The sequence below is a fragment of the Nelumbo lutea genome, chromosome 8 (genome assembly GCF_056320005.1).
Source record: "Nelumbo lutea isolate HS-2025 chromosome 8, American lotus-T2T, whole genome shotgun sequence".
In the NCBI taxonomy this organism is placed as follows: domain Eukaryota; kingdom Viridiplantae; phylum Streptophyta; class Magnoliopsida; order Proteales; family Nelumbonaceae; genus Nelumbo; species Nelumbo lutea.
Window position 1 is genome coordinate 24,502,541 of NC_142691.1, and position 60,948 is coordinate 24,563,488.

The following is a 60,948-nucleotide window of genomic DNA, read 5'->3' on the forward strand; positions in this document are numbered from 1 at the left end:
TGCATGGTTACCAATGATCTTTGATAGTACACCAAATGGAAGAGATGATTTACACATGAATAAAAAACGATAAACATCATCCAATCAATAACTTGTTTGAAGGAGTGAAGTCATATATTCCGTCTATTCCACCTAGCCGAGGTGGAGACAAAGACCAACTAATTTGGAAGACTACTAGAAATGGGATCTAGACAGTTAAGTCAGCTTATAGTAGACTGATTCAATCAACTAGAGAAAGAGTGAAAAATACAATGTGGAAAGCCATTTGGAATACAGACAAACTATAGAATCTAAGGCCATGTTTGGGAGTGCTTATTGAATAAGTGCTTAAAACAGTGCTTATTCAAATAAGTACTTAATTACATTTGGCACCCAACTTTTTCAAATGCCTATTTTTTAAAATAATCACTTATTTTATATTGGGTGTTTGGTGGTCTTTTTCTCCAATAAGCATTTAAATAACCATTTTCTTTCAAGTTAGAACGGGTCATCCATCCAAACTAGATGATTGGACTATTTGACCCCAGAACAGTTCCCTTACTGGTCCAGTTATAAAATCCTTGAGTTTAATACAAAACCTTGTATATATGTAAACCTTGTATTTTTGTCCCAATACTTCAATTTTGCGTAATGCTTGTGTTTGTGTGGATTATGAATCTTAATGCTAATATATAGGCATTAATGTGGTCCTTGAGACCCATTGGATGAATGTGCGTTTGAAGAACCTTTTGTTGTAGGGATGCAACCGGATTGAATCGATTAGGATATGAGTAGATCCAAATTTGATTCATTTAGGCTCAGTTTGGAAGGAGTACAAATACAAACATATACTATGCAAATACATACAAAATACAATGCTTTGCACTCTATAAATTTGTATTTGTATTCCTTCCAAACTAAGCCTTATATTCAAATTTAATTAAACTAAAGTTTACCCATTTCATTTATTGTCACCTTTTCAACATTTTCTCATGGCATATTGATAGAATTATTAAATTTTGTTTCTAATATTAATTTATTTTAATTATTATATATGTTCCACATGGATAGAAGCATAAGCTCATCATGAAGTCCTATAAAATTTATAGTTATTTTTTAATAATATTGTAGAAAATATATTTATAAAATAGTTATCTTAATTATTTTATTGTTTTATTAAATTAATATATGATACTAATTTTTTCATGATTAGTTAATAAAATCTTATATCAGTACCCATTATGAATAAAGAAGGTGTAGAAAGAATATATATCCATTACATCATACACGTATATAATTATTAATCAGAAATTTAAAATGTATTAATAAAAATTAAATTTCTTATATTAGATTTTAAAATTTTTAAATTTCTGATTAATAATTATATACGTGTATGATGTAATGGATATATATTCTTTCTACACCTTCAAACTAGAAAGATATAGTCATAAATCAATGGGCCTTAGTAAAAGAAAGATATAGTCACTAACCTCTTGCATGTTATGAAACCTTCATGGCTTTCAAACAACAAGAACCCATATCTGCTGCCAGCAAACAGCTTTTAACATGGCAATCCTATTGCACATGATCAGAAACATCTCTTTAATCATTCATAGGGAGATATTTGTAATGTATAGTTTTATTATCACCCAAATTTTATTCCAGCTGAGGGTGGCCACCATTAAATTTTATTAATCATTATCAAACTATAAAATGATATAGAGGAGGACATAAACCTGCCTTTCCCCAAACCCAAAACTAAATAAATTCTCCCCAACTAAACCCAATTCATAGATATAGGAAAAATGAAAAAATAAACTAATTTCCAAATATTTGTTGCACTTTGAATATTTATTACATGTTAAATCAAAATTTTAACCAATCACATTAAAGATGCTACAAGGCTTATTTACAAGGTGTCCTTATCACCGAAAATTTTAATGACTTTTTGTCACGAGGGCATGTCACTTTATCTCTAGCCTATTCATGTTTGAGTTATGTTGCAGCAATATTGTATTGGTAAGGAATTCCTGAGTCTTAACACACATGCATGACATAGTTTTTTACTTTAATCATAGTTTTCAAAACCAAAAATCCAGAAATATATATTTAGTTTCAATTTTGAAAACAAGAAATACAATACAAAATCAACACATTTCAGTTTCTAGAAGAAATATTTTTCAACTAGAGTGTGGGGTCTTTGCTTTTCTAACTGAAAACAAGAAAAACAATTCACATGGGAAAACACCCACCAATTAGAAAACCATATGAAAGAATTGAATTGTTTGATGTCCTCTAGGTTCCATTTGAGAAAGGATTACTCCATGACAGCCATATGTGGCCCACAATCACTTAGACTCAATTTGGAAGGAGTACAAATGCAAATATGTAGAGTGCAAACTGAGTCTAACATGGTTGGTCTTATTTTTGAAAACAAAAACAACTATTACATCAGCAAAAAAGACAATCACATTGTTGAATACCCCCCTTAATTTCTCACTTGCATTTATGGCTCGGTGTGCAGCAAAATGATTAGTCCCACATCCAGTAAAACTGTTAGCTATCAAATTCAGATAATCTACTTTTATTCAATGATTTGCAACTTTGATTGAATCAACCCAACCAACCTGGAAAATTGGGATCTAGTATTCTAGTTGTGGCTGGATTAAAAACTTGATTAATGTTGAAAAATGTGAGCCGTATACAGAGACAGGTTTGGTTAGAGTGCTTTATGTGACTTGGAACATTCAATCCCCAAGTCTCCGCTACAACCCTAGTCAGGGGTTTGAGCTTGATTGAAGATCAGATTTTGGTGTTTACCAGGTTGGGATAATGGAGCTCAACCCAAGCCAACCTGACTCTATCTCTAGCTAGTTCCATTGTCTTGCATTGTCTTGTATAGGTTGTGCTCTTTTTCTTTTCTTTTTTAATTTAATTTTAAATGAATGAAAAACATGCAACTTTTTAATATTCTCGAGTAAGAAAAGGAATCAAGCTACACGGCATGGGGATAGCCCTTCCCCAAGGAGTCAAAAAAGTAAAAACCAAAAGAACCCCAATATGACCAACATTAATTCTCCAAAAAGAAACCAGTAACAATTTAAATCAACAACATGATCTACATTAGCTAACCAATTTGCCACAAAGTGTGCTTCTTGATGAACATGGGAATATTGAACGTTGAGGCTTCTCCGTATGCAGACAATACTAAAGCCATCGAGGGAAGGATCTTCCCCATGCATCATCACTACAGCAAATATATATACAAAAAAATTATTCGAGTGTCACAACCTTTAGGCTGTGTTTGGTTTGAAGGACAAAGTAGGGAAAAGAAGGAAAAGGTAGGGAAATCTATATAAGATTTGTAAAAGTTTCCCTACATTTTCCTTCCTTTCCCTACTTTTTCCTTCAAACCAAACATAGCATTACCGAGGAACGAAAATGCGGTTCTGAACCGCACCCTTTACCAATGGTCGAAGAAGTGGAGTGACATCAGATGCAACAACCAAGCCTCATCTCTCTACTCCCTTTGCCTGAAACCGAGGTCTATACGCCTAACTTGATATCAACCTCAACCTCAACCTAGGGAATAAGGGGCAACTGATATGGGTGACGTTGGTAGGGGTGCTTACGGTTAGCTTAACTGAACCATGGGCTAATTTTTGAAACTGAACCGGGGTTTTCGGTTTTTGCAAAACCGGTAACCAAAAATAAACCAAATTCAATCAATTGACCGGTTCGGTTTGTCGGTTTTTTTATTTTTATTATAGGAAAATATATAAATATATAATAAAATATTAGAAATATATATAATAATATTATATTTTAAATAATAAATAATATATTATATATAAATATATGCATAGCAGTTGGTTCGATTAACTGTTGGTTTTCTATTTTGGTTAACCAAAACCGAGCCGGTACCTTCATTTTTTTTAAATATTGATCCGAAACCGAACCAATCGGTTTGGTTAACCAAATTTTCAGTTCGGTTTTTCAGTATTTTTTTTTTTTGCTCACTCCTAGTCATTGGTCGCTCCATCAATGGACGACACGTGGCACCTCACAAGGGTATTCTCATCATCTCGACATCATACAAGGGCATCTCTATGTTCTCCCAATGTGATCAATGCAGGAGCACTCAATGTGGATGATATAAACACGATCAATCCCTCCCTAGTGCATTTTTGGCAGGGTAACACTCAACTGCATAGATCACACTCCCATTAATTCCCACAATTATGGCCCCCAACAACTAGAGCCATTACACCGTGCCCTCCACGAAGGCTCCCTAGCAACTCCGGCTACCAAGGTTCAAAATATCGATACAGGGCAATATGTCGATAGGGCATTTCAGCCTATATCGTCACTTTTCTTTTGTTTTATTATTATTATTTTTAATTTGGTTCAGAGGGACCGGTCCAAGGGCAATCTACCCCCTGAACCACTCGCCAACCCGAAACACCCTCTGTAGGGACGTATCGGGAAGGCTCTAATACGATACATATCAACCGATACGTGGCGATGTTTTGAACCTTGTCGGCTATATAAGGGATTGCGTGGCTTCAGGTACCTCTCTAATTATGTGCACTCGTACTCTCTTGCTTATTTTGCTTATTAACTCTGTGGCCCCAATTACCCTCGATCGGCTAATTTGATCGTTAGAGTCTTTTCCCCTATGACCACATCCCACGGATTTTGACATCTTTTAACTGTTCGCAAGTAGAACCCTCGACCTCTTCACCTCGGAAATGGCAAAGCTGCCCTCATCCCAGAATTTCTAGAAACACTACACAAAATTCTTTCCCCAATGGGGGGGGGGGGGAAGGGCGTTCTACTTTCTCTTTTAATGATTTGTCTCCTGCCAAAATCCCTTACCAGAATTTTATTGTTCTACCATCCCCCATTTTCCACCTTATCCATGTTTTTAGTAACTCTCTTAGGTTGAGGATTCCCCTCCAAGCTCATGTGTTTTTTTTTATTATTTTAATTTTAACCTTCCAAAACGATTCCTTTCTTAGGCATTTAGCTCTTGCGACTTAAACCCATATGTTACTTGGTTGGATCATTATCTCCATCCAAATTTAGTTATACTTGTACGTTTACCCATTGGAGCTTTTTGATTCCCCAGCCTCCGTCCATCTCAGGTTAGCGTACCTTCTTCCATCCTAGTCCTACTAGGTGGAAAGATTTTTTTCACCTTTATCCCACTGGAAATTCCTTTGTTTCCTATCCATGTCCTCAAGGAGTTTTCTTCTTTTTTTTTTTTTTTGGCAATTTTGAAAATCCTCATTTGAAACTAAGGCACTATAGAGTGATTTGAATTGATACGGGTCACTCTCCCTACCGTAGAAAAAGAGTTTTTTTTCCATCCACTAGTGTGTTTGGACATTCTTTCCCTTATTGTCTCAAAGGTTTGAGCTGTCACCCTTATATCTATTAGTGGCACTTCGAGATACAACTGTTTTTTTTTCTAAATGGGAATTCTTAAAATTCTTCATATCATTCTTAGAGCTCTTTATGGATATTTTTTGAAAACACAACTGTTGATTTATTAAAATTTGGTTTTTATCTAGATGTTAGGGCATGATTTTCTATTACCTCCTTGATTTTCGTAGCATTATCCAAGTTTGCAATTGCAAAAATCAAACAACCATCTGTAAACTGGAGAATTAGAATGAAAGTGCCATCCAATACACCCACAAGAGAATGAAAGTTTGAGATAAGAGTATGTATAGGGTTCAAGTATGATGACGGACAGACACGATACAGGAAAAGCTTAAAACCAATCAACCAGCATAATAACAGTGTCAACCAATCAGGTGGGTTTACATCAAAATTCACGGGGGCTTTGATTGGTCAAAGGCTTTTCGGTATCATATCTTCCCAGAAAGATAGATTTTTTCATGTATGTATTAATATGTACCTACCACTTTGTCCATAATACATATCAAACATGTATTAGAGTAGGTAGAACCTGGAAACTGAAGCCCGTAGTGGGCATAGTTAGTGTAGTGGCCCGATGTTAGAACAAAGGAAGAAATCAATGACGTAATGGCTCATTTCATCGATGGATCATCAAAGTCCAGCGAACATATGATATAGCAGATGGACTAATGGACCAACACTTAACACAGACGTCTGAGGATGCCAGGAATTAGGTTTGAACATTTTGGATTCTATGATAAGCAAGCCATGGCCGTTTCTCAATCTTCAGATTAGCAGAATAAAGTAAAAACGAGTACGAGGATCACCATAAATGAGACATGGTACAGAAACTAGTCTGCCTCACTTGGAAACTGTAAAAAGGAGGTTTCATGCTTGTAACTGAATACTATGGTACAGTAAAACTGTAGAAACGGGTGGGAAATCATCAAATACTCACAAAAAATATAATCCCCGCCCCCCTCCTATGCCATTGCTGTTTCAGGCAAAGTTCAGGCTTACCAATTCAGACCACCATCTGCATCCCGGGATTGGTAAAAATCATCTGGTCGTATAATGTTGACATCCTCAAACTCATTATCATCTGGAGGCAGAATTAGTTGGGATAATAATAAATTAGGAAGATGGAACAGTCTATATTTAAATATACAAACAATTTATGAGGTGGCAATTTGTGTCAAAGAAAGACACAAGAAAAAGATAACTGATACAAGAATGCAAATGTCACATTCATTGAGGTAATGTTTGGTAACATTGCCATTTTTTGCATTGCATTTCCTTCTAAAAATGGCAGTGCAACGGCATGGTGTTTTTTTGTGTTTTTAACACAAACTTGTTTGGTTGTGTTTATTGCTGAATAGGCATTTTTTCAGCATTTTTTGCATAAATCTGTTTCGTAGCCCTTTTTAAATCACTACTAGCAACTTTCCATTTTCACCCACTACTATTTGTTAGAAACCTTTACCAAAAAATATATATTTTTGAGAAACCAACATGGTACAGTATGATCCAATTCATCTATTTACAGTTTGATTATGCAAATCTAATGGTGAATAACTTGTACACATGCAAATCTAATTATCCAATGTTAGATTTATAGAGATAGTCCTTTTTTTTTTTTTTGAGAAAATTTAACCAGGATTCATTAAGGGAAGAAGAGGTACATGAGAAGATGTACAAAGCAGGGGAAGAACCCCTACAAGTTATAAAGGAGGAAGTTTGTCACTATACAAATTTTACATTTAGACAGTCCAAAGAGTTCCTAGCCTCTGCCAAATAGTGACTCAATCTCCAAGGTCCCCCCTCTTTGTCTCTTAACCATTTTATAGTATTTGCTGAATCACCTGCGATGATTAAATTTTGGATTCCCAAACTTCTATTTATTCTGATTCCTGTGAGAGCAGCCATTACTTCAGCCTTTGTGGAATCTGCCAAACCAATTGGACAGCTAAAAGTCCAGCAAATGTTGCCCCTTTCATCCCTTAGTGTTCCTCCAATACCAGCTAATCTGGGGTTACCTAAGGCACTTCCATCGAAGCTTAGGACTTTAGGGTCATCACTCCCACTGATGGATCAGGATATCTCAAGGATGATTGATGGAGGTAAGGGAGAAATAGAAAGGGGTAAGCATCTCTATTGAGATCATTGACTGAGAGTCCTTTGAACAGATCTGAGTTCACCGTCCAGAGGTTGCAAAGTAATGTATGAAATTAACTCCTCCAGGGGCCTGAATTTGTTGTCAAAGAGCCATTTGTTTCTTTCATCCCAAACTCCCCACAACACTGCATATAGCACTGATTGCCAATAAACTTTGCCCCTTTTACTTAAACCTGTTCCTTGCCATTGACGTAGAAAGTCCATAATATGCTTTGGTATAGCCCAGCTGTAACCTGCCATTTTCAGGAAATGGAACCAAATCCTTTGGGTGAATTTGCATTGAAGAAAAATGTGATCTGCTGATTCACCTTCACTGAAGCATAAAAAATAAACATGAGGGGAGATGGACAGTCTTCCCAAAAACTTTATTTGCAAGATATCACAAGTGTTTAATTTCTGGAGACAAGCTTCCCAGACAAAGAAACAAACTCTTGAGGGGATATAGCTACACCAGATCTTCTTAAAAGGAAAGGAGGGATGTTGTTCATCAGCAATCAAAACCTTGAGCATAGACTTAGAAGAGAATTCGCCAGTGGGGTGCAGGGTCCAGACTCGGGTGTCATAATTGGTGGGGGAGATGTAGGCTTCTTTAAGGGTCTGAATTAAGTCTATTAATTCAGAAATTTCCAAATCCCTTAGGGGTCTTCTGAGTTGAAGGTTGAGAGTGTTCTCAACAGTTTGGTCTGGAAGGCAAGAAGAAATAGTGGCTTCTTGGTCAAGGGTAAGATTAAAAAGTCTAGGGAAGGAGGCTGCTAGATTCCCCCCACCAAAGGTCTCTCCAGAATTTTATTTTAGAGCCATTTCCCACTTTATATCTTATAAAAGGAAAGAAAAAGTATGGGTGGAGATGATACATTTCCATGGATTTGTGGACTTTATCCTGTTCAAATGGAGATTGCCATCCCACCCATTTACATTTGATCCATATTTGCTTGAGATAACAGCTGTCCAAAGAGCATTGGGTTCTTTAGGAAACCTCCACAGCCATTTACCTAAGAGAGAAGAATTTTCTCTTTTAAGTGCCCAATTCCCAAACCACCTTCCTCTTTAGGCTTGCATACTTGTTTCCAACTGACGAAGTGACTTCTCTTTTCTCCACCTCCTTCCCAAAGAAAGCTCCTTTGAAGCTTCTCAATCTGATTTCTGACTTTGGTTGGAATCTGGATGATTGAAAGGAAGTAAACTAGAAAATTTGCCATGGAGGCCTTCAAGAGAGTAAGCCTTTCCCCTTTTGAGAGATAACACTTCTTCCAAGATGATAGTTTCTTCTCACACTTCTCCACCACTGGTCTCTAGAAATTGAGAGATTTTGGATTCCCTCCAAGAGGCATCCCTGGATATGAGATAGGAAGAGTCTCCTCTTTACACCCCAACAAAGATTTGAAGCTCTCCAGAAGTTCCCCTTCCACTGAGTTAAGAGCTACTATAGAACTTTTGCAAAAGTTAACCCTCAAACCAATGATAAGCTCAAAAATTCAATTATCTTTTTAGTGTTTGTGATGTTGGTTATGGAGGCATCCAAGAACAAAATTATGTCATCAGCAAACTGTAAGTGTGAAATGTGAATCTTGTCCCTTCCCACTTCAAATCCTTTCACCAAGTTAAGGAGAATAGCCTTATTGAAGAGATAGTTAAAGATGTCCATTACCAAAGTGAATAAAAAGGAGGAAAGCGGGCAACCTTGTCTAAGACCCCTACTAGCCTTAAAGTAGCCTTTCCCTTCACCATTTATCAACATAGAAAACCATGAAGAACCAATGCAACCCTTAATCCACCTGATCCATTTCCAATCCACTTTATCATATGCCTTTTCCAGATCTAATTTCACTAGGACCCCCAGGTTCCCAGAGGATTTTCTGTCTTCCACACACTCATTTGCAATTAGAATGCTGTCCACAATTTGTCTCCCTTTTACAAAAGCAAATTGGTTTGGGGAAAGTAGATCTTCTAGGACTTCTTTAAGTCTTTTAACCAAGACCTTAGCCAAAAATTTATAGATGCTCCCTATCAAACTTATTGGTCTAAAGTCTTTAACTTCCAAAACTCCCCTTTTCTTTGGGATGAGGCAGAGAAAGGTTGAATTTAGGCCTTTGTTAACAATGGCAGAAGAGTGAAAAGTCCCTGAAAAAATCCATGAGATCTGACTTTACTATTTCCCAACACTGCTGGGAGAAAAAGATGGGAAATCCATCTGGTCCTGGAGCCCTATCTCCATCCATGGAAGACATCCTTTTTAACTTCTTCCTCTTCAAAGCTCTTTCCAACCAAACCCTCTTTTCACCTGATAGAGTTGTGCCTTCCCATCTGTTCAATGTAAACTGGTTATTACTATCCTTAGAGTAAAGGTTTTTGAAGAAGGAAAAGAAGGCTTCCTTAATTTCCTCAGGACTCTACACTTCCCTCTGGTTCAATTTCAGCTTAGAGATGAAGTTTTTCCTACTCCTTCCAGAGGCATAAGTGTGAAAGAATCTGGAATTATTATCTCCTTCTTTCAGCCATCTCACTCTTGATCTTTGTCTCCAGTAAATTTCTTCTCTTCTGATCAGTTGTTCCCATTCCTTTCTCAAATCTTCTCTTCTACTTCCGTTTAAAGCATCAAGGGTCCCATTTTGTTCTCTACTATCCAACTCCTCTAACTCCGTAAGAATTCTTTTCTTCTCTTCTTCAACAGCTTTAAATTCCTCTCTCCCCCCAAGCTTTCAGGTTTCTCTTTAGAGATTAGTCATCTTTTTCCTCTTACATACTTCCAGTTGTCCTTTTTTGGTAAATCATATGGTCCATATTTTTCCTCTCTTGTATGCTTCCAATGGTTAGATACTTGGATCAATCGGTCCATTTTTATCTCTCTGATGAGAAAGAAGAGACAAACAAAAGCAAAACCAATTCAAAGGGACACTTGGATCAAATGTGATCCGACCCAAATATACATAACCTTGATACCAAAAAAAACAAGGAAAAAAAAGCCGCCATGTGTATGAGAAATACACATACACCTATGTTTCTCTACCTAGCCTGTACTGTCAGAGCGCCACCATGGCAGCAAACACCAGTTGCCACAGCTGGAAGTGTTCAGGAGTCTGGAATACCAGAAGCCTGCTTTCTATAGCAACAAAAGCTACCATGGCAGCAAATATGAAGAACACAGACGACAGTGGCACTCATATATGATGTGGCAACACATTTCTCACAAATCGTATTGATCAACCTAAAATGCAACAGAAACACAACGCCACTGTAGCAAACACCCCCAAAAAGGTTAGGATTTGACCATATAGAAGAAAATAGGTATTCAGTGGGATATGTGCAGTGTACGTGTAACATCTCTGTGATGCACCTGATCATAAGTTAACTTCAACATGCTATGTCGGATGCCACATCATCATAGCCATTGTGATCTGTGGCCCACATCTATTTGATGTTTCCAACAATGGTCCCCCTTACCAATTTTCAAGTGTAGCCATTTTTCAAGTGTTTCAAGCAATAATGACACTAACCAAACAGATTTTTAGCAGTTAGAATTGAAATGCTGAGATGGCATTTATGTGGCACTGTTTCTGCTGCAAGTAAAGTTTCAAATTTCGGCATGATATGCCTGATAAGGGGCATATCTTATCGTATCTTTTAAAGTTCAATATGAGATACAGTGGAAAAGACCATATCACAGGTGTATCGGAGGCATATCAGTCGATACACTACGAAAAAGATACAGACAAAAAATGAAAAAAGAAAAAAGAAATAAAGGGTCTTTCCCCTGAAATAAGCCTTCTTTCACCTCCAAACCTCATTCCTAGAGTGCTAAATATGCAAAAAACGCAAGAAACACATGTGAATCATCAATTGTTTTTGAAGATTTTTCAAGTTTTAAAAAATATTGCAAAAGTACGTAAGCTTTTTCAATTTTCACAATTTTTTCTTTTTTTGCTTGAGTGCTTGAAAAGGGTCATAACCCAATGACTGGATAGGGACCTAACCCATTTGTTTTCGAAAAAGTTGGCACCCTCAGACTCAGATGTATGTTTACACACTTTTCAGCCACAAATTTTACCACTGCATCAAGTAATGTTACCATCTCACTCAAATAAACAAAACCCCACAAATGGAAGTTACCATATAAAATCAATATGGATCAGATAAATTCTTATGTCAGTTATCCAAACTAGTAGTCACTAAATGGAAAAGAACAATAATCTAGCTAAAACAACAAAATGCACTACTCAAGTAGCTGGGCTCCTCTGAGTAAGTGGTTAGAACTAAACACTAAAACAGGAAATTGCAAAAGACAGAAACTAGAATAGAATGAACATTCACTTCTAATGGAAAACAACTATATCCTTAGGGACAAGAAATAGGTAAAAGATCTAGAATGTATATGAAACATACCTTTTCTCAGGGTCAGAGCCACAATACAATCATTTTCAACCTGTGAAAAGATGATGGAATCACCAAATCCATTTAGAGACTTGTTACAGTTGCAAGATCATAGCATTTTTTTTGCAACTATATTGTTTTTTTTGTTAGTGGGGAGTGGAGAAGTTATTGCCTTTAACTCCATTAGATAGAAGGATCTGGAAATTAAAATGATTAACATCAGACAAAGAAGAACACAGAAAGCAACTAACTATTTCTTGGATACCTTCTGATCTGCCAATGTTTTTGAATCATCCAAAACCTCACCAGTTGCCACAAGGATTAAACGTTGATCATTTACAGGCTGATCAATGAGATTCTGCAACTTCTGTTTAATGTCTAATGGTGTCTCCGTAGGATCACACTGAATGAAGTAGGTTGTCTTATTACGCTTAACACGTATGTACATAGCCTACATCAAATATGCAAAATAGTTGTTATAAAGCAGAGTGGTCAAATCAGTAGGGAATAGTCCAAAATAAGGACCCAAAACAAACACTGCATCTCTCTTAGTTGTTTATATCTAGTTATCTACAAGGAAAAATGTTAGCATTCTAGAAAATAGAGGCATTTTGAATTGGTATAAACTCCCTAGAAAGTCTTAATATACTGTTTTTTAAACAAAATACATGAGTTTAGGAAAGTAATGAGAAATTTCTGCAATTAAAAACCAAAATAAGAGAAAATTGGCTATAAAGAAGTAGATAGACCAATTGGGAAATCAGTAAAAAAATTCTAGATGGTAATTCTCTGGATAGCAACTGAGAAACCAAATTTCTTGATTGAAGAAAATCATGATTCTTAATGAGGATGTGCAAATCAAAGTTCAAGAATGACTACACACAAATTAAAGAAAGATCCAAAGTTCCAATCGAAGGCTGCAACCCAATTCTTCAATCACAGAAAACACCAATGATGACTAAAAAAGACAGATTCATGAATATCTAATAGCAAGCTAAACCAAGTGAAAAGAGGCTAAACAACAAGCTACACACGTTATCACAAAGATAAAAGCATAAGTTGGAAACAAGGCCAATGAAATAGCATTGAGGAATGATTTGAGGACTCACAATTTAACAATGGATGCACGGTCCTAGTGATCAGAAAATTGGATGTATAGTCCTGGATAAAGTGGAATATAGATACAATATTCAAATAGTGGACCCACATATACTTGGTTCTTGCTTTCATGTAGTGGATCCACGTATAGTTGAGATAAGAATTTGTGGAGTGAGAATTGAATATGGCTAACAATCCAGAAAATAATCCAATCATCTTTTTCAGAATTTGAAGTATAGGCAACCACATTTAAGGATTCTCACAACACAAGCAATTGCATTTTCTTTTCACATAATTGCCCTAGCATTGCCTTCAATGACAAGAAACAAATCTGCAATTTGAGTGATATTTAATATATCTCCACAAAGCTATTCATCAAAAATAAATAAATCTCCACAAAGCATCAGAGAAGAAAACAAGTTGTCTTCCAACAATGAGAGGCTCCAACAAGAAGAAAGAAATCCTAAACCTTTGTCAATACTGATTGTGAGGAAACCCAGAGAGAAAAGAAAATAGAGCAGGAGCTTGTTTATTGTTTTTCCTTCATCTCTCTCTAGTGCAGGTAGGGCTCGTCAAAATTTTCTTAGTTTGCTGTGTGACAAAGTTCATTTACAGGGACAGGCCTGTGGAAAAGAGTGGAGGATTAAATGAGAAAATTTCTGGAAGAGAAGGAAAGACAGCCCACATAACATCAACAAAAAAAGGGGTGCAGGTGGAGTTTGTAGAAGACAATGGTGTGGCTATCTTTGCACAAGAATCAGGCAGAGAAAGGGTTTTAGGGATTAACATGGGAGGAGGCGAGACAAATTCTTACAGTTTTGAATACATTTGTCAAGGACAAGTAGAACTAATTCTGTTGGGGACGAAGAGAAGAAAACAGTAACATGGAAGAGGGATTGGGTGTCGACACAGATGTGAGGGAGGGTGGGAATGAAAAGGGTAGATAGGGAGGGAAGAGGCCCAAGAGGTGATAGCAGTGGATGGAGATTTGGAGGAATGGGAGATAGAAAATGATGACTGTGAATCAGCAAGGGTTCAAGAAAGGAAGGGTCAAATTGGAGAACAAAATGAGATGAAGAGGAGGGGAAAAGGTAATGTTGCTGGAGAGGTGAATAAGAAGGGTAAAGAGGAAGCAAAATCGGTGGATAGAAGCACACAGGTTTATAAAAGGAAAAACTAGACCGTTGGAGGATCCTAGTGAGCAGGGAGAGGCTTCAGAGGAAGAAGACTATCAGAAATAGAAGACAGAGGTGGATGAAACACATATAACTGAAGGTTCAATCAACTTGGATTTTGTTGTGAATAGGGAGGTGGAGGTGAGCAAGACTTGGAGCTATTTTTTCTAGGGGGTGAAGAATTTGCAAGGCATTTAAAGAGTTGGAGGAAAGGGAGAGGGAAAGAGAGCAAGAGAAGCTGGTTCATGATGAGGTTGGTTCAATTTTGAAGGAGCATGAGGTTCTTGATGCAGTGGGGTTCAATGAAAATGATGGGACGAATGATAAAGAAGAGGGTTTAGGAAAGCTGAAATGGGAGCAGTGGATGAACTTCTCTCCCTGCCGAGTACTGTTTTTCTGGACTCTTCTTGTGAGGATAGCAAGGGAGTTAAGGATACAGTTTAATTGCGCAAAAAGATGAGCAAATGGAATGGCTGATGCTTTAGCAAAACAAGGAGTAAATAGGAGGGCTTTATTTTGGGCTTGCTTGTAGGACTGTTTATTCTGTTGCTCTCTCTAGCCACATCCTTTGAGTGGTGACAGATGTATTTTTTTAATCTTTTTAATGAAAGTTATCATTTCCTATCAAAAAAAAAAAAGAAGGATTTGGTTAGCCTCTCACTCTGGTCTGTATTCTTGCTCTTCTTATTTGTTGGGAGGTGGCTCTTTAAGATATCAATACCTATGTTGTACTTCAAAAACGAAGGCCAAATCAGTGCCTTCCCCCTCATATCTACTCTCTTCGATTGTGGTGAAACTACTGAGCAGTGTGCACCTATTAATCTCCTGCACTTTTGTCTCTTTTATTTGGGAATGGTTTTCTTCTCTCTTTGGTTGCAGGTGGATTCCTCCTCCTAATGTGGCAGGCCTTTTTGAAGAAACTTTCTTTAGGAAACCAAAGAGAAGGGGAAGGATGTTGTGAGCCACAATATCTGCGGTTTTATGGGCAGTATGGGAGGAAAGAAATAACAGGATCTTTCAAGGAAAAACAAAATCAAGGGAAGGTTTGAATGATTGCATCACAATTAAGGTAGTGCATTGGGTAAAAACAGCTGAGTTGTTTAGGGAGTTCTCAGTGGATTATATAATTAAGGGTTGGAATTCAGTAGCAAACTCTTCACGATCCAGTTCAGTAATATTTAAGAGAGTTGGGCAGTTTCTACACAACAAAGAGTAAAGATGAACTTCAATGGCAGCTCATTTGGTAACCCGGGGCCTTCAGGTGTAGGAGGAATATTTAGAGATGGGGAAAGGAAAATCTTGGCTATTTTTTCGGGGCCCGTAGGACTGGGTGATTCATTAAGAGCAAAGGTGTTAGCTTTGCTGCAAGGACTGAGACTGGCTAAACAGATAGGACTACACCAGATTGAAGTGGAAGGGGATTCAAGGTTACTAATAGACTGGATGAAAGCTGGGAATTTGGGAATTTGGAATCACATGCAAGATCTGTGAGAAATTTGGTGTCTTAAAAAGGAAATTGAAGCAGATTTCAAATGGGTTAGAAGAATAGTCAATGGCCTGGATGATGCTTTAGCCAAACAAGGATACAACAGGAGTGAACTTTTCTGGTCTGTATTGTAACAGTGGATCTGGATATGGGATCAGCATTCCAACTATGGAATAACTGATATATAATTTTATGATTTTATGATTTAACGAATGAAAGTTACCATTTTATCAAAAAAAATAGAGTTGAGTTCAAGACTGTTGATAAAGTGCAGTTTTTGAGTTGGAGAGGATCAATAACAGTTCTAAACAGGTGAAGGAGTGTAAGAAAAATCTTAATGCAATGAAACATTGTGAAAGGCAAACTTTTTTTTTTATCAAATGAAAGGCATAAACATTATAAAGTCATCCCCGTCTTGAAAGTTTTTGCAAGATCAAAAAGAGGTGTTTTAGGGTTGGGGCCTATCAAAAATTTGAAGGTTAAAAAAAGGTTTGTAAGAGGTCTAATAAGGCCTGCTTATCAAAAAAAAGAGGTCTAACGAGGCCTTGATAACTGCCTCTGTAGCTGCTGATTAAGGAAGTAAGCTTGAGATGTCGGTTGTTGGTGGGTGATGCCATGATTATTTGGGGTTGTGGTGTTTCTCTTTTCTTGGTTTAGGAAGAAGTTTTGTTTTAAGGGAGATTGGATATGTTTGGCTGCTTTTTGTATCATTCTTATTTAAGAGTTTTTTAATGTATTGGGAGTTTTTTGTTTTGTTTGGTGTTTTGGGTGCTAATGGAATGAGTTTTGAGTTGATTTGAGCCTTTTAGGAGTTGATGAGTTCTTTTGTTGGGTGTAGGGATTTTCTTCTTCTTTCAGATAACTTCTTCTCACTCTCCTTGTACTCTTTTCTTTTTTAATTTATTTATTATCAAAAAAACCATTTCTCCACATTTCTTACTGGGAAAACCCTCATTGTTTTTTCTCTACAAGTAACTCACAATTCTTGTATATTTTTGTCAAATTCAAACAATTAACAATTTCATTTTTTTTTTTAGTCTTCACCTTTGAATTATCACATATACAAATATGGATGTTCTCTTTAGCATCGCCCTGTTCTAACAAAACAAGGCCTCCACCTTGTAGGCTTTATTTTTCATAGAATATGTAATGTTGCTTTTATTGCTCATGCTAGGGCATTCCCCAGAAGTGACATGCTACACCTTTACCCAAGTGTGGCAAGAATGGGCAAGGGTATGCCAGGGCATTCCCAAGAAACGAGATGTGGATATAGAACTGAACAGAACAGATTGGCAAAACAGGATTCATGCAGCCAACCCATATAGTTGGTACAAGACTTGGATGATGATGATGTAATGTTGCTTTTGTTCTGCTTTTAATATTTAATTTTATTAATTTTATATGACTTTTGGTATTTTCTAGTCTTTTTTTATCAATAACAGAAATAATTTTATTAAAGGACAAGATAATTACAACATTCCGGGAAGAGATAAAGAGGCTTAACTCTCCCGAAAAGAAAAGAAAATAAAATTACAGTAAAGCCCAAAACATCTGTTCCCTTCCCACCCCTTGTTTTGCCAATGTATCTGCAAAAGCATTTGCAGTTTTTGCAGTCCTCTTCACCCACTGAAATTGAACCTCCAACCCCCTAGTTAGTCATTTAGCCTCATTTCCCTCATTTGCATATTTCCACAGTGTCCTTCTGTAACCATCTTAAAACCAACTTTGCGTCTCCTTCAACAATTAGCCTATGGATATTCAGCTCCTTTATCTTTCTTAAACCTTCAATTAAGGCACCTCCCTCAGCTCTAAGAGACTCCATTCCAGTTTAGTCGATGAAAAGATGAACATCATACTTTTGATGATAAGCCTGGTTCTGTTTGTTTGGTGGAAAGCAAAACCAAACACTTGATTCTTGTTTATACTTAAAGAGATCAAATGCATTAAAATTGCATAAATATCTTTTGTATAGTTTTTGTGGCACATGAGAGTGCAGCATCCCATATCTCCTGATATATTAGCATTTATGTATGGAATGGTGAAACAGGATCATGTAGCCAACTTCATACAGTCAGAATAAGGCTTGGATGATGATCATTTTCCTCGTAAAATTGTAGCCTTAGTTATTGGAACAAACCACCCAAATTACATTATTCAACCTATTATTATTTAAAAAAAAAATGTGATCCTCAAAACATTAAAGAGATATCAAAGGAGCAATCAGTGAACACAATAAATTGTAAGGAAAAATCAAGAAAAGGAAACCAAGAAAATAAATACTCTCAACATACCATTTTGACGATTCTGCTATGACCAAGAGATGAATAGTAACAAACCCCTGAAGAGTCTTTACTTTATTCGTTTCCTAAGCTCACAAGACTCAAACAACTACAAGGGGAAAAACAAAAAGAGAAGGCATCAACCCAAATTCATCCAAGATTTCATCAGGAACATACACATCCTTAACCTAATACACTTGCACTTGAATTTTATAATTATTAAAGAAGAGTGATTATTACGAACTATCTAATGAAGCAAATTAATAAAGAGGAACCACTAAAGCCTGTCAAATAGAGTACACAATCCAATGAAACAAACTTACGAACTATCCAATACAGTTTATTCATTTCATTTTTGGTCGGTACCACCAACATGCAACATCTTGGTTGCAATGCATTCTATCAATAATTAAGCTAATTCCATATCAGTAAGACAGTAACTCAATGGAAGCATGTCCAAGCATCTAGATCTATTTCCCAGAATCGTTAAGAAAATTCTCTATACACAGGGTCGTACAATCATATTAAGGGTAAAAAAAGGAGTCTCTTGTATGCAGAATTCTGTCGAATAAAGCTAAAAATTTCACTTCTGCATTTCAAGAACAACTCTTTTCCTCTCCAATGGGTTTCACGAAGCCCCTCTAATGATCATCAAATCACTCTAGAGGGAGGTAACCTCCACAGCATTAGCACCAGTAAAACGAATTCTGTAAAAAGGGAGGGATTATAAAGAAAACAGAATATAAAATGATTACAAGCCAAATGACAAAAAAGAAAAGAACAAGAAAACATAAGATCAACCTAATACAACTCTGACGATAATCTAAAACTGTGGGAACAAACAGATTCCAAGAAATATTAGAAAGTCAACCTGATAATCAGATTAACCTCCTTCGATCCTCGTAACATGCCAGTTTCAACTCAAACTGATTTTCTTCCTTCTTTATTGGGAAAATTCCTGATAGGTACCCTGTAATTTAGGTCGAGTGCAAATTTATTACCCAAACTTTAAAATGCGACAATCTAGTACCCGAACTTTCAATTTGCAACTATCCAGTACCAGACGTTAAGTCACCGTCAGTCAGAACCATCACGTGATAACAGGTGCGGTTTAAACATTTTCATAATACCAAAACTAACCTTTATGAAAAGATTCAGACTGTTTTATCCTTTTCCCTTCCTATTTCCTTAATCCCCTTTCTCTTCAATTTGGGTTGAAGGAACAAAAGAGGAGAGGAGACTTCACTCAACTCCGACCATTTTACCCAGCATTAATTCCTGCTCTTCATTCCGAGCACGCTTCATTCAATTCCGACCGTTTATTGACAAAGGTGGTAAGCTTTACCCCTAACATCTGTCTCCCCCAACATCTGTTCATCTATAACCATGCATAGTTCAGATTCACGGCTCCACCTTTCAATGGTAGTAATCATCTCCTGGGCCTGCCGAGCAGCCCACCTACTCAGAATACGCGAGTGGTGCCTTCACGCCGTAGACGACTCAGAAGTCATCCCCCTTCGAGATCCAACCGTCGCCTGGGGCGCACAAGCTGATCACCCTCCTCATCACCATCCTCCTAATCTCGAGTAGAGCTACACGAAGCCAATGACATACGATCATCCAAATGACCACGCATCAACTCCTCCAAACCCGCTCGAACTCCGCACGAGCACCGTTTCTCTCCTGTTTCTGTTGTCGCGGCCCAAAATCAGTCATGTTATCCCCTCCCCGTCCCCGTCCCCGTCCCCAACCACTCAACTACCACCAAACCCCCGGTGCCTCGAAGGCGAAACCGACACATGACAACACACATCCTCCGTATCGGATCCTAAAATCAAGGATCAAACAACGAAACACTAGAACTCGTGAACAATCGCAATCCTAAACCTTGTCAATTTCGTGAAGAAACAGAAACAAATCCTATTCCAAATTTCCAATTAGGCCACACCAATTACTAAACAGATACAAAACCATTCACACCCCCCAAGAATTGCGAGATTACAATTAAGAAACGTACCAGTTTGTTCAAATAACCGAATCGTCTACAATAAAACAAAAAAAAGATCAAATCGACATTCAAAAACCAGAGAAAGAATTGACAAAACTACAATTAGGAATGGAAGAATGCAAAAGAACGTACCTTTGAAGCTCTACTCTTCCTTCACGCAACCAGAAAACCAGAAGCCCTAACTTTACAGGACAATCTACGTATAATAAGCCAAGATTTTCTTAAGTCAGAGATTATAAACAGGGAAAATTCCGACGTCGCATTCGCTTGACATCACAGGAACTGGTTTCTTAATTTTGGGTAAGAAAGTGGATGAACAGTGGTTCCTACTTGGAAAGAAAGGATTATAACTGGGGTCACTTTCGTAATTTCGAAAATCAATGCATGCATAGCTCGAAACCGCAGGTCGATCATTTGGTGAACTTTCTTGCTTCAATACGATGTTAACTCTAACATTCCCTCATGCCGTGTGCCTTTATGTTTCAATCAATCCATGTTTCCTTCCAATACCCCTGTCGTTTTTGGTCATTGGATGTGATTTTCATCCAAAATCAATTGTTAGATTTCAAAATATGTGCAAAGGGTAGTTTGGATCATTAGATTTCAAAATATGGCACTCAAAAATCAAGGAGAGTGACACACTGAATCACCCATATGGCCCACTTCTTCAAACACCCTTCCAAACAGCACAAGTAAGAATTAGGAAACGTTTCTCATAGCTGAGTGGGCAAATGCCTTTAAACACCATTTCTTGAAACGTGTGCAAATTAGCCCAACCAAATAACATAAAGAGAAAGCATTTAAAGTGGTGTTTACAGATAAACATTTATCTGATAAACACCCCTAAGAAACTCCAACGGAATCAAATATATACTCAATCTTCACATAACCGTTTTCACACCATCTCATAGCCTTTTACATTTGTGCATCGGTAACATCTCCATAGTTGTATGTTTATTTTCATGGGGAGATATTCCCATTGCAAAATTGCATGGGACTATGAGGATCAATTCTGATTTCCCTATTTAGTACCTAAGGTAAAGGTTAAAGCTTCACAATGAGAGTTCGAATCTCCTACACTCTGCTTTGGTGTATGCAAGAGTGCACTTCCAATCACATTATTGTTGGAAGGGTTACGATATATCATATGGATGGTCGAACTATGCTAGGTGGTTAAGTGAAATTTAAAAAATGCCCTAATCCCTCTAAGAATCGAATTCTCTATGTTTAAAAAAATTACATTTTTAATGATCGATCTTGCACTGAACCGGACCAAATTTAAAACTAAACAAAGAACGAGATATATACCTAATACAGATACCACAAACGCAAATCCCAAGGTGAAAAGTTCATGTCCAAATCACTCCTAAAACCAGCCTCTACTGAAGATGGCGCAATGTATTCCTAAAGCCAGTTCAACAATTCAGTTTTCTACAAAACTGAGATCCAACTGCTTGAATCAAATTAAGAATGATGATCCTAATATCCCCTTAATTTTTATTGCAAAAATCAGAGGAAAAATTAATCTATATCAGTCCTAAATAGTTGATGTCGAACTAAAAAAAAACTAAAAGACAAAAGGGTGAAGAGAAAACTATAAACTGCAAAAATATGAAGTTGTCTTAGACTGGTCCGCCCCCTCCTTTTTTATAATCTCTTATGAAATTATCTCCTAATTTAATTAGGAGATAATCTAAATCTAAATCAGATCTAGACTCTAATTAAAAGTATACATTATCTTCTTATAAGATTAAGTTCTCCATACCTAAATCCAAACCCAGATTCTCCCCAAGGCACATGACAATTTAATTATTCATATTAATTATGGGCCTTAAGCCCATCAGCTACAAGTCTCATGACCCAAGGGTGTTGCATGGCCAACTTAGGCCTGATTTGTATGGCGTGGGCCCCCACAATGACCTTACATAAGTCCACATGGGTTCAACCCAGTCTCTGTGAAAAGGCTTGGTTGAATTCACTACTAAATGTAGTGAGCCCATGAGCACATCACTATGGGATCAATATGGGCCCAACATTTACACTTAAATGATTATTAAATTCAGCCATCCAATGAAGATTCAAGAATAATAGATTTAAGTGAGATAAAACCCATCAAATAATTAGCCTTATGGTCTCTTACACATAACCTCTCGACCCATAATGATCAAACACTACCCGACAATGAAAGACCTCTCCCCTAGCTACAAGGTACAATGTCACACTTTACTCTGATGGATCATAGGAATTAAAACCTTTTGCAAACGTTTTTCATAAAATATTAATATACACAGTTAAAATACACTGTCAACAGTTTAGGTTTCCATCAGAGATACTATAAACTTTATCTCCCACTACTCCTGAGCTCTCTTCATCAATAACAACTTCATGATGATAATTGTTCAAGACGTAGTCCTACAAAAAGTAGGCATTTCGACTTTTATGGCATCTACTTGGGTAGATCTTCTAAGGTTGTGTATTTTTATTAACTATAGTATTTTTAAATAATTATCAGTATTTATTAAAAATAGTAATAAATAATGTATTTATTAATTAATATAATGTAAGCTATAATTATTCAAAAACATTATTAACAATTAAAGTATTTATTAATTAATAGTAATTAAATAATTATAGTATTTTATTAATTAATAGTATTAATTATACTTTTAATTACTATAGTATTTTTAATAATTATAGTATTATTAATTAATTAAAAATAATTATTAAAAAATTAAATTTATTAACTAACAATATTTTTAATTAATATAGTACTTTTAATAAATACAACATTTTTTATACTTACAATATTTTCATTAATTAACATTATTTATTAAAAATAATGTAATTTTTATTAACAATATTTTGAAAAATTATAGTATTAATAATTAACCATATTTTATAGTATTTTCAATAAGTGTAGTATTATTAATTATATTATTTATTAATTAATAGTGTTTACTAAAATACTATATTTATTAAAAAATATTAATATTTTTTATTAATTCATTAATTAACATTTAAATTGATAATTAATGTAAGTCAATAATTAAAAATTAAATTTTAATTGTAATTAAAAGTAATTATATTTAAGTTATTTATTTAAATATATTTTAAGCTATAAATAAAAGAAGATTACATTTAATGAACAAAAATTAGCCAAGAAAATAACCAAAAATAAAGTACTAATAATTTTGTCATAATTACAAAAAAATGGATTAATAATAATAATAATAATAATTTATATATAATTTGAAACCTAATAACTATAATTAATAAAAATTACTAAAATTAATAAAAATATTAAAATTTTGCAAGTTTTTATCTAGCAACTATTAAAAGTTAATAAATTAATAATAATTAGTATTAATTTGTACTTAGGGATGACTATTTATAAAAATTGGTATAATTAATATTAATAGGATAATTAAAATTAATAATAATAAGAAAAAAATATAAAAATGATAAAATATCCATTTATTAAAATATTAAATAGTAATTATATTTGTATTTATAAAAAATCAACATAGGTATTTATCTATTACCAAGATATTATATTACTAGAGAGAGAGACAAAAAGATTATATTACAAAAGAGAGACAATTAAGAGAGAGTATTAATGAGAGAGAGAGAGAGATTATATTACAAAAGAGAGACAATTAAGAGAGAGTATTAATGAGAGATAAAGAGAGATATAACATTTATATTATTAAAGAGAGAAATGGGATGATGTAAGGACATTTGGGTATTTTAGGCTCACCTAAGGATTAAAGAACTAATGATACAAACCCCCAAAACCCTAATATTAATAAAGTAATAAAATATTATGAAAATAATAATAAGATAATATTAGTAATAAAATAGTACTATAACAAAGTACTACTAAAATAATAATAGCAAACAAAGAAATTAATTATTCAATATAATAATAATGTATAAATAAAATGTTAATACAATACATTTTAAGGTAGGAAAAATAATTTTAGTTATAATAAAAATTACTTCTAAGTAATAAATAAATAAATAAAATAAAATATTAACATTAATAACTAAAAATAAAATATTAATATAAAAGATTCATTATAAATACTAAGACATTGATTATTAAAGACTAATAAAATAATAAATTACTAATAAATTTGTTAGTTGATTCTAATTCCAAATAAACCAAACAACAATAATCAGAATTCAATAATTATGTATACATATATTATGTATAAGTATATAAAGTTTATAATTGATGGTTATATTATGTATACATATAATTTTTTAATTTTTTATCATCTTAAATACAATAAGTTGGTTATAGATTAAATACAAAGATGATCTAAAACCCAACATAATAATCATATGTGAATGTGGATCTAGATTTTATAATCGAATGCAGATGTGGATGCATTTGGTTATGATTTGAATCTAAACCATTTATAATCCTATTGTTTACATTGTGTGGGGTTGGTGTAGATTTGAGCTAGACCTAGCTTAGAAGAAAATAGTTGCTTGAACTCGAAAATTTGTTGGTTTAGGCGGGTTTAAGCTAAGTTATGAATGATCATCCCTAAGTAGGAGTCTTAAGACATTTATAATTAGGTCATTATTAGTTTTAATATTTTAATTAAATTTTATAGTTTTTTGTATGGAGTGCAATGAGGTTTTATTTTATTATTTTAATAATTTTTACTTTTTATTATTATTTTATGAATTACTAATTTTTATTAATTTCTTTAATAGTTTTTAGAAAAAAATTTACTAAAATTTAATTTTATTTATTAGGTTTCAAATTATAGTTTTATGACAACTAACCAATTAATAGGATTCGAATGTGAATAAGGATGACAATGTTCCTCATTCCATTTGATACTCAACTTCCCCGACCCGGTGGGGCTGAGAATGGATACTGCCTTGGCAGAGATGGAGACTGATAATGATACCCAACCGAGGATGGGGACGAGGATTTGTTTTACAGTCTTAAACCTTAAGCTTGGATTTAGATTATTTTGATTATGACCTAAAAGTTAATATATATATTAATTTAATTATAACATTAATGATTAATAAAGTAATATAAATAAAATAAAACACTAACGAATAATATGAAAAAATAATAATTTATTGAGTAATTAGTAATAATTTATTATGGGTCCATTTGGCGCATCTTTCCGCATAATCTTTCGACTACTTATAAGCTGGGTAGACCGATTTTTAATCTATTTCCGTTTGGCTTGTGGAAGATCTAATTGCCAAAAGCTAGAGCACTGAAAAGACGCAAAAAACCCATTTTGGCCGACTGATTTTGGGAATCTCCAAATGAAGCTTTTCGTGTCTTTCATGTTTTATTCTCACACAGAAAGACGCACATAAAGACACGTGCATGCCAAACATGCTTCAGGCTCCTTAGATCTTCATGTAAATGCTTAATACGCCTTTTGACTATTAGAGCTACTAGAAGATCTTCACAAAAAGACGTGCAAAATGGGCCTTATTTTTGTTAAAAAATATTAATATAATTAATCTAAACTATTAAATTATTTTATAACAAATTACTAAAATTATTAATATAATTATTAGTTTCTATATATTGTTTCACTTTTCCATGATAAATCTCATGCATCGCACGAGTCCTCGCTAGTAGAGAAGTAAATAAAAGAAAGTTTGACTATTTCGTTTGAGAGACATGAGACAATCAATTGCAAAATAAATTATTTACTCCTTTCTTATTCAATTAGGGGCAGAAATCATTGACAATAAAATCTTTCTCTTCAATCTTCATTTGGGGACAAAATCCATTTACAAGAGATCATTCCATTTTTTTTTTCTATTTTACATTTATTTTTCTCAATGCCTTCTTATTGTATACCCTTCCTCAGGTTTGACTGTTTGAAAAATGTCTTTCAACTTGTAACCAAATTCTCTTGATTAGCAAAACCTTAAACCAAATTCTTAAATATGTATCTCTTGATCTCTATTTTTTTTTCTCATAAGGCTCATATATTTTGTTTTGGTTTTCATTATTCCCTACAAATACTAGTTCACTGACATTGAACGTTTTCGTCTGGCCATGACCCTCCCTCCTATCTATACATCTATAAAAGTACAAATAGATGTAGTTGGCCAAAACCCCTTATCAATTTTTTTTCTTAATACAACTTGTCAATCTTGTAATTCAATCAAAGATATGTCCATTGCATTGTTTCACCTGACTTGTTGACATTAATCAATTTTGTTTGGCACAGTCTATGAAGTGGATAAAATATCTTTTCCCATATCATTCCTATTACCAATAGACGATCACTCTGCATCCTTATTAAAAATCATCCCTACCAATGGTTTCATTCTAACTTAACAAAAACCAATAGTTCATACCTATAACATTAAAGTAAATTACACAATGAATCTTACAATACATATTAAAATGTTAATCACACGCAATTATTACTTATAAAAGTAGAAATGTCAACCAACCACTAACAATACTATATTAGAACAAAAACAAGTAGCACATAAATATTTTCAATGCATCAAACACAATGAAATAGAAATTAATAACAACCTCGTATAAAACAATAATTTTTTTATGATATCATATTTATTGACATAATCTCCTCTAGTCATAGAACATATTTGATTAAAGTTGATTATAAATGAAGACTACTGAGCTAGTTCATTCATTTATAATTATGTGATAAGGTTTATAAGGAATTGCCAATATCTCTCATTTTAACATTAGACAATATATTCTGCCCATCTATCTTATGGATCAATTTTTAAGTTAATTGATTATGTGGATTAACCCCCACAATGTGGTTGTAGAGCATATAACGATCTTAAATTCAGTATCAAAGTCAAAGTATTGTGTGACGTTGAAAAATATTTTTCTAAGACAACAAATACCTGTTTTATTGTATTCCTAAGGGAGGAATGCCTATGGTTGAACATCTTTGTAGGAAATTTTGATACCTGATTGTATATTTCACTAAGATGATATCGTATTACAATAATGTGTTAAAAAATTCGACATATTTTTTGTATCCAATATAAATAGATTAATACAAAATTGAAATTTTTGTAGTTGATTCCCATTCCAACTCTCAATGAGCTAAACAACAATAATCGCACACTACAAAAAAAACACTTTTAGCGGCAACTGTAAAGATAACTATAAGTTGAACTATGCGCCCTTTTCATAATCGCACACTTTTAGTGGTAGTCATTTAAAACTTCTGCTAAAAACAACACTGATTATCGCTATAAGACTCCAAAATTGAACTATGCGCCCTTTTCACCTCCCCACATAACCTATTTTCTCATTTTCTTCCTCTTCCCTCCCCCCCCCCCCTCTCTATCTCTCTCTCTTTCTCTTGATCTTATCTCATTTTTGAAATTTTTACCACCAAACGACAATCAAAGAATAAATCAAAATTAATAGGTGAGACTTTCTTTCTTTCTCTGTTTATTATAAGTTATATAACTAATTCAACTAGTGGTTGTAATGATTATAGCAGTTGATCGTTAGACAAATAAAAAAATAGGGAAAATGATATTAATGATAGTATATGACCCAAGTTCAAAAACTTGTTAAAACAATGATGCTTGAAATTCATTGGTACATTCAATCCATTGAGCTCATAATTTCAATTTAGTAGGTTTACGCAATATTACTAGGGTGTTGGGATTTTAGAATACAATAATTAGTGTTGATTTGGCATCTCCTACACATTCTGAATCTTTTTTTTTTTTTGCTTTGGATGTCCAATTCTTGATCTATCTACTTTCTTAGTTATATCAGGGTGCTTGATATAATTATGATTTGCACGCAAAACCATTGTTGAAATGTAACTATTGATCGACTACTGGTTTCGTGGGTCATTGCACACTCCATGTCCTATTTTGATTGATTCTTGTGGAAGCAAGAAATAGCTCATGGCTTAATTCTTGTTTTTGTCTTAGTTCCGATCCAGCCTACATCTGTTTATCTATATCTAGTGTCCCCTTCTCTCTATTAGTATTAACGTCCAATTTATTTTGAATAGGTAAGTGAAGTTTTCTTGATATACAATTTGAACCTGAGTTTAGCTTACCTCTATTTTTTTCTCTCCTATTACTTAATGTATTTTTTTTCCTCATGTTTTCTATGTTCGCTTTTCATCTGATCTAAGTTTTATGTTTTAGTAATAAGCCATTTTAATCATTTTTTTTTGAGTCCTAGTTTTCAGCATGTCCACCTAAAGTATTCATTGGGTTCCCCTTATTTTACTTTTCAAGTCGCCACTTTCCCTGATCTTATTCCTTTAAGATAACTAATCTTATTCCTAAAACTAATGAATAAGAAAATAAATTTAAATGAGCTTAAAACTACTAAAATCCAAAATACATAAAAATTACAAAATTGACATTAATTCAAGAATATGAAGAATCTATGTTTCTTCTTCCATGGGTTTGTCCATTGCTTCCATTTCTGCTTTATTGACCCTCCCCTATCTGACAGATTTTAGCCCAATAGGCTCAACGTGATGGTCTATAAAATTTTCAACCCTTGGGCTTATATTGAAAGATATCAAGAATTTTGTTTATGATAGGCTTATCATTCAATATTATCAAGCCATTTTTTATTATTAATGAGTTGTTTTGGCTTATATATTTACTATGATGATGCATCAATATATATATATATATAACAGTGATAAAGAAAATATTTGTTGAGGTATCAAGAAAATTATGCACATTTTATAGATGATCTGAATTGATTGATTTTGGAGGAAAAGTGCACTCCTAAGAGGCCTACAAATATTTGTCCTTCGTCTTCCCACAAGAGACATTTTATCAGTTTGTTATATTGCCCTGCATCATATAAGTTAAATCCAAAACAGAGGTGTGTTTACCTACAAGGAACAAATAGTATCAAAATACATGCACCTAATTCAAATGCTCTTCGTCTTCCCATTTTTGTCTCAACAATAGTATACACATTTTCAATAAGAGTTGTAGATCTACTTCCTATACCCCAAGGGTTGGAGGTCTAAATGCACCAATAATGATGATGAATGGTATGAACCAACCTAACAAAAAATATCTATGCATAAATATTAAAAATTTCAATAAAACAAAATATTCAACATGTCCAAAATAAAACAAACATATTTTTATGACCTTTTAATTAAAGCAAATATAATTGAATGGGTTGTTTTGAGACATCTAATAAAATTGAAATCTGTTGAACATGTTAGTTATATACTTTTAAAAGTAGAATTCTAGATGCATAAGTTTTTCAAAACCATAATTAAATATGTTATCCTGAAAATTGTAGATTTAATGCAATAATTTTGGTTTTGGTTTTAGACACATGACCCTGCATGATGTAACAGATCCATAATGCTGAAGACACTTTATTCAAAGGTTAGTTAACCAACCAATATGGGGACATTAATCAATTTTAAATGAGTTTTTATCTACTAAAAGAGCATCAGGTTTATTACCCATATTAATGCGTACATATAGGTTTGTCACATTGGTCTAGTTATAATGGGATCTCATTAGACAAGACCCAATGTGTTCAATTGGTAAATGAATGGATTATGGTAGGAGTGCAACTTTAAAAATGTTAGCCCAAAGCCAATTTGAAAATGAAGGGTCAATTGAAGGTCAAGTTAGGGTTAGAAAGAGAAATATGATTATGATGTTTAGCATATTTCATTCCCTTTTTTAAGAGTTAAGGTAAAATTAAGAAGAATGAATGAACACCATTAGCAAAAAGAGGGTTCTTAGAGCCCCAAACCTAGCCACCTTGCTCCAAAAAGCACAAAGTTTAACCAAGGCACACAGTTGAGCTGAGACACAGACCTTGAAATGCACCTCACCTATGCACCAAGGCTCGCCTTTTAAATCACTGGTTTAAAGACAGGGAATTTTTTATTGTACTCTTGAAGCACTGTGACTTTGTCCCAAATGTAAATAACCTTATTTGGCCAATCCTCAAGTCTTATGCAAAACTAACAACTAACATATACATTAGAATAAAAAAGTAGCACTAATGATTATGATAAGCTTTTTTAAGAATTCCATGTTGTATAATTAGTCATTTACTATTAATGACCAATATTATTCACAAGATAATCCTTTTAGCATTATTGTATTTTTAGGTGTGTATAGGCTCAAGTTTTTTCACATTAATATGTTTTAATTTTAAGGTTTCTTTTTGTGATCTTTAATTAATTTCATACATTCTTTTTGCCTTTTAATAGTTTTAATCCTCAAACGTCCAAGAACACCTCCTAATGCTTTAAGTATAGTTGATTATCAAAATAGTGGTCATGAGCAATTAATGAAACATCTGTGGGTACAACCTATTGATGAGGTAACTTAACATAATCAAATTTTACATATTCAATTCTTAGATACTATGCACATATGTTACAATTTTATGGTTATGCAAATGAAAATCATTTTGTCTTGTTCGTTCTCATGGATTGATAGAGTAGGTGGTTGTTAATTATTTCTCTTTTCTTTATGTATTCAGGTCACATAACATTCTCTAGTTCAACAAGCTTTATGGTCATTGGACGACCTTCTACAAATAGTAGCTTGTACCGTTCACCAGGGATTAACTGTCACAAGCAATGAAATCCATCATTCTCATCATACATTACTTCTTGGTATTTTAGTAACCTATTGTTTCTATGTCCCTTCTAAATCAATCGAGGAATTTTTACTTTATGATATAATCATTACACAATCATGTTCTCTTTCCTGACTTGGACTATCTTTTGTATAATTGGTTTTGATAATGGTGAAATTGCTTTACGAGAGAGGTTGGTCTCAAAGCCATTCAAGATATAGGAGATTACAAATTGCTCAGTGCCATTTTAGTTCTCTTTGTTCTCTTAATCAAAGATTCATCAAAAAGAACAAAAAAAAGACAATGTCATACTTCTATTTTTCTTTGGAACACCTTGGTTTATTTACCTTCTCTAAGTTCTTATAGATTTAATGTCTTACATAGAAAAATAACATCTGAATACAAACTCAATAGCTATTGATTATGGGGTGACCATTTAGAAGAAGACTTTATTAAGGTGAACTATGGCATTCATATTCTAGAATTTGATTTGTTTTTCCAATATAGTTAATGTTGTAACCTAAAAATTGACAAATATGGTTGGCCTGAACCTATAGTTAAGGTCAATGTACTAGATATAATTATATGCCACATTTGGTTTTGGCTTTTACTAATGTCATACAAATTAATGAAACTAATAGTGTTTAAGATGAATTTATAAGGAAACTAACCATGTACTTACCATTGTAAAAGGTTCATCAATATCTATCAGTCGTGTAACATGGAGTCTAGAGGGAACTTTGTTAGGTATGACCACCAACTTATAATCAAATAAAATTTAGTATGGTTGATCTATTTTTTCTTCCATATTATTCAAACTTTCTTCATGATTCTTAGATTGATTCAATGTCATTCTTTTGTGCAGAACAAATTCCAGATGAAGTTTAAACTATTGGAAGAAACCAAGTAATGGTGTAATTTTACTTTGCTATGGGTAGATAGTGTTGATGCAATAGGAGGAGATATGAAGTTGATTACTATTTCTATCAATAGAAAATACATAAAGAAATAGAAGAAGGCATGATAGCAGCTTGAAGAACACAATAAGTTCACGAGAATAGCTTTATTGAGTCATTCATCGAGACAATCAAGAAGATGGTGAATATATGAATCAATTACATGGAAAGACTTGAAGAGAAAGAGAGTTCAAAGACTACAATGTACTGTGCATGTGGACTAATCAGAAGAAATATTCTTTTCTTTTTTCTTGTAAAACTAAAATTACAAAGGTTGTCAAGAAAAGAAATACATTATTTTGTATTTAAATTTAATTTGGATGAATAAAATTATAAATTTATTTGTAAAATTCAAGGTGGTTTTGATAGGTGCACTACAAGAAAAATGGCCTAACCCGACGATTTAGAGCTAGTGGCCACAAAAAGTGTTGGATGAGATACATTTAAAAGGATGAATTAAACCAATATAAAATAAAAGACAAGGCGACGATTTTGTATTGTAACCCAACGGGTTTCTCTTGAATCAGTCGTGAATCAATTTTAGAAAATTTATTCAAATTAAAGTGGTACCCACCATTGCTTGGCCTTTCACTACTTGCTAAAAGGTGCATGTGATTTAATTGCCATGTAGATGGATAGAAGTAAGGAGTGTGGTTTAAGATATTCGGATCTGGGAAGAGGAAAGCATCTGTATGGGAAGAGAAGTGTTGTGCCCAATAACTCATTACTTAGCTCTTTGTCAACTGGGCTTACCATGCATCTACTTGGACATTTATTTATTTATTTATTTTTAGATTTACTTCTTATGCTAATTGTATCCATTCCATACATGTTTTAGGCAGAACCAGAGGAGATCATAAAGAAAGACCACCTACACAGAAAGAATTGACGCTAAGGAAATTAGACAAATGGACTATCTTTCCAAAATATGTTCTCTTTGACCTGAATTTTAAGTAGTGTTGACTAGATATTTGGACTATAACTGATTACAAAAATGTTTTGCTCTTGAAGGCGATTGATAAAAACACCATGCCTCATTAATGTTCATCGATAGCTTTCCAAGAAGCAAGAAAGGAGGTTAATATCAGTGGTCAATTTCTCTTATCTATCTTCTACTACTTATTCCTTTTGCTTTCCTCCTAAGTAAACTCTCTCTCTCTCTCTCTCTCTTCATTTATTAAAATAAAATGGTCATTTTCTTAGCTTACACCATGCCAAAGGGATGGAAAGAATGGTGAAGGAGGCTGAACATTTTGAAAAGGAGGGTTAGGAGAAGAGGAATACCATAGACACCAAGAACCATGCAAATTTTGTTGCTTATTATACATAGAAACAACTAAAGCTGGTCTGTGCCAGCGGTCATGATTGCCAGCATAGGGAAAAAAAATCTTTTAGTTGATAAACCTAAGGCGGCGGTCAAAACCGCCACCTTTATTAATGCTAAGCTGGTGGTTCCGATGTATCGCCGCTTTAGAGTTAATTGAACCATTTTGACTGGCCTTCAAAGGTGGCACTCTTTTATGTCTAAGTTGGCGGTCTTGACCTAAGCCGACAATGGTTTAGGCGGCGGTCTTAAATGGCAGTCGATGCTTCCGCTAGAAAAACTCATGGCTGCCACTATAAATTTATAGCGGCAGTCGCGACAACCGCTAAAAATCATTAGCGATAGTTTTCTATGTTTTATCGGCAACCGCTAAAACTGCCACTAGAACCTTTAGCAGCACTTGGTTTAGCAATAGTTTGCCGATTGCTGATAATAGTTTTAGTGACCATTTTTAGGACTTTTAGTGACAGTTTTGACTATTGCTAGAAATGATTTTTCTTGTAGTGTGAATCCAATTTCGATTCTTAATTGAACCAAATAGGGATAAGTGATTCCAATTCCAAGGGATTCGATCTGATTCCAATTCTGGACCATTCCATGAACCATTTAGAGAATAATATAATGAAAAAAGCCACTTAAACATCTCCCTCACTTCTCTAGTTAATCACATTTCAGTATCTGCTAGTTAAGTGGCTTACGATGTTGCTAGCAATAATAAACATAAAGAAAGAATGTGTACATTATATGGATGAGTGGCCTCATGCATGAACAACATGGTAAAAGTTAAGAGATAAGAGATATGCCACACCCCATGTATGAGATAATCCACATCCCATTGCACTTCAAGGCTCACATGATGGCACTCTAACTTATATATATATATATATATATATATATGTTCATAGGAAAACACATGGTAGCATTCATGGGAAAATACATAGTGGCACTAGGTTAAATATTCACCTCATGAATAAGTCCAGCGGTACGATAAGTTCAGCGGTACGATACCACGAATCTACGATCTTGCTTGTAGAAGTTTTTCTCTTTTTCTGCTTTCCCTTCTCTAGTTGTTTCCCAGCCTCCGTTATCGAGCTTGAATGGTGGAATTAGGATTCCTCATCCACCAACAGACCTCATTCTCTTTCTATTGCTTCTCAGGAAATTTCTCTCCCCGGCCTCTGTGACGATGGGAAACACTTCGTCTATGCTTACTCAATACGACATTGAAGAAGTCCAGGAGCATTGCAACCATACCTGTAAGTAGATGCATACACTATGTTAAATCAGTTTTTAGGGTTTCTGAAGTAATGAGTAGACTTGGTATGCCTTTAACTGTGCAGTTTCACAGCAAGAAATCGTTTTGCTTTACCAAAGGTTCTGTCAGCTCGATCGAAATGGTGCTGGATTCATCTCTGCAGAGGGGTTCTTGTCTGTGCCGGAGTTCGCTATCAATCCTCTCTGTCAGGTTTCTAATTGCTTATGCTTTTCTCTTTACAATCCCATAGCCATATGAACCAAATGATACGGAATTTCAGGATTTACGGATTACTTGTCTCTGTTTTAGAGATTATTAAGGATGGTCGATGGATTGAATTTTAAGGAATTCGTGGCATTCTTGTCTGCCTTTAATTCTCGTGCAACTATGCAACAGAAAATCGAATGTAATTGCTTCTGTTCTCTGCTCTTCCATTAAATCATGTTTAGGGATCCAGCTTTCATTCCTATTTTCTAATTGCAGGTTCTTATGTCGTTTGTTGTAGTTATATTCAAGGTTTATGATACAGATTGTAATGGGAAGGTCGCCTTCAATGATATATTAGATGTGTTGCGGGATCTGACTGGTTCATTTATGTCTGAACAGCAGAGGCAGGTCAGTTTATGATCAGTCCCCCACTGTCTGCGATTGCCTGCTCCCAAATTCTTTTGTTTTTCCTTATTTTGTTCTTCTGAGATGAGTTCATCTAAATTTGTAGTATACAATTGTTTTTTTATCAGCAATTTGTAGTATATAATTGTTAACTATTTATCTAACAATTTTAGGTATTCATCTCAATGCATAATTGCATATCCTATTCTCAATTTCATTATTTTTAATAATAAGTACTCAAGTCATTTCTGACCATTTCCACTAGGATCCTTTTTAGCCTTTCATTGTTCTTTTAAAAGTAGTCAACTTGCACTATCCCCTTTTAGTTGATAGCATCAAGACACAAGAATGAGTTTAATTGCCAGTGGATTCTTCATTATTATTTGGCTTTGGCTATATACTCCATAAAGAAGGTGGAGTTATTGAATAATAAATGAAATTTACAATGAAGACTTTGAAAACCAACTCTTCTGAATGAAAGTCCCTAAAAGCTGGTTCTTTCTCATTCATTTTTCTTCTGAATAATGATCTGAAAAATCCAGAGCCCATTGTTTGTAGTTGTTCCTGAAACGCAAATTGACAATCAAGTATAGGCTTAATATATGATAAATCCATTGCTAGAATATTATCTAAATAAAACAAAATGGAACACCTCTTTTTCTAAAAGCAGAACATTTCTAGGCGTCACCAATCTGTAAATGGTGATACAAGTTCAAAGGAGTGAAAGAAAAAGGGTAAAGAGGAGCTACTGTAGTCATGTTAATGATTAGTCAGTAGATGCTGTATGTATTGTTCAATTATTACAAAAACCTTAGCTGTTGAACCTTTATGAATTTTGGTTTGCCCTTTACAAACAAATAAAGCTGTCCAAGTATGTTCTCCTTGATAGGGCAATATGTTACCAAATCATTCAATATGGATTCTGTTGTCTTACTTATCTTCTGAATGTCCTTTACTAGATCTTGTTTTTTACCCTCTAGTCTCTACTCTTAGTGCCTCAGGCTATTGCTTTATGTGTACATTGACCTTTTCATATTCATCTTGCATTAGAATATTTGATTATATTTCCTGACCAATCATGATTTAAAGTCTCTGTCTGGGCTATTATGTGCGGTGTATCCTTCCATTTGATTTTGACCAGAAACAAAAGATGTAAGGTCTGTATGTTAACTATATGTATATTTCCTTCTCTTTTTTTCATTTTTTGTACAGCAAGTTCTGGCACATGTACTTGAGGAAGCAGGCTACTTGAAGGATTCTTTGTTAGAGCTAGCTGACTTCATAAAGGTCTGTGTTTATCTTAAATGAACATTTTTATGTTCCTTAAGTTAGGTATAGATGCAACTTTGAAAATGTTACTTATGATCACCATATGTATGTGTGTGTCATTTCATGCTCTAGTTGATTAGAAGATAATACCTAAAACCATGTAATATGCAATTATGCATTAGGGGGTTAACTGGCTTTACTAGAAAAGGCAATTGAGGCTCAAAAGAATGTGTGTGTCACATTCTTTCTTTATTTTCAGGACCAGTTGGAATCGAGGACTCTACAAGGGCTTAACTCTTAGATCTTAGCTGCAATTCAAGGGGCACAATTAGCAAAAGAACTAAACATGGAGAGGCTTATTATAGAGGGGGACTCCTTCAACTGTCAATGTGCCAAACTGAGGTCTCCCTTAGCTGTTGAAGTGTCGAGCTAAGGTTTCCCTAGTAGGCAGGGTGTCAAGCTAAGGTCTCCCTTAGTTGACAAGGTGCGGAGCTGAGGTCTCCCTTAGTTGTCGAGGTGTTGAGTCGAGATCTCCCTTAGTAAACAATTAAAGCAAAATTGGAATTGGGGTGAAATTGATCTCAAATGGTGCTTAAGTTTTGGGAAAAAAAAAATAGAACCGATGAGGATGTCTGCTGTATTACTTAGAGGGAATTGAAGATATTCAATAGCAAAGAAAATGCAAAGGGAAGAGAGAAAAGATTAATGGGGAAGTCAGAGGCATGTAGACGTTAAGGACATAACCTAAAATGCAAATGGAGGGAAGAGCAATAATGAAAATAAACCTGGAATATTAAGGCAGATAATTAATAGATCTTCTACCAAGAACTAAGCTAATTGCAGTAAACATAAGATAGGTCCTAATGGAGTCAGCAGCATTAGGTTCCTCTAGGAGTCGTCACCTAGAGATGAATCCAACACCTTCATTAGCTTGGAGTCAGCACAAAACCATAAAACTTGCAGGAGCAAGTCAAAACTTAATTCGCTCATCATCTCAAAACAGTCATAGATAGATAGATAGATAGATAGATAGATAGATAGATAGAAAGAAAGTGTGTCATGGGAAGATCAATACCATGGATGTCTTGCAAAAAAGAAGGCCATATACTTGTTTATCTCTAAACTGGTGCATTCTTTGCAAATCTAGTGGTGGGACTTGTTACCACCTAGTAATCTTCTATCCTTTTGTTACTTGTATTTGGGAATGGTTTTTTGCTTTGTATGGGTGTAGATGGACCATGCCATTGGAGATTAATAAACTATTCGATCCCACTGTCTTTATGTGGCCTAATAAGAGGGGAATGTGTATTGACTAGGGTGATAGAAACACAAGAATTTTCTTGGAGAAGGAAAGAAGTAAAGAAGAGATGATGGAATGTGTACTGACTAGGGTGATGCATGGGTAAGAACAATGGAACTGTTTTCACTTTTTTCCTTTGGCAATATATGGAGAAATTGGGGGAAAGTGGCAAGGAGCTCTTCAAAGAAGAAATCTGTGCATAAATCTTGATCTCCTCCTTTCAAAGTTTTTGTGAAGTTAAACTTTGATGGAAGTATCCAGGTCCATCTGGGTTAGGGGGAGTTTTTAGAAATGAAGGTCACATTCCTTCTTTATTTTCAGGACCAGTTGGAGTTGGGGACTCTACAAGGGCTTAACTCTTAGGTCTTAGCTGCAATCCAAGGGGCACAATTAGCAAAAGAACTAAACATGGAGAGGCTTATTATAGAGGGGACTCCTTCAATTGTCAATGTGCCAAATTGAGGTCTCCCTTAGCTGTTGAAGTGTCGAGCTAAGGTTTCCCTAGTAGGCAGGGTGTCAAGCTAAGGTCTCCCTTAGTTGACAAGGTGCCGAGCTTAGGTCTCCCTTAGTCGTCGACGTGCTGAGTCGAGATCTCCTTTAGTGACCAAGGTGCTGAGCTGAGGTCTCCCTCAGTGGTCGAGGTGTTGTCTAGCTCATGCTCGATTCGAATTAGAGTCTTGAGCTTGAGCTCAGAAGTTTGAGACCGGCTTGGCTCAAACTCGACTACCTTTGATTGTAGATCCCCTAGCAGCCGAGATGCCGAGCTGAGGTCTCCCTTAGTTGGAGAGAGAGTGACATTCTTGTAATTTATAAGGAGAGAGATAGATGACACTCTTGTAATTTGAAAGAAAAAAAAAAGGAAAAGAGACAGAGTTTGTAGAGAGATAGATGACACTCTTGTAATTTGAAAGAAAAAAATGGAAAAGAGACAGAGTTGGTAGAGAGTGGCATTCTTATAATTTCTATAAAAAAGGCAAAAAATACTGTTAGGTTCCATTTCCCTCATCCTCAGGCCTTCTTACGTACACATTTTAGCTTAATATATTTACTAGCAGAGGTGACCCTGCGTTGCAGGGGCTCGCTCATAAACAATCAAGCTTGAGCTCGATTTGAATTAGAGACTTGAGCTCAAGATCAAGCTCGGCTCAAGTCAAAAGCTCGGAAGTTCTAGCTTGGCTACCTTTGATTGCAGGTCTCTCAAACAGTTGAGGTGTCGAGTTGAGGTCTCCCTCAATTGTCGAGGTGCCAAATCAAGGTCTCCCTCAGGTACTGAAGTGTCAAGCTGAGGTTTCCCTAGCCGAGGTGAGGTCTCCCTCGGTTGTCGAGGTGCTAAGCCGAGATCTCCCCAATGATCGAGGTGTCGAGTCGAGGTCTCCCTCAGTGGTCGAGGTGTCGTCTAGTTCGAGCTCAATTTGAATTGGAGACTTGAGCTTGAGGTCAGAAGTTCGAGCTCGACTTGGCTCGAACTCAACTACCTTTGATTGCAAGTCCCCTGGCAATCGAGATGCCGAGCTGAGGTCTCCCTTAGTTGGAGAGAGAATAGCATTCTTGTAATTTATTAGGAGAGAGATGGCATTTTGTAATTTGTAAGAGAGAGAGAATTGATAGGAGAGAGTAGCATTCTTGTAATTTGAAAGGAAAAAAAGCAAGAGAGAGAGAGTTGGTAAGAGTGGCATTTTTGTAATTTGAAAGGAAAAAAACAAAAGAGAGAATTAGTAGAGAATAGCACTCTTATAATTTCTATGAAATTAAGGCAAAAAATACTGTTAGATTCCATTTTACTCGTACGAGGCCTTTTTACATACACGTTTCAGCTTAATATATATATATATATATACTCGTACGAGGCCTTCTTACATACACGTTTCAGCTTAATATATATATATATATATGCACAAACTAGGGGACATGGGCATGTGCAAGGGAAACCTTAAATCATAAATAAGTAACTAAATATCAGAAATGTAATGAGGTGTTTTCTTGGCCCCTGAAAACATTAATGAGGTGTTTTCTTGTTCAACTTAAAACATGCATGTGGTTTTAAATTAACTAAAATTGAAAATACCTTGGAAAAAGAGTAATCTATATCCCGCTTGAATAATGGATTGGGATGCACCCTAACCCTCATTCACCTCAATCCACCCAATTCCTTCAAGGGGATGTGATGCAAATTCACGAGAGGTTTCAGCAATTTGCCACAACGGTCGGAAGTTCGGCTGTACGGGGGAGGTTTCGCTTCAGCAGTTTAAAAAATTCTGACCTGTACCGATCAATCATTAAATTGTTTGTTAGATGAATCATGACCATACGATCAGAGCGTAATTTGCCACAACGGTCAGAAGTTCGGCTGTACGGGGGAGGTTTCAATTCAGCAATTTACAAAATAGAGAATGCCATGCGGAATTCTGAATGACAATCCTAGTCTTCTGGTAATCCCTGTATACGGCATCTGCCCGCGAATTTGGCATCAATTCACGGTCAGGACGGTGGGGTTAAAAAATTCTGACCTGTACCGATCAATCATTAAATTGTTCGGTAGATGAATCATGACCATACGATCAGAGCGTAATTTGCCACAACGGTCAGAAGTTCGGCTGTACGGGAAAGGTTTCACTTCAGCAATTTACAAAATAGAGAATGCCATGCGGAATTCTGAATGACAACCCTAATCTTCTGATAATCCCCTGTATATGGCATCTGCCCACAAATTTGGCATCAATTCACGGTCAGGACGGTGGGGTTAAAAAATTCTGATCTGTACCGATCAATAATTAAATTGTTTGATAGATGAATCATGACCACACGATCAGAGCGTAATTTGCCACAACGGTCAGAAATTCAGCTGTACGGGGGAGGTTTCACTTCAGCAATTTACAAAATAGAGAATGCTATGCGGAATTCTGAATGACAACCCTAGTCTTCTGTTAATCCCCTGTATACGGCATCTGCCCGCCAATTTGACATCAATTCACGGTCAGGACGGCGGGTTAAAAAATTCTGAGGTGATCAGAGCGTCGTAATTGGCACGAAACCCATATCATCAACCCAACTGTGAAGGTTGCTAGACTTCTCAGAAATCAAATTGCCCACTTTAAATTCTATATCAGCCACACCACACAGCAAGTATAGAGAAATTGAGGTTGGGAGACAGTACGAGAGAGAGAGAGAGAGAAGAGAGAGGGAGAGAGAGAGAGGGAGAGAGAGCGCAACAGAGAGATGGTGAAGGTGACCTTGAAGGGTTCATGCGCAGTGAAGCCACTAAAACCGACACCAATTCACTGGCTTGGTCAATCTCCAACTGATCAGATAAAGCCTTGGACTACTGAGACTGTTTACTTCTACAGACCTAATGGCCAACCCAACTTCTTCTCGGCAGAAACCATGAAGACTGCACTAAGTCAAGCCCTGGTGGAATTCTACCCACTCACGGGACGTATTGAGAAGGACAAGGACGGCGGTCTAGAGCGCAACTGCAACGGGAAAGGTGCTCTGTTCGTGGAAGCTGAGTCTCATTCCTGCATTGACGACTTGGGCAACTTCATGCCAACTCCAGAGCTGAGTAAACTAGTTCCTTACGTTGATTATAACGGGACCCAAATCAACGAATGGCCACCGTTGGCGGTGCAAATCACTTCCTTTCGATGTGGTGGCATCTGCTTAGGCATGGGGATATCACACGTAGTAGCAGATGGAGCAGCATCAATGCTGTTCATTACTACATGGGCCCAAATGGCTCGTTCCAACATGGTAGATCCAGAGTTGACGCCATTTCTTGATAGGACTGTTCTACATCCTAGAGTTCAGAATGAGGACACGCCCAAGTTCGACCACATAGAGTACAAGCGACCACCAATGTTGGTGGGTCAAGTGGACGAGATGGAGGAGCAGAAGAAGGAAACCACTGTGGCTGTACTAAAGCTTAGCTCTGACCAAGTAGAGCTCCTGAAGAGAGTAGCTAATGAAGGACGAGAAAACAATGGCAACGTAGATAATCGTGAGTACAGCCGGTATGAGTCCTTGGCGGGACACATATGGAGATGTGCGTCCAAGGCGCGAGGATTGGTGAATGAGCAAGAGACCAAGGTAAAAGTCTCAGTCGACTGCCGTCGTCGCTTAGGACCAGATTTTCCAGCCAATTACTTTGGAAATGCAACGTTCCCAACAACTCCAATGGCAAAAGCTGGCGACCTAATATCAAAGCCTCTCAGTTACGCTGCCGGCAAGATTAGAGAAAGTATTAAGAGGATGACAGATGAGTATGTTCGATCGGCTATTGACTTTTTAGGAAGTTATCGTGATTTGAGTCGGTTCAGACTTGGCTACCGGTGCCCTAATTTGACCATCACAAGCTGGTAGGGCTACCATTGTATTCGGTGGACTTTGGGTGGGGCCAACCGTTCCACATGGTCCCGCCACCGTGAGGCCAGATGGCAGGGCATTCTTGGTGTCAGCAGAAGATGGAGGCATCATCATATATTTGCGATTACAAACAGAGCATATAGTCAGGTTCAAAGAATTACTCTATGAGGGCCTTTAGAGCAGGGAGCAGCATGCATACCACAGAGAGCTTACATATAGACAGTTTCTTCGATTCTGTGCATGTAACTGAAGGGGGTGCCATTCGACCATCTCACCTATGAGGTAATTAGTTAAGTATGATACCTTTTTTAGCATTATAGATATCATTTTAATTTTGTCATTATGCCAATCTTAATGCTAACTAGTAATTACTCACATATGTGAGAAATTTTTCTTCATATTAATTATTTGAATTTTAGATATATTATAATTAAGATAAAATTGAAAATTAGCAAAAGTGACAATATGATTAAAAATAAACTTAAATGCTTGTAGGAAATAACAATTATTATTATTGTTATTATTATTATTATTATTATTAGATTTTGTATTGCATTTTTATCATAAATAAAAATAACTTTTATTTTAATAATTATTATATTTAATATGATAAATATATAACATCAGAAATGTTTTCAAATATTTTTAACAAAATTTTGTACATTTGCATTTTTGGTGTTCTATCTTTTTCTAAATATTTATTATTCAATTATGGCATCATGGGTTTCTTTGAAAAGTTGGATCATTGACCCACCATCTAGATAAGAAAATAGCTTTGCTTTTGAATTAGTTTTAAATTAGAAAAAAATATAGTCGGAACCGCCTATACATTAAAAATTAGACTACAAGTGGAGGGTGTTGAAGCTAATAGGGATGAAGCTAAAAGGTTCAAATGGTTAACAAGCAGATTGGTGTTGAGGGTCTGCTAACAGGTTGGTTGATGCATCATACATTAACTAAGCTAGGGGCAACTAGGGATTGATTGTATTGGGCTCAGTTGTAATGTAAACGTAATGGTTGAGAGATAGCATCTTGTACCTCTACATGGATGATTTTCTGTATGTATACATTCTTTTAATAAAATTACAACTTATAAAAAAAAATGTAACTAAACAAGGAAAGAAATAAATCTAAAATGTTTTCTCAATCTTTGACTAATATGATGCCAAATCAAATCTTTGATTGAGAGAATCTGTATTGGCCCCACATTACTGCTGGAATGGGCCCAATTCATGGGCTGTCTTGCATGTAAGCTACAAACATGGGCTGTGGGCCCATGGTCTTAGGACTAGGTCTTTTTTTAGTCCATTTCTTTTCTCTATCATGATGCTGAGATGTTTTGGATGTTATGGGAAGAAGATTGGTGGTTTTATAGGAACTTGGATTAGCTTCAATGGGTAGTATGATTGTTTGACCATGTGCAGTGAAGACCATCTACAACATTAGTAAGTGATCTGCTACAAGTTGGAGGGTCGAGAAGAGCTAGGGGTAGGCCAAAAAGGACATTGGTTGAAACCATAAGAAATGATTTGATGGCCCATAATTTAAAAATGGATATGACATTGAACAGTGTAATGGAAGAACAGGATCCATATAGCCAACCCTGTTTAGTTGGGACAAGGCTTAGTTGTGTTGAGCTGAGTTTAGTTTGCATCAAGCGGCAAGCTGAGGTATCTAGTTAGGAGTGCCAATTCCCTGCCAGAAAAAGCACTTGCTAACTCAATCAGATTTGGAATCTCACCCACCAAGAATATTTCCCTCATTAAAATATTGATTCTAAGGCCAGAAATTGTCTCAAAACAGATGAGTACACCTGAGACACCTCAGAGATTCATGCTTAGTGTCTCAAATATTGTGAGTATATACAAATGTGCTACCAGGTCAGTATATAATGCTTTGGAAACCTGAATCCATATCTACTGGTTCTGCTCTCTGAAGTAGTCTAGTGAGAGCCTCAGATGCAATAATGAACGTAATATTCTTTTCACTTTGAAAAAAAAAATCCTCAGATACTCCATTATCATAGCTGAGAATTGATCTGAAGAAATGCATAACTTGGTCAATTTCCACCATTTGTTTTTGTTTTTGTTTTTTTTTTGAAGAATAAGGATAAATTCATTAAAAGAAAAAGAGAATACAAGAGAAAGGTGATAAAGAATCACTCGATAGAAAGCAACAGACACAAACACTCACTACCTTTGACATCAGATTACAGCCAAACAACATAAAAACCAAAAAGCACACTTCTGGACACCTTCATCGAGCTCCTTGAATCGCAAAGCCCCAACATCATCTCCCAACTCCTCGCCCTTGAACACTCCATCATGCCTATCGACATCCTCATTCCATTTCTTTCTTCCCTCCCCAATTACTACTTTCTTCAAACTCTCTTCCTTCCTCTTTCTCTCAAACTCCTCAAAAGCCTTCATAGCAAAATCCTCACCTTCCCAAAAAATAAGCCAAAACTTTTGCCAATCTTAACTTCTTTCTTCACTAACTTCTGAAGAGGCAATTCTTCGTTCTTTTCCATTGAATTCTCATCAACTTTAGAACCTTCAAAACTCTCTTTCTCTTTTTGTTGCACCTTACCTAGACGGGGATCTGGTGGTTGAGCTTGAATCATTGCTCCACGAAGACTAGAATCTGATGGACAAATGCCTTTTGATCCTTTTCTTTTGTAAACCCATTTAAAACTTTTTGTAGGTCCTGCCCCTACTAGACCAATCTTCAACTGGGAAAAAAATTTGTCACATGAACAACATGAGGATTTCTTGAAACCCGTGTTTTCTTGCTAGTTCCCCCATTATCTAACTCCACATTCTTCTCATCAACCTTGCTCCTTCGACCCAGATCGACGCCTAATCTTCCGACCCTCACTTCTTCAAAACGCAAGTTGCCACCGGTTAGATTCTCATCCTGGCAACCACCGCTGCTGCCTGCCTCGAAAGCCCTCCCTCCCACCACCTCATCTTTGATCTCATTTTTAGCACGAACATCGACACTTTCTACCTCAGGCTCCTCCTCCCCCACTCCCAACCTTATCAGCTTGGCTGAAGGAACCTCTCGAGGGGCAATAATATCAGACTTGTCCAGGACATCCATGTTTTCCTGAGGCTCTGCTGCAATTTTCTCCACCTGAACAGGGGCCACCGGATCTCCAACATCTTTAGAACCGAGGCCTGAAGCACCATCAACTGGAGGAAGGCAATGGTCATCATGCACCGTCCTAGCTCCTTTAACTAACCTCTTTGCACCATTCCTATCATATTCAGTGATCGCCCAGAGACCCAAGCTTCTCCCTTTTCCTTTCTTGGAAAACTTCTACCGAAAGTTCCGAACCTTTTAAACTTTGGCTGCTTGGAACTCAAAGACCAAATTTTGTTCACTTTATCTTTCATGCACCGGTTGGCCTTCCTACCTTCATAACAATCGACTTTTAGGACCCACTTGGCCCTCCACTTGACCCAGTGATCCTAAGTGTCTCTTCAGAATCCACCGCTTCTCAAATAAACCTTCCTTGTACCCCTCCTCCTCCACATCAGAACCACAACCCACTAAAGTAATCAGGCTGCATTAGCAATTAAGTCAGCCAGGTTCAGATGGTTCCCACTTACTTCACAACTCTTTGATTTCCTGCAGCCTTGATCTTCACGATAGCTCCTCAGTCCAGCCTCACTCAACTTTCCTAAAATGCCAAAACTGCCCTCATTTTTTTTATTGGAAACGGTAACATCATTAAAATGACTATAAAAATAACTTTTTAAGTACAGCTGTCAACCCCTAAGTAGGTGTTGAGCCCCCAATAATCTTTCTTACAAAACTGCCCAGAACATACTCTCCCTCACAGTCCCTTGTTTAGCCAACGTGTCAGCTAAACCATTAGCTGATCTTCTTGTCCATTTGAAGCATGCACCGACCTCCCTTGTTATATTGTGGATTTCCCTTATGGGCTGTCTATAAATCCAGGCTCTCAACTTACCAGATTGCAGCCACTCAATCAACAATTTAGAGTCTCCCTCAATCTCAATTTGGTGTAACCCCAACTGTTTTGCATATCTTACACCTTGAAGCAAGGCCATCACCTCCGCTCTCAATGAGTCCCCCACTCCTATTGGTTTTGAAAACAAAGCCACAATTCTGCCATTTTCCATCTCTTAATAATACTCCTATACCTGAAGGGCCCGGGTTACCTCTTGAACTCCCATCAAAGTTCAATTTCACTCTTTGTTGTGTTGGTGGGGACCGCAATTCCTATACAATAGGTTTCATGGAAGTTGTAGAAGCCACCACTTCCCAATTCTTGTAAATGTCTTCAGCTGAGAAGTCTTTAAACAAATCCAGAGTTTTCAACCAATGAATGGTTATAATAATTATCCTTTCTACATTTGCCTCCTTGGATTTCTCCACGCCTTTAAAGATTCTATTATTCCTTTCTTCCCAAACTGACCATAAGATAGCTGCTCTTGTGGCTCTCTACATTAATCTTCCACGCCTCTTCGGTTGCTTGAAAAAACTTGGGTCAAAAAGGCTTGCCACATCTGGGAGAGGTGTCCATCTACAACCAAAGATAGAAGATAACCAGGTTCAAATAAAGCATACAAATGGACAAGAAATCAATAGGTGTGTGATCGTCTCACTAGATCCCAAACAGAGGCTACAAACATGGGGTGATAGGCAAACATTTGGCCTTTTTCTTTGCAACATATCTAGAGTATTAATTTTTTGGATAACCACCTCCCAACAAAAAGCCCAAACTTTTAGGGGTACAGGTTGGCACCAAATCTCCTTTGAAGGAAAGCTCCTTACAGGGTTTGATGGTTGAATGAGGATATCAAAAAAGGAGGAACAAGTGACACACCAGATGGGGAAGGTTTCCAAATTCTACTATCCAAACAAGACTGGTCCAAGTAAGTTGACCCTAGAAGGTTAATTAATTCATCCACCATTGTCATTTCCGACTCCCTTAGACCTCTCCTCAAACCCAAGTCCCAAGAGTTATCAGTAAAAACTGAAGAGATCACTTTTCTTTTAGTTTTAGAAAGTGAATAAATAGAAGGGAACCTTTCATTGAGGGGAATGTCTCCAACCCAAGCATCTTTCCCAAAACAAGACCTTATTTCCTGCACAAGCATCAAATTTGACACGAGGAAGGAAAGAAGGTAAAATACCATGAATAGCTTTCCAGGGAGTGCACCGAGAAGCCCTAGGGTTGACTCCTACATCCCAACCATTGTTTGCCAATCCATGAATGCTAATAATCACTCTGCCAAAGTCAGTCCTGTTCCAAAGGCAATCTCCACAATCATTTCCCCAATAATGCTGTATTGGGGATTTTCCGTTTTCTTTCTTCAATCTTTCCAAAACTCTCTTCATTCCACAACTTAATTCTTGCTTTCAGCAATTGCAATTTGGTGAGATACCGCTCACCTTGGAAGCCCCTTCGAGGGTGGCTTAACCTCCTGAAAACAGAAAATGGAGAGGAAGAAGAGAAGGGAAGGTAGGAAAAGAGGGATTCAGTGAAAGAGAAAAACATGGGATATTCATTCATTCCTTCTTTAAAAGAGTATGGCCTTATATATCTGGCCTACAGGTGTAATCATAGAGGGAATATCCTCTGATAGGCAGAATAACTAACTGATAACAAACTCTGGAAAATATCATGGAGGGAATATCTTCTGTCGACAGAATCACCCTCTCTGTGTCTAACTAATTCTGAGGTTCTCCACTCCCTGTGTTGGGTTAGGGGAAGGTATTTGGGTCCCAAGAATTCCTCCCTCTTTAGCATTGACCTTGCCCTCAAGGTCTAGGTTCGGGAACCTCTCATTCAGCCTTAGATAAGGTTCCCAAGTGGCGTCTTCTGGGGGGCAGCCCGACCCATTCTACATTGGCTTCTGGTACAACCTGCCCACCTCGTCGGACCCATCGAAAATCCACAATTTTGATGGGCTCTGTGTAAATGTCCCCTTCTTCAGTGAATTAGGGTAAGCTATATGAGATAGGAGTATGATTTCCCACAGCCTTCTTGAGAAGAGAGATGTGAAACACTGGATGAAGCTTCGAGATAGTAGGGAGGTCCAATCTGTAAGCAACAAGGCCCACTCTTTCCAGTACCTTGTAGGGCCCATAATACCTGGGAGCTAGCTTGTGCCAAGCCCGTCTTACCACTGAGACCTGGCGATAAGGTTGGAGCTTAAGGTAGACAAATTCACCCACCTAAAACTCTAATGGGCGGTGGTGAGAGTCATAGCTGATCTTCATTCGTTGCTGGGCCTTTGTCAAATTGGCCTTGAGCAATCTAAGAATCTCGTCTCTTTCCAGTAGGCGAGTCTCTACTTCTGCCACCTTGGACGACCCATATTCATAGGGTAATATGGGAGGGGGTTCTCTGCCATATAGGGCCTTGAAAGGTGTCACCCCTGCAGCTGACTGATAAGTTGAGTTGTACCATTATTCTGCCCACGGAAGCCAGTGAGCCCATTGTCTAGGCTTCTCCCCTGTGAAGCATCTAAGGTAGGCTTCTAAGCATCGATTAATGACTTCAGTCTGTCCATCAGTTTGCGGGTGATAGCTGGTGGATGGGTGTAGTCGGGCTTCTTGCAATCTGAAGTACTCCTTCCAAAATGAACTTAGGAAGGTAGGGTCACGGTCCGAGACAATGGATCTTGGTGTTCCATGCAGTTTCGCCATGTCCCGTATGAAAATGTCGGCCACCATCGTTGTAGTGTAAGGGTGAGGGAAAGCAGAGAAATGGCTATACTTGGTGAGGCGGTCAACCACTACCATGATGACCTCTTTTCCTGCAGAACGAGGGAGTCCTGTAATGAAATCCATGGAGAGGTCTTAAGGTTGGAGCTTAAGGTAGACAAATTCACCCACCTAAAACTCTAATGGGCGGTGGTGAGAGTCATAGCTGATCTTCATTCGTTGCTGGGCCTTTGTCAAATTGGCCTTGAGCAATCTAAGAATCTCGTCTCTTTCCAGTAGGCGAGTCTCTACTTCTGCCACCTTGGACGACCCATATTCATAGGGTAATATGGGAGGGGGTTCTCTGCCATATAGGGCCTTGAAAGGTGTCACCCCTGCAGCTGACTGATAAGTTGAGTTGTACCATTATTCTGCCCACGGAAGCCAGTGAGCCCATTGTCTAGGCTTCTCCCCTGTGAAGCATCTAAGGTAGGCTTCTAAGCATCGATTAATGACTTCAGTCTGTCCATCAGTTTGCGGGTGATAGCTGGTGGATGGGTGTAGTCGGGCTTCTTGCAATCTGAAGTACTCCTTCCAAAATGAACTTAGGAAGGTAGGGTCACGGTCCGAGACAATGGATCTTGGTGTTCCATGCAGTTTCGCCATGTCCCGTATGAAAATGTCGGCCACCATTGTTGTAGTGTAAGGGTGAGGGAAAGCAGAGAAATGGCTATACTTGGTGAGGCGGTCAACCACTACCATGATGACCTCTTTTCCTGCAGAACGAGGGAGTCCTGTAATGAAATCCATGGAGAGGTCTTCCCACACTTGCTCTGGAATCTTGAGGGGTTGTAGAAGGCTCGCGGGTGACTGCGCGGGTGACTGTGAGGAGTATTTCTGCTGTTGGCAAGTTGGGCATTCTGATACATAGTGCAACACATCCTTGTGCATTCCTACCCAATGGTAGTGGCTGCTGAGTCTTTTTAGGGTCCGTAGCACCCCTGAACGTCCTCCCAATGCGGAATCATGAAACAACCTTAGCAGTTCAGTTTTGTGGGTGGAATTTGGAGCAACCACAAACCTACCCTTGAAGAAAAGATCAGGCCCCACAATTTGGTAACCTGGAACCTAAGAAGGGTCACTTTTCCACCTTTCCCTGATGTCTTGCAGCTGTGGATCAGATCTGGCTTCTTGCCGTATAGCTTCAAATAAGGGAAAACTGGGCTGAGAGCAGGTTAGTTGGGTCAGCTCTTCTACCCGTGATAAGGCATCAACTACTTTGTTGGCAGGCTCAGGTTTATACTCGATGTGGTAGTCGAATCCCATTAGTTTACTAAGCCATTTTTGCTGCTCCGGGGTGTGCACCCTTTGTTCTGCTATGTACTTCAAACTTCTTTGGTCTGTCCTGATGATAAATTGGTGTCCCAATAGGTATGCACGCCATTTCTGTACTGTCATTACCACGACCATCATTTCCTTGACATAGGTGTACTGATTTTGGTGAGCTATTGAGAAAGCTTTGTTGAAATAAGCAATGGGTTGCCCCTTCTGCATCAGAACGGCCCCCACTCCGACACCTGATGCATCACACTCTATTTCAAAGGGTTGAGAGAAATCCGAAAGGCCACCTGATGCATCAGAACTGCCCCTTCAAAGGCCCGTTGGGCATCATCAGCCCACCCAAACGGATCCTTCTTTAACAGGCGTGTTAGAGGGGCGGCCATAAGCCCATACCCCTTAATGAAGCACCTATAATAACCGGTAAGCCCAAGAAAACCCATGAGAGCCTTTACAGTGGTGGGCTTGGGCCAATTTTGGATGGCACCTATCTTTTCTGGGTCTGCCATGACCTGGTCTGCAGCAACCACATGGCCTAAGTACCGAATCTGTCTTTGTCCAAAGGAGCACTTTGCCAATTTGGCATGCAACTGGTGCTCTCTCAGAATTGTGAGGGTAAGTTTAAGATGTTTCATATGGGTGCCCCAATCCTTGCTGCAAACCAAGATGTCATCGAAAAATACCAGAATAAATTGCCTTAAGAAAGGCCTGAAGATGTCATTCATGAGGGCCTGAAAGGTGGAGGGGGCATTGGTAAGACCAAACTGCATAACCAGAAACTCATAATGGCCATCATGGGTCCTAAAGGCTGTCTTGTGGATATCAGCCTGGTGAACCCGGATCTGATGATACTTGGACTGCAGGTCTAGTTTGGAGAACACTTGTGCTTCTCCTAACTCGTCCAACAGTTCATCAATGAGAGGTATTGGGAACTTGTCCTTCACTGTAATCTGGTTCAAGGCCCAGTAATCTACACAAAACCACCAACCATCATCCTTCTTCTTCACTAGGAGTACGGGGGATGAAAATGGGCTGGTGCTGGTCTGTATATGCCCCTTGTCCAGTAGCTCTTTTACTGCCTTCTCAATTTCCAGCTTTTGGAAATAAGGGTATCTATATGGCCTCACATTGGCTGGTTTGGATTCGGGTAAGAGGGGTATCTGATGGTCATGGGCCCGAGGTGGAGGTAATTGGTTCGGTTCCTTGAATATGTCACCAAACTGATCGAGGGTCGAACTTAGGCTCTGGTGTTGAGCTTCAGTAGGTTGGTCACAGTCCTGATTGTATAAAATTGGAACTGTGGGCTGAATGCCTAAATGCATAAACAAGGGCTGTCCAGTATCCTTGGAGGCCCGTATTATAGAGGCTAAGGTATCACCTCAGGGACTAGGGGGCCGCACCCCTTGCAAATGGTAGGTCTATCCATTTTGGCAAAAATCCATTGTCATTCTGGCCCAATCACACAATGCAGGACCTAGGCCACGTAACCAATGGATTCCCAAAATAATATCAGCCCCCAAGAATTCCAATGGGTGGAGATCTACCACGAAATTATGGCCCTGTACGAGGATCCTTTCCTTCTTACATACACCATCACATAACATCTGATTCCCATTAGCCACATGGATTGAAAAGAGAGGAATGGGGTGTATAGTCATACCTAGTTGCTTTGCCAAACGGCAAGTGATGAAATTCAAAGTAGAGCCACTATCAATCAAAACCATCACAGATCGGCCACCCAATCTTCCTTCAACTCGCATGGACTGAAGAGGATTGAGGCCCATGAGAGCGTGTAGAGAGATCTCGGCTCCAACCGGTTCTGGTTCGCTTGATATCAGCTCACAGTCTTCGAGGTGCTCTGGTTCTGTCCCCTCCGGTTCTCCCTCTGTTTGAAGGAGAAATACTCGCTGGACCCGACACTTATGGCCCGGCCCAAACTTATTATCACAGTTGTAATAGAGGCCCTTCTCGCGTTGGGCCTGCATCTTAGCCCACGAGAGGCGCTTGAAAGGCATAGTGGGCCTGGGCAAAATGGGCTTCTAAGGATCCCCAACTTGTTTTTGGGGTTGCTGTTCGGCCCACTAGAGAGCCCTCACATTCGGATAGGATGGCTTGCTTGTCTTGCGCATGCTATCAATCTTCTCTTCTTGCAAGCGAGCCATGCCCACCGCCGCCATGACTATCGCTGGTTGAAGAGCTCTCACTTCCAGGCGGATGTCTTCTCTGAGACCTCCCACAAAACACCCAACCAAGGCCTTCTCCGACCATCCATGTACTCTGGTCGCCATTCTTTTGAACTCGAGCTGGTAGTCTGCTACTGTCCCCGTCTGTTTTAATCGAGTGAGGAGTTCGTCATAATCCACGAACGTCGTTGGCCCAAAACGGATGCACAGAGCTTCCGTGAACTCCACCCAAGCTACCTGAGGATGGGTTTGTCGATACCACTGAAGCCAAAGAATAGCGTCTCCTTCAAGGTGAATGGAGGCGATGGCGACGCGTTGGTGTGCAGGGGTTTCATGGTACTCGAAGAATTTCTCTGCTCTGAAGATCCATGGAATGGGATCTCCACTGGAATAGATGGGAAAATTGATTTTAGTAACCTTTCCAGCGGGGTAACCCCCAGTTCCTTGGCTTCCGGAAAAAGAGGCGTCGGCCCCTGTTGGCTGACTGGTCTCGCCGGACTATTGTTGGGAGGCGAGGTTAGAGATGACCACCTTGAGATCCCTGAGTTCGTTCAGTACTTGGTGGAACCCAATCTCAAGTTGGTCGACTCTGTCTTCCATGGTAGAGGATCTTGTCTGCGGCATAGCTGGTCTACAACCTTGCTCTGATACCAACTTGGTGAGATACCGCTCACCTCGGAGGCCACTTCGAGGGTGGCTTAACCTCCTGAAAACAGAAAATGGAGAGGAAGAAGAGAAGGGAAGGTAGGAAAAGAGGGATTCAGTGAAAGAGAAAAACAGGGGATATTCATTCATTCCTTCTTTAAAAGAGTATGGCCTTATATATCTGGCCTACAGGTGTAATCATAGAGGGAATATCCTCTGATAGGCAGAATAACTAACTGATAACAAACTCTGGGAAATATCATGGAGGGAATATCTTCTGTCGACAGAATCACCCTCTCTGTGTCTAACTAATTCTGAGGCTCTGTCACCTGTCCTTTCTGCTTCCTTGAGTACTGCTGATGGGTTGTGGCCTGCTCCACTCCCTGTGCTGGGTTAGGGGAAGGTATTTGGGTCCCAACACAATTTCTTATAGAATCTATAACCCTTCCATCTGAAATCCACTTAATCTTCCTCCCACCACTCCTTCACCTTTGGCAAGAATTCAAGGTGCAAAAGCCACATATTCTCAAATCTAAAAGGGCTGGGGCCACTCCCCAATCTCTCTTGGGTCAAACTTATTGGGCAGTGGTCTGAAACATGTCTTGGCAGAGTTGTAACTACTAATCCCCTCCAAGCCACTTCCCAATCAGTTGTGAAAAGGAATCTGTCTAACTTACAGCAAGTGGGAACCTCTTGAAAATTTGACCAAGTATAATTTTCCCTCTAAATAGGTAAATCCAACAACTCAAAGCTCTCTATGAAGAGGTTAAGCTTCCTCATTCTCGTTGTAACTTGGTGATTTGGGCTGTTTGATTCACTCAAAAATCTTATGACATTAAAATATCCTCCCAAACACCAGGGTCCCTCCCATAGACCTCTCACTGCTGCTAATTCCTCCCAAAGTCCCTCCCTTTCCTTATAAGAGGTGGGTCCATAAACATTAGTTAAAACCCATTCCCAATCATCCATCATCTGCTTAAACTTGATGGACACTGAGTACCTCCCAGTTAACTCCTTAGTACACTTCATCTCTGCATTTTTTCCACAAAGTTATTATTCCCTCTGAAGCTCCCCAAGATTGTGTGTATGCCCAACCATGGAGACTGCAACAAAATACCCTTTAACCAAACAAATCACTTACCGCTTCTTCTCCTTTTTTGCAACACTCCCTTTATCATAATCCACCTCACATCTTAGACTTTCAACCTCAATTTTTTCTTTCTCTGCTTTTTTACACCAGCTCCTTTAGAACTACGCTCCTCTAGCTTCTCTTTCCCCTCTTTCTTTCTATTTGGACCTTTTTTCTTTGTTTTCCCCTTTTGTTTTTTTTTTTACCCAGCTTCTGCATTTAATCATCCACCTCAGTTCTTCCTTCCACTTCCTGACTGTTCGACTTCTTACCTGCAACAGCTGAGGTCTGAACACTTTCGCCAGTAGGTCCCTTCCACTGAAGAAAATTATCCACCCACCTTAACCGGTAGGATCCTTTAACTACTAATCTCAATTCATAACTCTCCCCCGCAAAACGAAGGGAAAGCAGAGAAGGCACCGGTTGAATTTCTGACACCTCCACCAATATATGCACAACATTCAAATTCTGCCAGGAGTTCGTCTTTGCATCGACAAATCTGAACCTCCCACAAGCGTCTCCAACCACTTTGAGCATAGGATTACTCCACACATGCAACAGGATGCCAAAGATGGTTATCCACACCAGGCTTGTCGGACCCAAATCTCTAATAGCACCAACTAGGGGGTTCCACCTCCCGATTCTAAGACCTGGGAAACACGTCTCATTTTATTCTCTCCAAAATGAAGTTTGCCTCCTCCACACTATCAAACGTAAAGAGAAAGAACCCCGTGTTTAGTTTCCTCACCTACAAATGTCTTTTGGGGCACCAGACAGCAACAACCCACTTCCTAACTTCTTCCATATCTGGTTTGCAGTTGACAAATCTACCAACGAAACTCCTCTCCAGTACCCTAAGATTAGCACTGACATCCCTTGTTGGATTCACTGGAACCTCTTTCATCATTTGTGACTGAAGCCTATTACCCATATAGTGCAAAATATAATCCATGACATCCCATTTTATGTGGCTGTAAGCTTTCTTGAGGTCTGTATTGCATACATCACATGGTTGACTAGGTCATTCCCTTGAACCAATGCACTCATTGGCAATTAACATACCATCTAGGATTTGTCATCCTTTTTCAAATGCACCTTGTGAGGAAACGATGGAGCCAATACCTGATTTGAGACAAGATGTCGAACTTGTTCTGTGAGCATGTAGATACTCCCATTGAGGATGACTGAAGGCTAATCTAAATGGGAAAGTTTTATCTTGGACTGGGATTCATAGGTTGTTCAAAAACAAAATATATGATACGTTTTTTGTTAGTTACTCTTTTTGTAAATCAAAGGACTTAACTGTATATTCCCAATGTACAGATCCTTGGTGTACATGGGTCTTCTATCTCATTTTTTATAGAACATGCTTTACCTTTTAAAAGGATGGTAGGTCAGTAATCTCTTATTTTCTGCACCTTATCTAGCTTTAGAGTAATAGGGGTAGCATTTTCTGCCTTCAAGAACATGAAACCCCTCCACCACTTTAATGAATGTAGAACCCCATGGATGTTTCTTCCTTGTCCCACATATGGATTTCATGGACTGCAAGACTTAGTCATTATTATAGATCAAGAGATATCTCAATGTGACCTCTTTTGTTACCTTGGTTTGATAATTCATAACAAGGGAGAGATCAAAGAGGATGCCACCCATGGGAAGCTTGTAACTGATATTAATGAAACATTGCTTATTTATCCAAAAAAAAAAAAACAAAGAGGATGCTACCCATAGAATTAGAATAGGATGGTCAAAATGGAGGGCTGCATCTCGAGTCCTATATGATACTACTTAGGCTAAAATGAAAATTTTAAAATGATTTTAAGACTGGAAATGCTATATGGACTGAGTTTTGCGCATCCACGAAACTACTTGCCCAAAAATCAAAGTAGCAGAAATGCAATTTTTTTTTTGAGAATGGTAAGGTATTATTTATTAAATAAAGAGAAAATAGTATAAACGGCGTACAACCAAGAGAAAACCACACTTCTTCAGACACAACACCTCCTAAAACCCAGCCCCTTAAAAGCTGGACTAGGCTCTAGGAGAAAACAACAGTAGGAAAAAAGCACAAACAAAGGAAAGCCTTTATCCTAGCCTATTCATGAGAGGACTTCGCTTAGACTTAACCACTCCAACCAAGCATCATGCAATAGATGAGAGAGGCCCACAGTCCACCAGACCTCGCCATACAAGCCACACTCCATTAGAAACATGGACAAACTCTTCCTAAGGGTAGACTAGCAAGGCCTTGGTTCAAACCCACAGCCCAAGGACCTTCCTTTGCCTGGTCTTCCCCTCCTTTTAGAGCTTTGTGTGTGTTAGTGCACTTCCATTTTCTCACCTGTTGCCCTGTAGTGTTCTTTGCTTGTTTAGGGGGGACAGTGGAGCCTTGAGAAGTACTGTTGAGACTTGAGAGGAAGATCCTTGGCCCCTCTTCTACAGGGGTCTCTGCCCACATGGAAGCAGGGCAGAGATAGAGGAGATCTAATATGGGAATAAGAAGCAAACTCTCCTTCCTTTTTTATCATTTTGATAGAGGGGGATGGAGAAAATGGGCAAAATAGACTCATATTTCCCAGCATGCGAAGAAAGCAACAAGGAATGGAGTGAAGTGATGAAACAAGTGAGAAAACTACAGGATTGGTACCTAGCTGAAAAATTATTCTGCACTTCTGTTGCTTGGTAATCCTTAGGTGGTAGGTTTTGCATCACCACAACATAGAACTCCATGTTTCTAGATCTCTTACAACCTGGCAGGTGGTCCAAGCTGTCTGAAGAATACACCAAGTAAGTGCTGACCAACTTTGAGTCTTAATCTTGATTGTAGCTATATCCAAAGACTCAACATGAACCTTCATTGTTTCAAATTCCTTGGCCTTAAGCCATTTGCAGAGTTGATCTTCTTGACCATCCTGCAAAACAGGCCCCAAGAAACTTGCCAAAGTAAATCATCTACTAACATTTGCAATTGTCATCCCAGTCAGGCAATGATGAAAAATTCCTCATGCTCTCGAAGACTGACCTCTAAGATGAAGACTGTGTTCATAAGACCCTACACTCGAACAATTGCGCTTCCTTATAGAATCCTAAATCTGCCATTAGCATGCAAAATGTGATAGTGCTTACCTATCCTTTCTAGTTTTACCACCTCTATATGTATTCACATGCAAGTTCCTATTAAAATCACTAAATAGAACCAGAAATGAACTTATTCCAAAGAACACAGGAGTAGCTCCAATATCTATATCTATCTACTATTAAAAGTACGAATAAGCTTGTGAAACCTTTCTTCTTGATTAAAATACCCCTATTTTTGAATTGGGTCCCTCTCTAATTGTGAGGGCATAAATAATAATGTGATCTACTACTTTTCACCTCATTCAATTCTCTCATTAAGTCTTATATTTAAGGTATTGACTCTTTGTCTAATTATGCTTGGTGAATAAGTGGTTTGAGAAATAAGTACTTATTATTGTTTGGGGGTCCTTGCCTAAACAACTTACACTTATTTTAAGTACTTATTTGGGATATAGTGTTTTTGTGAGCCACCTAACAAATAAGTACTTATTTTTGCGGAAATGACAATTATAACCCCAAATTAATGCATCTAAATGTTATTTTATGAATATTGAATTGAACCATTTTGATGAAATTGGCAACTCTAACCCTCATGACACACATGGGCCCACATGTCACGCACATGGTACTATTTTATGATTTATTTTATATAAGAAAATATAAAAAATAACTAAACAAATTTTATAATAATAATAATAATAATAATAATAATAATAATAAATTGACAATAATAATATGCTAAAATAAATTAATAATAAAAATACTAATATCATAGAAAAAACCCACCAAATTCGGATTATCATTCCATTCATGAAGAAAAAATATACCAATATTTTTGCCAAAATGAAATTCAGATTAATATTCCAATAATAACAAATATTGTTTTTCTTTCTATATAATCACAGAAAAGATTGCAATCAATAAAATCACCAAAAAAATAAAATTTTAACAACTTTTTGTACAAGAAAATTTCAGGTATTATCATTTTCATTCACATTGGTATGTAAGAAAAATACAAAAATGTTTAAACAATTCATAAATAGCTAGGACAATTTAAAAAAGTGCAGAACTCACCAAACCTGGAATCGATGCCGACTAGGTGGTTAGATGTCTTCCCAATTGCAGATCTGGTGAAAAAATGGCACAAGAATGGGTTTTCAACCCAAAAAACCAGAGAAATGCCCAAAACGACCAACAAAATGTAGAAGAATATGTGAGGATTTCACATTCCTGGAAACAAAAGCCAATGGAAGCTCACCGGTCATCCCTGGTTGCACACTGCCACCACTGCTGCAAGCTTCTTGCGCAAAAGTGGAGAAGATGATACAGTTGTCTCTATCCACGGGGGCATATGCGGTCATTTGTGAACTTCTATGGGGAAATTTTTGTCCCATGAAACAGGAATAAGCACTTATTCCTGTTGGCTTTTTATTAAGCACTTTTTTGAAAATAAGCATTTATTATGGGCTTTTTTTCCAAACATAAGTGCTTATTTTCCACTTATTGTGTGGTCCCACCACTTATTTTAAGTACTTATTCAAATAATTACGTAGAGAAGTGGCATTGGAGATATAATGAGGAGTTGGTTTTGTTGAGGGTAGTTAGTCATGCTAAATATGATCAAAGGGGAGATAACTTGGACACAGGTGATGTTACTCTTACTTATGGGTGTGCCTTGTGGAAAGGAATTCAGATTGCTAAACCAGATTTTTTAAAGGGGATCAGATATAAAATCAGGGATGGAACAAGGGTAAGATTTTGGGATGACCTCTGGTGTGGTGAGACTGGTTGGAGGAGGCATACCCTTGTTTATTTGATATAGTTCAGAACAAAGAAGCTATGATGGTGGACTTGTCATTTCATAATGGTACAACAGTGTACTACCAAATTTGTTCCTCAGTATGTTAAATGTTTCTAAGACTTGTTTTATTTAACTATGAGTTTGTTGATCAATTTAAGATAAAACCTTATGTATTATTTGCAGATTCTTGGCAACACTGGGCTGAAGATGGAAGTTGAAGTTCCTGTGGATTAATAAGATAATGATACTGTTGTTTCTGTTGTGTTAGAATGTGAGTGCATACTTCTTTCTGTTCACACTTGTAAGAAACACAAGAAATGTTCTACGTTCTCTGCTTTTGTGTCTGCTTCTTTATGATGCTGGAAATGTGGCCTTCATTGTACACACTGAGAGATTAGCTAATGTGTTGTTGCTTGCAGAATGTCTTTTATAAACTCTTCAACCTTGGAGAGCATAGGATGCTGAGGTATTTGTTGATTGCTGCATAGATGTTTGCTAGTTGCCTGGTAACCATCAAACTGCATTTGTGTTTGTAATCTATATGGTTCAAAGAGAGGGCCAATTTCTAGTCAAATAAAGTTGATTATCCTAACAATTTAGCTGTTCTTTTAATGCAAATTTTCTTTAAGTTAGTCAACATTCCATGGTGATGCACCATTACTTTCATTTTTGTTTCTACCTGAACAGTGATGATTTTGGTATAGGTTCGATCAAGAAATATTCCACCAAATTGTATGTTCTGTACTTGTGGCTTTGCAGTTTATCTTGTAAATTTTTTCAAGAAAAGCGGGTTGGATCTCTGACCATCATATGTGATACCCCAGTCTATTTCATACAATTGGATGATTTATACCATAAGATCCAATTGGAAGATTAATTGATTTCTTACAAGAATTTTATAGATTGGGTGATTTTGATATCTGATTCATGTAATTTTGGTGAAAATGATCATTTTTAGCACTCAATTTGCCATTCCATATAGATCAATCTGGTTGATTTACTGTTATTATGTTCCTGCGGTTTAAGTGGGAAGACTTGCTGGTTTATTAATATTTAAAATGTTATTTAAGTTCAATTATTACATTTCATGCACTCGTTCCAACTGTTCTCTTCATGGCTTCATGCTACTGCCTTGATTCTTGGGTTATGGTCCTAAAATATTTGCCATCTCTCCCAAAGCGCCCCAACTATTTTATCCTTTTTTTTTGTTGGGTTCCTTGCAAACAATTAATGTAAGAGATCTTTCAAGCCTCTTCAAATCTAAATCTTCATCCTAGATGAGATAGACTAGGTCGTATTTGAGTTTTCTTGCAAGCAATTCACACTTCATTTATGCCTTATTATATGGAAAGAATGCTTCTGTTCAGAAGACCTATATCCGCATCAACTTGAGTGGTGGAGGCACCAACATGGGAATATCTCTTCCATGTTCCATGTGCCTGGATGTCCTATCTCATTTCCGGTTTAACATAGAAACGTGTTTCTATGTCAAATGAAAATCTTAAGTTGTTATCCTTTAGGCTGTGTTTGTTTTTATAGAATTAAGAGAGAAACAAAAAAGTTGAGAAAAAAGTCTTAACATGTGAGAATTTATTATCTGTTTGTTTTAGTTGGAATCAGAATTGGAATGGTTTATTCCTCTTGATTCTCATTTCCAAGGGAGGGGGAGGGAATGGGCCATTCTCCCAATCCTCCAGGAATGAAAATGGGGTTCTGATTCTGTTCAACCAAACAGTTGGGACCATTCTGATTCTGATTCTGATTCTAGACCCTTATTACTGTGAACCGAAGGGACCCTTACAGTTTACAGTTATTCTGGTTTTGCTGAGTAATGGTTTTTCAAGTCTCAAGCAGGTTAACATCCTATGGTTTTTACCCCGCTTTTATGGCTTCCTAGTTCTCCAAGTAAGGAATAAATAAACAAAATTCCTGATAAAACTAAACAAATGAAAGGGAACAATTTGGGCACATTTAAGTTTAAACGTGGTGGTGCTTGTCATCCCGAATCCTCTACTTTTAAAATTGCTGAAAGCCTGAAACTGCGACGTTGTATTAAGCATTAATCAAGAAGGTGCTTGTTTGCATGGCCTGGCTGCCATTTCATGACTTTGCAATTTGCATTGCATGAAAATGCAGCAAAACTCTTGCAATTTGAGAGAAATGGGAGCGGAATTTTGGACGAACAGAACAGAGTAAGTGAACAAAATGGGCGGGTTGCTTTTCAAGACTGAGAGTGGGAATTTTGTCAATAATGTGGAGTGTGAGTGCCAGTGGTAGTGGATTCCATTATCCGATCTAATCTAAGATACAGAAAAGCTCATTCCCATGTTAGAGACCTAATGGAAAAGCCTCTTCACGGTAAAAGCTAGTGATTGGTTTCCGTAGAGTTCACAAGTTTGTCCAAGAAA

At 37.3% G+C, this 60,948-nt stretch overlaps 2 protein-coding genes and 1 pseudogene across 9 annotated transcripts; 2 read left to right on the forward strand and 1 right to left on the reverse strand.

Moving 5' to 3' along the window:
- Positions 1 to 6,136: 6,136 nt before the first annotated feature.
- On the reverse strand, positions 6,137 to 20,573 carry LOC148843418 (Ubiquitin-like superfamily protein). 7 transcript variants are annotated; one of them, XM_088957510.1, is made up of 7 exons: positions 20,128 to 20,316; positions 20,005 to 20,029; positions 18,000 to 18,096; positions 13,059 to 13,110; positions 12,215 to 12,400; positions 11,962 to 12,001; positions 6,137 to 6,508 (listed from the first exon to the last, which is right to left on the reverse strand). In XM_088957510.1, exons 5-7 carry the CDS (start codon positions 12,395 to 12,397, stop codon positions 6,423 to 6,425), a joined length of 309 nt encoding a protein of 102 aa, XP_088813636.1. In that variant the 5' UTR covers positions 12,398 to 12,400; positions 13,059 to 13,110; positions 18,000 to 18,096; positions 20,005 to 20,029; positions 20,128 to 20,316; the 3' UTR covers positions 6,137 to 6,422. The 7 variants fall into 7 exon arrangements, with proteins under 7 accessions (XP_088813636.1, XP_088813631.1, XP_088813637.1 ...); XM_088957505.1 differs by lacking the exon at positions 13,059 to 13,110 and having other exon boundaries at positions 20,128 to 20,446; XM_088957511.1 differs by lacking the exon at positions 20,005 to 20,029.
- Positions 20,574 to 34,070: 13,497 nt separating this feature from the next.
- LOC148843419 (uncharacterized) lies at positions 34,071 to 36,059 on the forward strand. The gene is made up of 5 exons (XM_088959411.1): positions 34,071 to 34,140; positions 34,225 to 34,349; positions 34,449 to 34,545; positions 34,645 to 34,754; positions 35,964 to 36,059. Exons 1-5 carry the CDS (start codon positions 34,071 to 34,073, stop codon positions 36,057 to 36,059), a joined length of 498 nt encoding a protein of 165 aa, XP_088815537.1.
- A 4,336-nt stretch (positions 36,060 to 40,395) lies between these two features.
- On the forward strand, positions 40,396 to 59,135 carry LOC148843420 (shikimate O-hydroxycinnamoyltransferase pseudogene; annotated as a pseudogene). Its single transcript, XR_016102862.1, has 3 exons — positions 40,396 to 41,961; positions 58,724 to 58,811; positions 58,960 to 59,135. The product of XR_016102862.1 is annotated as a shikimate O-hydroxycinnamoyltransferase pseudogene (transcript).
- The last annotated feature ends 1,813 nt before the right edge of the window (positions 59,136 to 60,948 follow it).

Excerpts from the sequence above, each read along its gene's own strand:
- LOC148843418 (XM_088957506.1), bottom strand. Across the intron at positions 12,002-12,214 it reads AAACATTGGCAGATCAGAAG|GTTGAAAATGATTGTATTGT; the intron begins GTATCCAAGAAA and ends ATCTTTTCACAG. Across the intron at positions 6,509-11,961 it reads GGCTCTGACCCTGAGAAAAG|ATGATAATGAGTTTGAGGAT; the intron begins GTATGTTTCATA and ends TTCTGCCTCCAG.
- LOC148843419 (XM_088959411.1), top strand. The coding sequence starts at position 34,071 with ATGGGAAACACTTCGTCTATGCTTACTCAATACGACATTGAAGAAGTC. Across the intron at positions 34,141-34,224 it reads GGAGCATTGCAACCATACCT|TTTCACAGCAAGAAATCGTT; the intron begins GTAAGTAGATGC and ends TTAACTGTGCAG. Across the intron at positions 34,546-34,644 it reads TATGCAACAGAAAATCGAAT|TTATATTCAAGGTTTATGAT; the intron begins GTAATTGCTTCT and ends CGTTTGTTGTAG.